The sequence below is a fragment of the Aquila chrysaetos genome, chromosome 23 (assembly GCF_900496995.4).
Source record: "Aquila chrysaetos chrysaetos chromosome 23, bAquChr1.4, whole genome shotgun sequence".
Taxonomy (NCBI): domain Eukaryota; kingdom Metazoa; phylum Chordata; class Aves; order Accipitriformes; family Accipitridae; genus Aquila; species Aquila chrysaetos.
The window spans coordinates 5,500,849-5,572,937 of NC_044026.1; the positions used below are offsets into that span (position 1 = coordinate 5,500,849).

The 72,089-nt window shown below is 39.5% G+C and overlaps 1 long non-coding RNA gene across 1 annotated transcript; it reads right to left on the bottom strand.

The window, feature by feature from the left end:
* Positions 1 to 18,514: 18,514 nt before the first annotated feature.
* Positions 18,515 to 56,561, bottom strand: LOC115334588. The gene is made up of 3 exons (XR_003921183.1): positions 56,280 to 56,561; positions 26,269 to 26,514; positions 18,515 to 18,650 (listed from the first exon to the last, which is right to left on the bottom strand). It is a non-coding gene; the product is annotated as an uncharacterized LOC115334588 (long non-coding RNA).
* Positions 56,562 to 72,089: the final 15,528 nt, after the last annotated feature.

Below are 72,089 nucleotides of genomic sequence, written 5' to 3' on the forward strand. Positions count from 1 at the left end.
TGATTTGACAGAGCGTTTAAACTCCTGGGTGCAGTCATAAAATTATGTCTATCCACTTTTGTCCTCAAGAAACTATTAATAAAGACACAAATACCCAGGCTGCAGAGGTGTCTTAAATTCTTTCTCTTTTGACAGCCTATCTAGTAGGGGCTGCAAAGACAAAAGCTAAAATTTGGGTTCTTTCATCAAAACAGCCAAAGCCATGACCAGATAAGGTCCATTTGAGTATACCTACACTGCTATAGTGTAAAAGGACAGCAACCAGTTCAGATGATGGTATCTTGATCCTCTATTGGGCTGATTTTCCCACTACTTCTTGTTTCCAACCATGTTTTCAGCAGGCTTTGCACCCTCAGACAACCCCATCGTGCCAAACCCTCTGGCGTGCCACGTGTGTGGTCACTTTCATGGTATAACACCCACCAGCCTCGTTGGCTCCGGCACAATCCTCTCTGATGCCAGACTCTTTGAACTGAAATAAAGAGAAGCTTTAGGGTCATGAAGACATTGTATGGAGCCTAAAGGAGAGCCAGGGTCAAGAGCTATTACTTCACAGGCCCCCACCTGCTCTAGACAGGATTAGTCTGAAGCAACGTGAAAGCCAGTCAGCTGGTGCCACACAGACTTCTGCTTAGAGTTTCCAGCGGAAGATATCTTTTTCCTGTTTTCGGATTCGAAACTAAAATGAAGAATACTTTGATGGACTGGAAAGTTAATGCAAATCATGTGAAAGGAATATATTCTGACTCTTTTAGTGTTATTATAATACAGTTCCACTTCCTGTAAAATGCAAGTTGACTAAACTGCCATGCTGTTAGGATCTCAACTAGAACAGAGACAAATGGCACTTAGATGGTAAAAAAGATGCCCAGGGTTGTCATTACTGTAAGTCAGTTGTTAAACAGTTAGCACCGAGAGGAACAGAAGCATTCAGAAGCTGGTCAGGGTCCCAGCTGAGTGTGTTACTCTTTTGGAACCATGTCCCTTACTGAACTTGCCCTTCTAACTTTTTACAGAGGCTCTGACACCCATGACATATCAACGTAGTTATATGCACAATCGAGTTAATTCATGCTAGTTAATAAGCACGATGCAATTTGTGCATTTTTAATGCAGAATGCTTCCCATAACCATCACTAATAACCTCCTCTCAGTACAGGAGAGTAAAGCTCCTTCTGTGTTATTTATGCTTAAGATTAGATTTCATCTCACATAACTTTAGCTGTCAAGTTTAAGCCACTCACCACAGACTCCCTTTGTAGTCACTGGAGAGAGATAGGCATCTCCAAAGGGCGATTCCTTCCATCTCTCTTCGATACCTGTCTTCGGATGGGATGAATCACCCTCTGGAGGTGCCTATCTCTCTTCATTGTCTAGAGACAGAGTCAAGCTGACTTTAACTTATAGACATCTAACAGAGACTTCTATCTTATAGATAGCAAAAGTGAAATGAATCCCACCTTCAGCATACTGTACTTTAAGTAGTTCTCTGCTTGGTGTAAAGAGGATTGAAGGAAGATTTCTCTAAGTGCAAGCATGATTTTGTTGCTGCTGGTAGGAATGCTTTGCTTTCTTCTCTTGCCTCCCTGAGATGCTGACAGCTCTGATGTTAATAATGGAGCACCAGTCGGGCTTCAGCGATTTGCAGAAAAAAGGCAAGTTACGTAATTTTTCGAGGTAATAGCTGCAGTCTGGGAAGAATTGGCCTGAAACTGTCTGAAGCTGAGAGAATCTTCCATGTTAAATAGTTTAATTTCAGGATAATATATCCATGACTTGAATTAAAAAAAAAAAAATCTAACCTATTTCATTTGCTGTATTAAGTATCTGCATTTGCTCCTAATATTCTTAATTAGGTCAATTTGAAAATTTCAGCATATCATTTTCAAGTGTGAATTTAGGGAGAGAAAGTTTTGCAACCTATTACATTCATACTTCAGTTGTAAAAAGCACCCCACATATCCTTGTGTGGCGATAACATAACATTTCATGAATCAGACAAAGACTTTTTGGCATTGCTAAATAGAATGGCTGCATGATCTATCACTTGACACTTTCCCAACACTTATCCATGGTCTGGATTCATCCTTGCTTTTCTTCCTAACCTGCACAAGTCTGTGTATATGTAAAAAAAAAAAAAAAAAAAAAAGCAGTTTCATTTGAGAAATTACTTCAAACACATATATATGAAAACTAGTCTTGAAAGGACAGAAAGACACTTTATGATGTTGCCAAGACTTGTGATTTAATCATGTATTTTGCAACAATCAGTATTTTTTAGTGCCTTAGCTTCAAAAATCCTGTTATTACCTGATAATCGCTGTTTTTATTAAGGGAGGAAAAAAAAAAAAAGGACATTCCTAATGGTCTGGACTGCCGAGGAAAGTTCAAAAATATGAACTGTAAAAGCTCAAATCAAGAAGGTGACAAGTGAAAAGAAGCAATTAATGTAACACTTTATAATTTTTGGAGGCCTGACTTGATTTTTTTTTTTTCCCCTCAACTAAAGTAAAAATTTCCCACAGGATTTTCTTTTCAGGATCACAGTTCTTGATGAGGTTGAAGTGAGACACAGGACTGTGTGATCAAATTCATGCCTGCCCAATGGGTCAAACTAAACACTATGCATCCCTCTAGGTCCAGATTTTTTCCAAGACAGTGATCTTGCTGGATGGCTAAGTATGAACAGGACTTCATGGGGCTTTATATGGGGTTTGCTCTGTTTTGGAACAAAGTCTTTGAATCAGAGTTTGCAAAGAACTAGAAGGGTAATCTGTCCTGATCTGGGGTGCTGCAGAGGGGCGAATTTCATCCTGAAAGAAGACAACCAAACTGAAAATCTTCCTGAAAGAAAGAAAATTATAGGGGTCTTCACAGTGTCTAAATTTAGATACTTAAATGAAGTGCCTGAGTTAGGAGGTTAGTCTTTTAAGGCTTCCTGCCTAATCAATAGAAAGGGAAAGACAGTCCTGTAAAGCACCTTAGTGAAATTTCTGCTTTGAACTGGCTGCTGAGAGAGCCTGCTCTCCTGAAGGCATCTCTCAGTGTCAACCAGGTCCTGCTTGCTGGAGCATAACGCACACCCGATGTCGAGTCCTCTTCTCGGTTACATCAGTTTTGTGAGGGTCACTGATGTGGGACTTGCGGTGGCAAAGGAGCAGGAAAATGAACAATATCCCAAGACCTGTGTGGATCTGGCTGTGCTCTGCAATACTACTGTTTCTTGCTCCAGAAGCCACTGGGCATGGGCTTGCTCCAGGCAAGTATGTGGAATTACAGAGTGTTAGGGGAAAGGGAAAGTTTTTGGAAAGCGCCTGTTGTCCTCACTTCATACATCATGGAGCATATATGGAGGAAAAGGATAGTGCTTAGAATAACTTCATAACTGGCCGATACCTTCATCTAGGGTTTTTGGGTAGCCAATCTGGGCTACGCTGAGTCTGAGCAATCCTCCAGGACTGCAAGGTGGAAACCTGGATTGCTCCAGCGAGACAGATGCCACTCACTTACAGCCACAAACATCTGGATGCTCAGGAAGTTCAGGAAGCTCACGTGTTCATTGCAATTTTGAGCATGAACAGAAATTGCGATAGCCCTCCTTCTGATCAAGCTGCATTTATACTGCACTGCAATGTAAATCTATGTTCCTCTTGATTCCTTAACTTTGGCACTGGTGCTACTGTGTAAACTTAGAGAAGTCCTTTCTGTATTAGATTGCCTTTACTGCATTGAAAATCAGGTCCTGCATTCTGCAGAATGTCAATTTGTTTTACCCAACAGATATTAGTTTAGAAACACCTGGATATCTTCAGCAACTGCTGTTTTTAGGTTAAGCAGTCCAGAATCTCTGTTTGATTTGGAAAAGAAAGTTCAGGATTAACATGCTGTTTCTGCAAATCGATAATCAGAGCAGCTTTGTACCAAATAGCAGATTAGGAAGCAAGCCATTGCGTGTATGGCATGACCCAAAACAGGTACACCTGCAAGGTAAAGGACTGGAAGGATCCTGCTTAGTGAAATAATAAGATCCCATTGTGTGATGTGTCTAACTTGCCTTTTTTTCAATTCTGCCTAAAATGTCCTTAGATCTTTCCTTCCTCTCCTCTCCTCTCCTCTCCTCTCCTCTCCTCTCCTCTCCTCTCCTCTCCTCTCCTCTCCTCTCCTCTCCTCTCCTCTCCTCCTTTTTTTTTTTCTCTCTCCCCTTACCTCCCTCCTCCTAGGGTAAAAATTTGCCTGACTGTTTACTTTGGAAGCAGATTACTTAAAAAAAATCATTCTTACTTCAGAATGAGAGGAAGGGATTCAGGTGAGTAAACACAGATGTTTTGTGCTTTTTGAGATGCTCTAGGGTGCCCAAGATGTCTGGGCTGGCTGATCTGACACGGGGGATCCATTCCCTCCTGGAGCAGGCAAGGATGCCCTGTTCTGTCCAAACTGGCACAAACCCATCCAAATCTCCTTCAGAGTGCCTCTACCTGGAACTGTTCCAGTACAGCTACTCTGCATTAAAACAGCCCACAACCCTATACCTTATTCTGGAATAATTTTTGTGTAAGCTATCATCCTAAATTGCCTGCCACAGACAGCTTGGTTAACAACCTAATCAAGGCTTGCCTCAAGACGTTATTTAGAATCATTAACAATAGAAAGGAGAGGCTAATGGGCATCTGTGCAGGGCCATGCTTGGAAATGTTGGCAACACTTTTGGGGAACAAAACTTTGGACTGTCGATGTGCAAATTGCATTGGTTTAACTAAGAACGGGATTTAAAATCAATGTAGTTAAAACAGTGAAATAGGTTGTGTCAGCTCTTTTAAATCAATATAAGCCTGACAGAGCTTGGTTTAACTTATATTGAGTTAAAAGTAAACCAAAATAAGCTGCTTGTAACCCAACATTAATGTGTCTACATAGAGTTTGTACTGAATTAATGAAACTGATTTTAAATCAATTTAAGTCAAAACAGTGCTAGATCTGTGTACAGACAAAAGTTTAATTGGAAAATGATTGATTAGATATGGATAATGCAGCCAATGGTGGGGGATATGAGAGAGAAAGAAATCAGGATCTGGACTTAATGAAAAAACCTGAATGGATATGTCCAAGCAGCATTGTGCAATGTTGAGATACATAAATAAAGGGAAGACTATTTAGATTGTAGCCACTTCCCTACATAATATAAGGCCTCCACACATCAATATGCATTACTAGATACGCAGGCAGATGGTATAAGTATGGCAAAAGGATGGAAGTTGAAAGTGGATGCATGGGGAAAGGGTCTAAACCAGAATAAAGGTCCTTAACAGCAAAGAAACAAGAATGCCACCTGGAATACTACTGTGGAAACAGCAAATAAAGCAGAACAGACCTTACCACCCTATATTTTTTTCCTCTTCACTTCTCAAAGGTCTTCACGTGCTAGCATTCTGAAAGGGAAAAATAACGCAGAGAGCTTTTTCTGGTATTGTTTGAGATTGCCTTTTTTTAAAGACAAGAACTGTTTTACTATCCAGAGCCCCTCAAAAAAATTGAAGATGTTCTCAGCACAATATAAAAATTGGTCATGAAAAATATAAATGCTCTTTTGACTTGAGAAGGGAATCAGTTCATAATTTACACTATCTCTACTTGAGAAGAGAAAAACTTCACTACTCATGAGTTATTGGTTTTCCCCTCTTCATTAAGCATTCCTTGTCTGTGTTTCTATCTATTTAGTGCATGTTCTTCCCACTCCCTTGTCAATGCCCTTAGATACAAGGGATATATTTGAGAGTCAGTGCACAGAGAACTTTCATTTTAATACATAGCAAATTAGAGACACTGCACATGCATGTATATGTGGCGTACCAGACTATTAACCTCTAATGTGGATTCGTCCTCCTTGGATAATCTTTTGCCCACATCCCACCACTATTTTCTAACATTTGCAAACCAATTAATTTATCTCTTGGAGGGAGTGCTCTGCAGAATTTACCGGTGACGATATATGTAAAAGAGGATACGTTAAAATGAAATCTCAAGTATTGTCATTGTTGACAGGAAGCTGAGTGATATGAATTGCCTACAGTATATACAGAAATGTGGTTGCCCTATAAATTTTCCTGTGTCTCTAAACAAAGACAAAAATAGGTATAACTAGCCTGATACTGTTTAGTTATGTAACAGATTGAGGGTTTGGGTTTTAGTCACTGAAAATGTGATAAACAACATTGTGCATTAATGCAGAAAACAGATTGAGCTTTTTAATGGTACATCAAATAAGACTTTATTAGCATCTATTAGGTTCAACCCAAAGCCCGGGAAATAGCATTAATGAGCATCATATATCAGTCTGTCTGTTATTAGATAACATTATCCCTTAAAACTAGCAAGTCATATAGTACTTTATACTTTTTACCTTTATCTTTAGAATTAGCTGCTGACATCCTCTCCTGTTACACTGGCCTTACTATTAGTAATAGTGAACCAATTTATAAACCCATTAGTGACACTTTTTCCCGAAGATAAAAACAGTCAAAATTATCTGGCAGCAATTAATCTTAATGGCTGTATGCAGTAAACAGCAATGGGCTAATTCCAGCTCTGTCAGCCCCATCAAACAATCCCACATTAGGCAGCTTTTCACTGATCCATTAAGCATATTCAGAACAACAACAAATTCAATGCTGAAGGCATATGCACTAAACATTACAACAGTGATCTTCTGAAGCCATCATTATCTCTTAAATAGTACTTCCCCCATGTATTATCATTATGCTGTACATTAGAAATACTTTGATTAAACTCCCTTAATTCATAACAGCCAGCTGCAGACCATTTATGCAGTTAATCTCAACACAACAGCTATTGAGGAAATATAACAAATGAAGGCTGTAAACTGGAAGTCATTACTACGAAAGATACTGGTTTCCTAGCCCTCGTAGTGCAAAGTGCATGGCAAGATTGTACTTTAGGATGACAGTAATGCAGGCTGAAACCACTAATGACCTTCCACACGTCCTGCAACACGTGCAGCAGGAGTTGCAGCTGTAAAGGTGTGTGCAGGAGCAACCTGACAAACTGTCAGCAGGAGTGGCAAAAACACCCAGGAGCCCCTTGTCCACAGGACTAAAATACCAGGCAAGACCTGGCTTGCAAACCACAGCCTCTCCTTGGCTTTGCCAGCTTCTTCTGGAGCTCACGGTAATTTGTCCCTATGAAAGAACAGTTCTGATTTCTTCCTCTGTGAAGCTCAAGTTAGTAGCAATGACACTTTGAAAGACTGCAGACCTTTGAGTTTCCTTTCCTACAAGTAATAGCTGTTTTGAGAATTTTTATTAGACTGTTTTCTCTTTAAGGTATAATGGATATGGTGTGGCAAGAAAATTTGCATGAAGCTTTCCATGGTGATGTAAACAAAACAATATTATCAGGACGGCAAGGAAAACAGTAGCTAATTTATATTTCCACTCTGACCTGAAATTCACATGAGGTATCCTCATTTAATAACATGAAAATGTTAAATAGATAAAAGTTGATGGAATTTTCTTAAGTTTCCATCAAATATATTCCATCAAAAATATGTATTAAAAATTCACTCAGAAGGATTCATGCTGCATGTTAGGGAAAAACGGGAGCTAAGTTTGTATTACTAATCTAGATCGTACCTTTTCTTAATTTAAAAAATACCCCAAGAAATCTGTGGGATTTGGGTACAAAAAACACTTTCACAAATTCTTTACTTGTCAAGTGTAAAGAAACCATAAAAATATTAGTGAATAAGGTCTATGTGTTTTACAGTTCTTCACTATATATAAATAGTTTATTTGATTTTAGAGATATAAACCACAGACACAGTGTCTACCTTGCAATGAAATGATCAAATAAATAAAACTTCAATTTGGCATGAGCCTAGCCGCCAGTTCGGATCCTAGTTCCAGTTCATAAGTCCAGCTCACTGGAAGGTGGAATGCAAAACCTCCGCAGCACCTTTAGGACCCGCACTGAGGAGCAGGCATTGGCGTGCAACAGGCGACAACACCCTTTAGAGGGCCAGAAGCATCAACTTCCTGACACTTTGCTTAAAACCGAGGTGAAAAGTCTCGCTACAAGTCCAGTTTCGTACTTCTGTTACTTTCTAAAGCTTGTGCGCTGCTGGAACACGTGAGGCTGCAGCTCCGCACCGTTTTCCCTGGGAGCAACCTGCACAACCCGGTGCCGCGCACCCCCAAGCACAGCTACACCAAATCCCCCGGTTTGCTCCTACGCGGAGGGATTCAACACAGCCGCCGTTCGGACGGGTGCTCACGTGCGGTGTTCCCTCCGTGTGGGCAGCCACACCTGCACAGCACCATGTTAGACGCTGAGCACTGCCTAAAGCAGCAAGCGTAGCTACAGAGTGAATTTTGCAAAGATATTTTCCGTCCTAACCATACGCCTTTTACAGACTGTCACAGTATTCTCCCTTTCGGAGGGAGAAGAATGGACTTGCGCTTCAGATACAGATTTCAAACCCAGGCACTCTTCCTACCTCCACAGAGGCTTGCCATATGATCTTAGGTAAGTCACTTTATGTCCCCGTGCCTTGGTTTCCCTTCTTTATAACGTTGATAAGGTGATTTTTCCATGTGGCAGAGATGTTGCCGAGACTACCTGGTAATGGGTACAGTGATTCCAAGGTCTTTGATCAGAAAGCCAAACAGAAAAAAAATCGCTACATCACTTACACTAAGGTATTCTGCTTCTTGGCTGTCAGGGTTGGCTCCTGTGATCAGTTATGTAGGACCTTTAGGCATCAAGAAATCTGTCCATACCACAGAGCTACCCTGGGTCCCTGCAAGACCAGCACTGCCTCCCAGCAGGTCTGACCAACTTCTGAGATGATGAGAATGAGCAGAAATCACTGTGGCCCTCAAGAAGGCAGGTGCTGAGCACGCAGGAATTACATCCCTACCTCCAGCCTTCACTGCCACCATGGTAAGCAATCTGCTTTTTAACAAGCAACAGTAGATAGATTAGTTTCAGGAAATTATTTCTCCATGCCAGTCTCCTTCATGCTGTTGTAGAGCAAATTGGATGCCAATCTTTGGAAGTACAGGAGTGAACTTTATCTTTAGCCCATTTTGGGTGATCTGGAGTTAGCCGGTAACAAGAAAAGCACCTGGAAACCAAAGCTGGTTCCTTAACCCAGTAGAAAACGAAAGCAGAGTAATGAATTTTTTTCTTACACAGAAGCATTTCTAGGTACAAGAGCTTCAGGCAACAAGGAATATTAGACAGCCTGTCAAAAATCAAGACCCCAGCAGAGTCTGGACACTCAAGAACAAGGCATCCTCTGATCAAGGATTTCTAAGACTGGAAATTTTCACTTAGGTGCCTAAACACAGTTGAAGTCTCCTACTGAACAGAACTCTCAATGTCCCAGAAGTAACTTATGTTTCACATATATGAGCTATTAATTTGGGAAAAAGTAGTTTTTCCCAAACTTAAATAGAGACTGACTCACCATCCTCTCCAGCAGGCAGAAAGATCTGTGATACGATGTGATAATTTTAAGTTACAAAGTGTGCCTGAATCATTGTATGTAACCATCTTTGTCCAGCTTCACATTTTTCTTCCTTTCCCTGTAGTACGTTTCCTTAAAAACAGTGGAAAATGCCATAAGCAATGCATTTTCAACAATTTATTTTAATTTTCAAGATATGATTTGCTTGGATTTAAGAAAATCCAAGTAGGTAAGCGCTAACCTTCAGAACAAAGCAGAAGATCTGTACATCTTTCTTTCCCAGAAAATGGAGCAATGGAATTTGTCACCTCACAGTGGGCCTGATTCTGGGGAGTACTGAGTAATGGGTACTCTGCAGATGACAAGGAGTACAGGTAAGAATGAAAAATTATTCCCAGTTGCTACTCGCTCACCCCAGCGCAAAAATTTCACTTAGCTGCAGTTTTACCAGGCGATGTGTTTTTTTTTTGGCTCAGGCTTCTTATGACTGACTGCAGAAGAATATATGGCTATGTATATACCCTTCAAATGCAGTAACAGGGGGGCTACTCTGCTTACTTTCCAAGGACCATTTACTAATCCTGAATTTAGCTAACCAAGCAGTGTAGCTGGGATTTTATAAAGATTCCCATAATTCTGCCTAGCATGCGATCCAAGCACAGAGCTCTTACTGTATCAGTAAGAATTTGGGACTAAAGAGAAAATATATACCTAACGAGTTGCTTGTAGGAAATTGATTACGTTAATTACAGATGAATTTTATAGATGGATTTTATTTTAAATTATGGACATTGTTGCTTCTTAGTTTGACAATGTGTGAACAGTGAGATGTGAAACTAGCTCTATAATGTGTCCTAGTTTTTCACAAAGGGAATATAATATTGATGAAAACCCCAAAGTAGTTTGGTCATACTACGACATATTTTTTCCTATTATTGTCATATTTCAAAAGGGCCAAACTTGATTTCAAAACAAGAATTTTGCTCTTTGGTCTAAGCTAACTTCAGATCACCCAACAGTGGTAAGGAACTTTGACAATTCTATCGATTTTAGTGACAAAATTCCCAAGGCGTGGCTTTGAGTACCTAATTTGGGACTGCAGTGCAATGTGCATAAAAGTGGAGTGGACTGTTCTTAGAATTATTGCTATTAATGGCATTACTAGGTAGCAGAAGAACACAAGTTATGAGTTAAAGGAGCACATCTCTACTAAGAGACAAGAGAGGAGAAGAATACTTCGCAGGTTTTATTTTGTTCACTTATTTATTCAAGTTTCTTTTTCCATAAAAATTTCTATTGTAAGAGTTAAGTGAAGCTCTGACAGACAATCTGGAATTGTCCAATTTTATGATGGTTTTTTCCCAGTTCTTCAATTCCTTTATACATTTGGAAGAATTTCCACATAAAAAAATGGAAAAAAGAAGAAGTTTCCTTTTTCTTCCACGGGACTATTAATGTGTGCAAACTTTAACTGGGTCCAAGTATAAGCTCTGTGTGCTGACAAAATGTTAGGAAATCGAGTCTAATGAGTGGTCAGATAGTGCACAAAAGTAACTCTAGAAATCATAGAAAGCATACTGATTTATAGAGAGCAGTGCTAAGGACTGTAGGGTTTCCATCTCTAAGGGACAGAATATAAGCAATGAAATGGAGAAGTGGTTTTCAACCTTTTTGAATTTACAGACAATGTAAAAATATTTTTAGTGGAGAGGAACACCCGTGTAATATATTTAAGCTTGCAGATAATATAACAGCTTTTTCAGGGACCACTGACAGGAAGCCCAAGGATCCCCAAGGGTTCACAGGCTATAAGCAGGAAATCACTGAAATGACTAATACCAAATTATCTACCCCATTCTAGCTTTGTTTCTTAAGTTTACCATGCTGTCTTGAATCTGCCTTATTAATTATCTGGACTTATATTACTATACTGCTTACATATCTAGAAATAACAAAAAAAACCTGGAGAAGTAATTTTCTTGAATTTCATTATATCTCTTCTAAGAAAACTTGTATTTCATGAAGGAAAGAAAAGGAATAAAACAATGATTCCATTCATATACAATGTGTCAGTAATTTATAACCAATTTATCAATGACCACGCAGCTGCATTCACTGTAGTTTAAAAAAAAGCCCCTCATATAATGCTTACATAGTCTCTGAAAGCATAGCATCTTAATAAAGGAAGAGGAAGCCACCAGAGTAATTAGAAAGGTATATTGTAGTGCATATAATGGCAGAAGGATGTTTGTATTATAGTCCAACACATCATTAAGGATACAATTGTTATTTAATGTGGCACAATCATCTTTCTACTCTTCATGAAATCCACTTAAGTAATTACTTTTCTTAGCTCATTGGCTCTATGAACTGACAGTTTAGCAAAGTGCTATGTCTAAAGAAATACTGAATCTCCATTTTTATAATATCCTACCTCTTTTTAAGCTTGACTGTTACTGCTTACCTGGAATGGCCATTTTCTTATTTGAAAAACTGGTGAGGAGAGTGGGGAGGAGAGGAGAAAACTAGATGCGGGGGAGAGAGGGGAAAGAAGTACTAAAAGCTTACAGAACTGTCTTAAAAAATGAAAATGTTAAATGAAAAGCCCTGCTCCCTTTTTCTCTACAGTGTATCCCTCTTCCCCAGTCCTGTTTTTGGAACATATATACATATATATATACCCAATTAACTGATTTGTTTGTACGATGTTTAGTCATTTTTGTATCTGGTAGCAGCAGAACATGAGCTCAGTAGTGCAGCACCTTGAGTTGCTTCTAATCTGTTTTTAGGAGGAATAGTTTTACAAAACACAGTTTTCAAGATTTGGGAGAATACCGTCTTAGGAAAGTTAGTGGGCAACATTAAATAACCTATTATTTTATTTTCTAATCTTTTTGCACTTATGACTGCAATAATATATGGGAGCAGACCAACATCATCTAAATACTCAAAGCTCATTTGCTTTTTTTCCCTGTCATGCATATTTTAATATAAAGTTCAAGATCATTCTGCAGAGCAAGCCCAGCATTCAGCAGACACAGCACTGAAGTGCAACATTTAAATTGCCCAACAGCACGCTTTTTTCTTTTTTTTCCATTTTAAACTTCAAGCTCTCTTTCAAAAGATGTTGTAGTCTTCGTGTTTACTAGCATTACAACAAGGTAAGTCTGAAATACCTTTATCTTATTTAGTAGATCTATGTTTGATGCTCTTTGTTTGAATAGAAGTGTCAGCTGTATTTTACTTTATTATATAAAAAAGTTTCAGAATTTAATTAAGGGTCAAGTACCCACAGTAGATAAATGCAACAGCTAAAGCATATTTCTGATCTCTCTGAAGACTGCAATCATGAAAATTATTATCATTGAGTAAAACTGGTCTCAATGATGGTGACTGGGAGATGGAATCTGTGTTAGTCAGCCATAATTTACATAATAATGGGTTCTGAGTTTTCATCAGCACCTTTTGTTTGTACAGTGCTTACTGCTACAGTAAATTGTCAAAATGTCATTCCTATCCAATCAGCCAGAAAATATCAACAGTAAACAAGGCACAAGAAGAAATTCTCTGATTAAAAGTATGGCGGTGGAAACAGTAAAACGGGACACTGTAATAGTCGTAGCAGTCTTATTCTGATATTTTCAACAACACTGCTGAACAACTTATGAAACTTATTATTATTTTTTAATGAAGCAATGCCACAGAGGGGGTGATGTCATTAAAAGAATCTCAGCAAACAGTTAGATAACTGGTTTGTTTACACTTGTGTTTGTCATTACCTGATTGTTTCCTCTTCCGTGCGGCAATCTATCTCACTTCTCCAGGCAAAACAGACTCAACTAAAAAGTTACTTTCGCTACGGGCTGGGTAGCCCCAGACCTACAAAAACAGTGCCCCAAAGCAACTTAATCGAGGAAAACACTGAGTCCTAAACAAAAATGCCAGCCTAAATAAATCTCCCTTCTCTCTCTAACAAACACACAAAGCCTGATAGTATTTAAGTTGAAATGAATTCAGTGTAACTTTCTGCCACCTTCTAAAATTCACAGAAGTGCAAGGAGAGGAGGAGCATGAATTAGTCACAGTGTAGGCTTTATAGCCATCGTACTTATGTACTATATTAAAATAAAAAGTTTCACATTGTGTTTGAAATAAAAATGAATAAAGTGGCATCCTGCCAAAGAGAACCAGAAGCCACCCTTGTGTGGAACTGAAACATTTGGCTCATATAGTACTTAATTTATTTTCGTGAAATGACAAGTTATATAAATGTATCTTTAAAAGAGAGAGGCAAAAACTTGAAAAAAGTTTCTTTGTATTGTGGTTCATAAAGGTTGACACGGTCATAGCCTGTATATAAACAGATCAAAAAACAATAAGCATTCCTCAAGGAGGGCTTCCAGCACCGTGCTCTTAAAAATCTTCAAAAAGGATGTGATCACGTAGTTGAGTCACCACAGAAAAGACTCACAGTACCTTCTTTTGGAAATGAATAGGAGTTTTAAAATCTATTGAAATGAAGTGTTGACATAAGGAAATATTTTGTAGAGCTTTCAGGTTTCTTTACTATTCACTTTATTTTACTTGGCTACTTTTAATTTTTTTCCACTTCTTCTCTTTGAAAATCCTGCATTGTCCAAGCCCTTTCGATTAAGCTGCTTGCCTGAATGAAAGCACTGTGATGATGTGGCGGTGCATCAATAAACAGGGTGCCTCTCAAAGCGGGACAGAATGCTGAGAAATAGGGCTGATCAGCGGTAATTACTCTGACACTTCATGCAGTACAGGGAATTAACTCCTAGGACTTTGGGCCGAATGGAGAAGTAGTAGTTGATGTTCCACATTGTGAATGCCTCAGTGCCTGAACCCATTATGAGTTTAAACGGAGATGGGAATTCACTATATACACGGCTTTTTTCTTTCTTTTTTTTTTCCCCAGTTAGGAATGTGAAGCAGAGTGCAGAAAATAGAAATCGGGATGCTGAGCAGGCTGCATTTCTATTTTTTTGCTAAGGTCTTTACATTCATTTTCCATTAAAACACAAATAATTGAATAAAGGGATGCTCGTAGCAACCATATTTATGGGAATGCACCCATCATGTTGAGGAAGACACCCATATGCCAAGTTAAGGAAGTGGAATTGCTCTAAGGCAGACCTGCAGAAACTAAGGTACACAAAAACACATAGCAGGAGGGGAAATACAGCTAAAAAGGCAACTAGTTAGCAGCTGCCACTATGACCTTTAACTGCATCCATGGTAACTGGGCTAAAGATGGAGTTCCATTTTATTATTCTCACACCCACAATGTTAAGCCTATGAATCCCATTGCAATTTAATGGCTGAAATCAGAAGGCAGATCTGTGTTCATTGGACCAGTGCCGACATCCTCTTAGCTAATGAGTGCAATAAACATTTTCATGCCAGGAAACCAATGCAAGTGGAAATATTATGCCATGCAGAAATCTATCCCCCAAACACAAAGAAATGGTCAGTAAAGTCAGTCCTTCATGATCATTTGCATATACTGTAATTTTTCAGGTTTTAGGCCATGCATCTTTGAAGCAGGAAGATATTTAACTCACATATTCTTTAACAGGGTGGCATGCAACAGCGTTCACTTTATATTAAGAATTGTGGGAAGAATTATGTATTCCAGAGTTAATGACTATAGCTGCCTCCAATTATTTTCCTAAAGGAATCTTATGTTTTTAAATAGTATTTTTTCTTTCATGCACCTAAAATGCATTTCATCCATTTGCAGGCTATGTACAGTACCACCAGCTGAGCAAAAGACAGTAAACCAGCAAACCGTTTCAACAAGAAAGACGGCTTTGTTCTAACTTTTGTTGCTATTGTAATTTGACTCATACAGTTTTTCTTAAGAATCAGTGACAACAATGTCATATCTTTGTCATGTGAGCTGAAAGCAAGACATATATCATCCTTACTTGGGCTGAAGAACCAGAGCAACGACAACAGCGGTTAAAAGGATCTGTGCTGGATGTGTCTTTGAATTCTTAAGCACTTCCACCTCTAAAGTTCTGTGGTAACGTGTAAAACTGACAATGAGAGGTGTGGAGTGGAGCTAACAATTGATTTGTAAGCCTTTACCTGGCAAAACCAGTACAGCTGAGGAGTAGCCATAATCACTTTAAAAATTGTACATATAGTGATTTAACCACATTGAGCCGTTCAGTCATTTATCTGTCTTACCCCCCAGCCTCCCCTAAAGAAGGAACGTTGTTCTCATAACGCAACAGACCGGGGTGAAGAAGAAAACTCTGAATGCATAAACGTGCAGCTGGGAAATGAAGGTCACCAAAATCTCCTTGAACTCTTGGGTAAACCCACTGTATTTCCTTCAGTGTGGTGCACTCAGAGACATAAAACTACATTAGTACATTCATAAAGAGCATTATGTGAAATGTCCCTGCCTCTCACAGTCAACTTCCTCCTCCATCTTAAAATATCCAGAATTTTATTTTTGTTAAAATGTTAGCCTGGCATAAGGAGAGAGGGCTTAATGACTTCCCCTGACAAGAACTACATGTATTTTTTTTTTCTTATGGAATACTGCCAAATATCCTTTGTAATAAAAAGCTTGAACTATTTTGCTAACAGAAGCTGCTTGTTCTGGTAACTGTAAAGGTCAGACAGAAAATAATTTTGGTGTTTCTTATCTTTTAAAATAATGTCACTTTTTATCATTACGGTAACATTTTTGGACAACAAAGAAAAGAGAAAACAAAAGATGTGATACCCCAGACCACCAGGTACACTATTTCTTAAAAGACATTAGGTTAAAAAAGCTGTTAGCCAATTATACCAAAGACTGGAAATGTCACAAAAGCCAATGAAATCTCCCTGGTAACATTCAGAAATAATATGCTTTGGATCATACTGTATATTAAATGACAACTGTCAATTTAAAAAAGAAGTCCTCCAAAATCTTTGATGTATGACAATTTAGAAGTTGAAACACACTGTTCTTACCATTTAATATCTTCAAGATAAAAAGCTTTTGACATGTTAACTAATGTGAAGGAATAAGTGCTCCTCTCATTTCCCTAACACAATACTGGACTGCACTGAGTAGCTTTTTGTGATAAATGTCATAAGAAGCAAAGTGGTATATAACCGTTTTATTTAGTTAAGAAGTATATGCATTTATGGCTATTATGTTACATAACAATAGAGAAAGGTGAGATTTTGTATCTTAAATATTGCTCTTTGATACGTGCAGTATTTCTTTCAGTTTAAATGGGCATTTGAATAGGCACTGATTGTCAATATTATCTAAGCCACTATTCTGTCTGGGCTGTAGTACAGCGTGATTCAGAGGAAGCTGTCAGTCTCTGAACACGCAACCATTCCAGGATAAAAGGTCTGTTGGACTGCATGTTAGTTGTCTTTTTTTTTTTTTTCCCCCCCACAGTCTCCAGCTTCAGGCAGCTGGCTCCCAGGTAGCTGGGGATATCTCCACTGGGCAGTGCTGGGTGGTGATGCCAGGCTCCTCACTTCAGCTGGGCTCCCAAATTCATCGGCTATGGAGGATGCTTGCTCCTACCCTACAAGAGCATCTAAGCAGTTAAAGCAGTGCCTCAAATCTCTGTGCCTTTCACTAGGACCCAGCTGGAAGTCTCCGATTTTAAGGATAACCCAACGTTGCATCCTATCAGGTTTCTCTGCGTAAAGACTTCTCCTGCCACTGAAGCAATGGAGCTCAGCAATGAGATTTAGACCAGTGCCTGACCCTGGGTAAAGGGGGTGTTCCAGACCCTAAGTCATAGGGTGATCAAATAATACGAGGCTGGTTCAGCAGAAGCATTTAAGGTCCGAATTTTGAGTTGGCTAAATTAACAACCTGTAAAAAAGTAGATTAGCTATCTAAATAAATAATAAAGTTCTAGGTATTTTTGCTGGCCTTAATGAATTGTGAGTGTGTATGCTAATTGTTAGGCACAGTGTGGATGGGGTTTTGTGGCCCTGAAAACCTCATGTTGAAGGTTTCCACTGCTTAGTTGTTGGCAGAATATGTTTGAAGGTGATTCAAAAACAAATCGGCCCCAAAAAAGGAAGAGTCCTAAGCAGTGTAGACCTCACCAACTGGTGCCATTGGACTCTGGGGAAAAGATTAGTTCCTGAACCTCTTCTAATTAATGGTATAGACACAGGCTAGGAACACTGCTGTATATTGCCTCAGATCAGCTGCAGACTGTTTTCAGTTATTTTGCTGAAGAGCAGACAACAAGTTAACCATACCAAGACTGGGAAGTTTTATGAACTCATTCAGTAAATCTTTATAATAATGCTGTATTCACTGGAATAAAATGAAATAGCAGATGAGAGGGTGGTGCCACAGTTGTGAAGAAGGCAGTAAACATGATCTGCTGGGAAATCTTTCTGATCCCAAAAGCAAGAGCAGAAGACAGAAAACACTGTTGTTGAAACCTGGCTTGCACAATACATTTGAAGATGCAGATTTTGCTGTCGTGGAATACTGGGACATTGGGACCTCATTCTGTTAGACCAAGGAGCTGCACAAACAAGTGGACTCCATCTCATGGGTAGATTGGGTACTATCTTTGGTTGAAGAGTAGACGGAGCATCCAAAATGACATTACTAATGAAAGACTTTGTGCCGACAAATACAATACAGACCTAAGCTATGTATATCCCAGTAGAACCTATAAAGTGCAGAAAATTAATATAGGCAACTAGAGGAACCAAAATGTATGCCAAACAAACAGAGCTATAAACACAATGGCATTTTTAACTTTTACACAAACAAAATAATCTACATATACTGCAGAAATGTCAGAAAGTTGAGGTGGTGAAACTTATCTCTATGATGTGGAAAAAGTAGACTTCTTAATAAATATTACTGGTTTGAATCTGAAAAAAATAATTATATATTTATGTGTGTGTTGTATGAATGATTTATTTTTTGTTGTTTGGCAATCAAAGCAATATATTTCATTTCAGGTAAAGCCAAACAGACTTTAAAAAAAAAATTTCAGCATATAGACAAAGAACATTTTAAAGTCCATCTGCATTTTCTCGCAGTATCCCAATGTGTATCTAGGTACTTAGAAAAGTTGGTGTAACTTCAGAAGACGATGTTCAGTCCAGAATTCCTTTATCTCAGTGCTTAAGCCATTTCCTGTGAGACAAGAGAACAGGGTCATATTCTCATTCCCAGTCAAAAAGAGAGAGATTTGAGCTTTCCTTTCCCACTTCATACATGGACGTAGAAGTGTAAGAAAGCAGAACTCCTTTCTGGTTTTGGCATGACATTTAAATCCTACCATACCTGTTTGCCTTACAACTGTTGATCCAGTTCATTCCAGATTCTTGAATACTTTTAGATCCATCAAAAGTAATGTCTTTAGGTGAATTAATCATTCCAAGGTGAAAAAATGTTTAGTCCTACTTGTATCGCGTAAAGATAATGAAGAGGATTCCCCATTAGTAATCAAAGAGGGTGTTGGACAACAAAAACTAATGATTAACATTCTGAAATCAGCAGCACTGGATAACCAGCATTTAAGAATTCCTAAGAGCAGCTGAGAAATGTTCAGTACATTGATGATAACTTTGAACAAGTCCTGACGTACAAGGAATGCTATAAAGGTAAGCAGACAACGTTACCTGTCCAAACCCTTCCCCTGCTGTTACTCTTACGCAAAACAATGCCAAGATGACATGGGATGTTTCTCCTCTGATTCCACAAGAACTGGTACCAGAGGAATGATTGCAAGTTCTTTTATTAACAGTCCAGAAGTTAGTGTGAAATTATTCCTGGAAGTATTTACGGATAAGTCAGTGGTAAGCAACAAAGAGAATGCTGTGAAGATGGAAAAGATTGCTTAGTAAACTAGGTTATTAGAAATACGGTGCTTTAATGCAGCCCAATCCTAAATTACCTTTCTAGAAATGAGGATGAAAACCACAGAACTGAATAACTGAAAGCAGCAACTTAAAAATATGGAAGATTCATGCTAGACAAGCAACCAAAAAGTAGCTCGGAATGGGATGATAAAGCAAAAAACCCAATACAATTGCTGAACGGTCAGTGAGGGAGCAGGAGAGCTGATCTTTCTGTTATAACTTGGGGAGGCCAATGCCAGAGTATTGATTGCATCAACTCTGCAGTCCACATTTTCCGAAGACACAGTGGAGGTACCGGAGAGGGTAGAGAGGGAATGCAGAAATGTTTTGAAAACAGGAGAAAATGCCTTCTGGTGAGAGATTTAAAGAGTTGGATCTTTCTGTTTATGAGGCAGAAGATTGAGAGGTGACTTGCTTATGGCATATATACCTTCTCAGGCAGAAAATAATGGATATGAAAGGACTCTGTAATCTAGTGGAGAAAGGCATAATAAGAACCAAAGGCTGGAGCCTGAAGCCAGATGAATTCAAATTGGAAATAAGGCACACACTTTTAATGCTGATAGCTATTAGCTATCAGAACACATTATAGAGGGAAGTGGTGGATTTTCCATCTCCTGAGATCTTCAAATCAAGATTAGATGCCTCTCAGGAAGATATACTTTAGCTGCAGAGAAACTATTTGGCTCAAGGTAGGGATAACTGTGTGAAAGATAAGTGCCTGTGATCGAGAAGAAAGCAGATTAGATGATCTAAGAGTTCCTTTTTGCTTTTTACACTATGAAAATTTGAAAACCTGCAGTATGTAGCTGGGAGTTAATCTGAGTCCTCCGCCCCAGATTTAGCCCAACCAGATTACTGGTTCACTGAAGTGAAATTCATACCCCATCCCTCACTCTTTTATATCTCTTTGCAGGGTTTACCCAGAGGGAAGTCAGATTTATTGCTGTTTGCTTTTCTGCAGGATTCTGCTAAGGCAATGCTCCGTGTTGGAGAAATTAATGGAACAGATGCAAAGATCTGCAACCACTGTTTAGACTTTCATTCACACTTAATTTCTAGAAGAGCTCAAAAGAGACATCACTTTCTCTGGCATGTACTTCTGGGATTGAGGCATGGCAAAATGCAGAAAGGTTGTGTTCACTGTACCACCTACTACCATTATTATTTATATGACTTCGTATTTGCATCTTCACTCCCAAGCCACTGGCAATTAGTGGAATATCCTTGCTTCATAGGTGAGCAAAGGTGACAAAGAGAACAGTTTTCTAACTTGTGGCATCCACAGGTAGGTACAGGGAATGTTGGAAATTTGTTATGAAGTTAAATGACATCCTTTGTGAAAAGGTGCTGTGTCGTCCGTCTGCGGAAACAACACGGGAATATCTTTTGCCTGATCCTGGCCTCCTGTATCAGACAACTGGTATAATTCTGTTATGGGACTTGTATTTCAAAAGGCCACAGACTAGTGGTGACACTAACAAGACAAGTAGGCAGTACTGCAGAATCTCACAGTTTTGGTGATATGGCATGCATTCTTCTCAGATATTGGCTTAAAATTACTGGTTTAAAGCCTGATTTTATGGTGATGAGGGGAATAGCGAAAGGATGCACAACACAATGTAGGTAGGGAAAAAAAAGGTAAAAAGATTGGTTTAACAGGGAGAAAGGGGAAAAGAAAAAGTCATTGCATATTTCGAAACAAATAAGATGAACAGGTGAAATTATGGTGCAAAAAGCACAAGATTATGCACAACAGTTCTATGGACTCTTATGGCAAAAGTAATTTTATTTAACTTGAGCTGTCAACGTCTGAAGTTGTCACCATAGATTCCCTCTACTGCCAATGGAGAGAAATAGGTGCTTTTAAAACATGATTCAGCTGACCTGTTTTAGCCATCTACTTCAGGATGAGATGAATCACACCCTAAAAGTGCCTATTTCTCTCCATTGATTATGAAAAGAGTCCAGGGTGACAACCTCAGATGTAGATGTCTCAGTTATAGATTTTTGTATTTGGTCAGATGAATCCCACTATTAGAGCCTATAGATTCTGACACATCTTCACTTTTTTCCATAATTTCTTATTGAAAAAACAGCTAGTATGGAGAAATAGAGGAGATACACATACATTTGTATCGGGTGCAATTTACTGTAGAGTGGCTGGAAAATTGACATTATATGTGTCAAATGTTGACATTTTGATGAAAAAAAATCAACTCCCCAAAATACTTCAGCTGAGACAGAAAATATTTCTGTGTGGAAATACTGACATGTGGCCTCATGGGAGTGACAGGTCAGTGCTTCAGGCTTCCAACCTTCTCTACAGGGCAGAGTCTTTGCCTGGACTACCTATTCCAGGATTCATCCTGGTTACTTCTGTTGGTGGTCCCGGTGGTGCCTCTTGGGATCCCCATGGTGATGACAAATCATAAGAGATGAGCCCAGCCAAGCAGCCAGAACCAGTCAGAGTAGATTGGGAGCATGAAGTAGCCAAATTAGACCTTCTGCAAGGTGTCAAAGTGGCATACTTTTAACAGAAGTATTTAGAGTTTTGATAGAATGATAGCAAGTTAATATTTTAAACAAGCAAATGACATTTTCAAAAAAGAAAGAAGACAGTTTGGAATCAATAACCCTACTTCTCAATATCCAGACTGATTATGCAGTCTTCAAGGAAAGCTGAATTATGGTTGTAAACTTATTCCTTGTTTTGCTGCTGTATTTCAATGCTCTTTGCAATCTTGTAAGTCCACACACACTTTGATATGCTTATGATCATATTTTGCATTTCTGCCTTCCCCCTTTCCCTTTCCCTTTCCCTTTCCCTTTCCCTTTCCCTTCCCTTCCCTTCCCTTCCCTTCCCTTCCCTTCCCTTCCCTTCCCTTCTTTTCTCTGGCTTTCTCTCTCAGTCTTTTGTTTTCTCTCTTTCCTTCTTGTTGAGGAACTGTGGATGGCGTTAAACTTAATACTCATTTTACCAATGCGTGGTTAGCAAAAGATACTTCCCAGTATGGAGAAGAGCACAAGAAAACACAAACAAATTAGATCTGCTTGACAGGTTATCATATCAAACTTGAGTGCAAAGATATGCATAAGTTAAGTTCAGAAATATCTTTGAAGATAAACCTTATGCATAACATTTCTAGAGATAACATCATGTTCAACTTACAGAGGCTGCATTACTCATGTGCATAAAATAGTAACCTTTGTGAATGGTCTAAACAGATTTTGCTATTCAAGAAGCCAGAGATTCTGACTCCTAATTCCAGCTGGAGGGAACTGAAAGTGAGAAAAACTAATTTCAGTGTTTCCTTGACATGAAAATCTCAGCTTTAAGAAGGAGAAGACCAAGGCTGAACAGCCTCTGAGGTTTTGAGTTTCCTTCAGAGGGCTCTGCTGATGTTACATTATTTGTCAATAAAACTAAGGTAGAGAAATAAGATACTCTTCGTTTTGTTTGGAATTTAAACTCATCTGCTTACAACAGTATACGATACAATGCAAGCCAAAAAATAGACTTTAATCATACACATATTATACACAACCAAAAGCTATCATGACATAGCCAAGAAATCAAAAAAACCAGAACATTTGAAAAACTTCTGCCTTTTAAATATGCATAATGCTTTGCATTTGATGATATATTCACATATTACTTATTTTTAGAGATGTCACCTGCCATTTTCCCAAACCTTGATGCCCTCTCTCTATAACTTCCAAGCTGCCACAGCCTTCTCAGTTCAATGTCTTCCCCGTAGGTGGTTCTTTAACCCAGCTCTATTTTCACTCATTGTAGTGAAATCCTTTGTCAATCCAGCATGAGATTCGCTCTTCACAGTACCAGTCTCATCTCAGAATTTTTAGTTGGGCTTAGACCCTCAGACTGTCCTGATCTCTGTTCTGCCCATGAAGATCCCTATCTGATCTATTTTTACTCCTTTTCTGCAGTGGTTTCACTGGCAATGCCCATTGCCTGACTCCCTACCTCTGAGGCTAAGGGCTTCCTACCTACTTCCTACATACCCAGTCCAGTTTCCTTTCCTAGGCTATTCCTCTTCCTCTTCTTATGATGTATCTGCTCCTTGCCCTCTTTAATAAGGTCTAATCTACTTCATTTGGTCCCAAGTCTTCCTCTTTCTGACCAGAATTTAGTTTGCTGTCACCCAAATCAACAAGCTTGTTGTAACTCTCAGTATAATGTTCTTCATCAGAACATAATTCCAGCCTTCTAATGCCTCCTGTGACAAAGAGGTCTCAGTGACCTCTTCTCTGGCTTCCAATTATCCTAGATATCTCTGTGCTCCTAGAGAGTAACCAGACTACTAGGCAGAATTTTTCATTTCTCCTCCCAGTCCCAGTCTTTCTTTTGTTCTCTCCGCATTAGAATATGGTGGCTCCTGTCTCCGTGCCAGCAAGAGATCCTCAGTACAAGCTTTCCATACCGCTCGGTGGGGGGGATGGACTAACTCCCTGTGGGTTAGGGAGGGACTGCCTGGGGAGCAGCTTTGCTGAAAATAATCTGGGGGGAAGCAGGCTAAACAGGAGCCAGCAGTGTGCCCTGGTAGTCATGAAAGCTAACGGCATCTTGGGCTGTATTTGCAAGATGAAAAGCTGGACCAGCCGATCTTCTGAGGTCCTGTCCATCCAGGGCTGTTCTATGATTCTATATTAACGATGTTAATGGTATGTTGAGAAGTGATTATTCTCCTTTACTCGGCCACATCGAGCTACTGTGCTCAATTTTGGGAACCCAACGCAAGAAAGATGTAAACAAGTATAATGGAGGGGCTAGAGCACATTGCCTATAAGGAATGTCTGTGGCAGCTGGGTTTGTTCAGCCTGAAGAGATGGCTGCAGGGTCGCCTTTCAACACTTATGAGTAGGCTATTAAGACGGCAGAGCTAAGTTCATTACTGAGATGCACGGCAAGAGAACAAGAGATAATGGACTTAACTGGAATGGGGGAGGTTCTGACTGGATGTAAGGAAAAGCCTTTTTAACTGTGAAGAGAATGAAGCACTAGAGTAGGTTGCCCAGAGAGGCTGTGGAATCCACCCTTGGAGGTTTTCAAGACCTGATGGGACAAAGTCCTGAGCAACCTGAATTCCGAATTCAGTTTTGACCTTGTTCTGAGCAGAAGGTTGGACTAGAGACCTCCTGAAGACCCTTTCAACCTACATGATTCTGTAATTTTGTGAAACCTCTGTTGAAAATGTTTTCCCAAAAGTTCCTCACTTGTCCAAGTTAGAATGGGTTTGGATTTATATCAGTGCTATGCATCCTTTGAAAATTTCAAGCCTTTGCTCTCAGGCACAGAAGACTTGGAGCACTTCAAAGGAAAGACTGCCAGAATTTTTTCAATGTGTACAAAACAAGATTATCTCCCTGGACTCATTGTTGGATACTGCTGAGTAGTTTTGTCTGAAATATTCAAAGAGAGGAAAATGAGGTCTGAGGCAAAGTGAATGTAAAAAACAAAGTCTGATTCTCAGACTCTTGCTGGTCTACCACTGGTGCTACCAAAGTTGCTGTTAATCCATCACGACTACGATGAAAATTCAGCTCCCTGTAGCACCAGCTAGACATCACATGTTGAAAACCAGGCAAGTTGCCAAACACTAGTTCATTTTTAGTGGGAATGCCATGGTTTGGCAATCAAGAGGTAAACCAGAATATACTCTATTTTGTCATCTGTTCTTAATGTTGTTTTTTAAGTGGTTTTGTATGGAATGAATAATTCAAAGTATTGGCCAGTTGTAAAAATTATGCCTGGTATCAGCTGTAATCTTATAATTGAATTTCTCCACTCCCTCCCTGCCACGCCCCCCCCCCCCCCCCCCCCCAAATTTTTTTGCTGACCTGCAGTAAGGTTTTCATCTGAGATTCTCTTAATATTTCCAAATATGTATCATTTAGCTAAAAGATGAGTGGTGACACCTAGTAAAGTTAGTAGAAAATGAAGACAATGCTACATTTATAAGTAAAGACAGGGGACAGCCACCACCAACAAAAAAAGGAAGCAGAGTGCGTTTTGTCATATTTTATAAAATAGAAAGTGGAAGGTAGAGCAATGTTGATTAAACTTGGAAGGTAGAGGTTTCTTGGAGAAAAATGCATAATAAAAAAATTGATCTATAGAGAAAATTGGGCTGTAACATGATGGGAAGTATCTCAAAAATGGAATACACAAAGAAAAGAAGAGCTAAAATATCATAGCCTAAAGAGGTAGTTTCCTAAATGAACTCCACCAGTATTGAAGAGAAGGGGAAAACATAGCAAGATACTTGCCTAAGTGTATCTATCTGAATGGTTATCAAAGACAGAGTGTTCATTAAACTTGTAAGTGATATCATAAATGGACTTTATATAAGGAAGATCTTTTGGGAATTAAGAAACTGTGTGCACTCGAAGCCTGACAGCTAATGTCAACATTTTAATTCCATATTTTCTGAAGAAGCCAAGGAAAAAGCAACCAGTTTGTAAGGTGTCTGGAATGGGCAGAATTACAGCAGAAGAACCCAGACAGATCTACAGATTTATGTGCACCAATTTTCGGGTATGGAATAGGAAATGGACTTCCTTATATTAGAAGGAGAGTATGAGAAAGACTTGCAGAGTCCTGAAAAGAGGAGTGAAAATCGGTAAAACTACCTTCAGAAAATCTGCCGGATTTCTGCTAACTTGAGGTTGCCACATTGCCTCTGCCATAAGCATTCACCTGCAAAGCACAAAGACTCCATCAGAAAACCCTCCATGTTCCTTGTCATTTCAGCCCACTTGTATAAGTGAAGTACATGACGGCCTCTCATTGAATTTCTGTTTGAAATAGAACTCAGCAGGGTTCTGCTTATCCACACCGATATCTTACTTGCACATTTCTGACTTACCTCACTTCAGATTCAAAGGGTCGTTTCAGGGTAGTAGCTTCCACAGCCCTTCCTCACGGGATATTTCCAGGTGGCCATTGACATTGATTAGTTCTTGTAGTCCAGGAGTTTTGGGGGAGAGATAAGTGATGGCATGTTTTGCCCCAAGTAAATACCGTTCGTGTAACTATCCGCACCGCTGCAGTTGCAAGCCAGACCACCATTTCCTGAGGCCTGGATAAAAATATTTCCTCCACCACAATGACCCTAGGGGAATAAAAAAACATAACAAAACAAAACTGAACTTTCCATACAGACCTTTTATTTTAAACAGCCAGTGTTATATTTCTGCCAAACTTAGAAGGTGTTTTTGATTATGTAGCTTTCAACTACCATGGAATTAATATAATAAACTTGTGTTCTTCAGGGAGCCCTGTCATACATCTGCAAAATAAGGTCCTTTTTATGTACCTACACATTAACATTGACATCCACTCCCTCATTTAATTAACAACATTTGAATGTTGTTTCCTTTCATGTAGTAATTGTATTTTTTATTCCTAAACTGATCTCTTGTTTTGGATGGAGATACAATTGGAAAATGTCAAGATTTGGCCAGAAAAAAACAGTAACAATAAGGGTTTCCTTTTTTCCTCATGGTTTTTGAAACCTGAATCTGGACTTTCCTAGTGAGTTTCGAAAAAAAAATCTGAGGTGGGAAATGAAGCTCCAGATTTTGACTGGAGGGGAGAACTTTCTAAATTTTTTTGGTTCTTTCTTTCAGTGAGTTCAAAGCTAACCTGCTGGATCTGGGAACTTTCATGTCTTTAGGACCCTGGTAGCAACTATAAATAGTTGTGGTTGTTCATGTAGGTACGCACGTTGGAGAATCTAGAGCATGTATTACATGTCAGCCAAGGAGTTGAATTCCAAAGAAGGAGAAGTTAAAATGGCATTAGTAATGCTTAACTTTAACAGCCAGATAAAAGATATATGGTGGAGGAATGCAATCCAGTGTTCACTAGCTACTTGAATTTCTTTAATAAAGCTGAAAAACTCATGAATATTAAAAAGAGTCCTGGGTTATGTGTCCTTATGTAAGGTATTCCTCTTGTATCTGGTAAATGGTGTCCATGCAGTTATTAAAAAGTAGAAAAGAGGAGAAAGCGAGGTTAGATCACAGGGGAAAGGTCAAACTATTGGGAGGGGTTGTAGTACTCTTCGTTCAGTACTTCATCGAAAGAACCAGGAGATAATGTGTAAATACTTGTGTTTTTTTAAAAATTGGAATTTAAGTGTATGAAAGGCAATCCATCCATTTATGAAACGTGTGTCATCAGTCAGAAAATATTGTTGTGGTTTTTTGGTTTTTTTTACTTTACTGAAAAATTTCATCAAGTTAAATACTTTAACACAGTTATAGGTGATAACTTTTACTCTTTATCCTTTCTAGTAATTTGTCTGGTGATTACTATATTAATATAATTATCATAGGGACACAGCAGATGAATTTTGCAGCTGGAAGAAAAACAGAGTTTTCAGTGGATCTGGGATAAGGTACCTAGACATGTCTCCAAAAATCCATAATAAAAATATATAATTTATTCTGATAAATTTTTTTAATTAGTAAAATTATTTAATTAATAAGCTTATTTTTGTGTGAGGTTTCCTATGAGTGGAAATTTCTAAAGAGCAATCATAAGATAACTTTGAAGAATACCCTTTCCATGAAATTTAGAAATGTAGCAGGAAGAAAAGGCTTGTAACAGATATTTTTAACTAGTTGTATGCATCCAAATGAAGAAATACAAGTTCTGAATGACTATATGAGCAATATCAAAAGGCATGTTATGCTGGAGGTTTATTTCCAGCTCAAATCCTGGCACTTTTGCTGGCATATATTACCTTTCTCCCTGTCTCACCAGCCCCCAAATTCATTTGCCTTGAAAAGAAGACATTTTGCACTCTTTCCCAAAGAAAAGCATTTTTGATCAATTAGGTCAGAAGCAGCTTCTGCGTTTTTGAAACAAAACCTGGAAAAAAAAATTAAAAGCATCTTACAGGTACTACATTATCCCTTTAATGCCTCCATTAATATTAAATAAATCCTGCAAATACAGTGTCTCGGTTTTGGAAAATATATTAATTGGGTGTATGTCAGGAATAAAATCCAGGAACTCACTTTTAATATTTCTTAAATCAAAAGCTTCTTGTTCTTAACAGCTAACCCATTTAGATATTCCTTCTCTCTCCCCCTTCCAAAAGCCAGCTCCTTCAGCTGACTGCTGCACTCCAGTGCTGTTTGTATAGGTTACAAGCAGTGAAATGCATCACAGCCATCTACATTTATACTTGTCCTAGTGTCAGTGTTACTTCCTCAAACGGCTGAAAAAATACACAATTTTTCTTATGCTCCGAGCCACGTTTACTACCAAGCACCTCCGGAAACTGCAATTAAGTGCCGAGTTTTCTTTGGGGATCTGACCCAAAGTACCTTTCAAAAGCAAAAGAAGATTCTGAACACACGGCATCTTTTTCTGTTTTCTTCTGTTTCCATGTAAATCACAAACATCTAACTGAAAATAAAGATTTTAAATGCAAGCAAGACCAGTTAATTTTACTACAGATTTTTATTATAGATAATTCATAGCTCCTTTAGTTAGTGGTGCATGTTTCGGGCATTACTGAGTGATAATGATCTATTTACTGATAAAGTAGGAAGCACATAACACTAGGAGACAAATCTCTTAAGAGCCCAAACCTGCAAATAAGTTTGCTTAAATGTAGTCCTATGAATAGACCCACTAAAATCAATGAAACTACTCATGTGCATAAATTTAAGCATATGCAAAAGTACTTGAAGACAGGAGATTTAGCTCTTAATTATTTTAGGTCACTGAAGGAAATGGAGGCCACAGTTTCTCCCAGAACAGGTGACAAATCTGCTTAGAAAGGTAACGTGGAAGTGGCATAAGGAAAGGGTGTAGAAGCAATCTCATCCAGGAATATGTGAGCACAATGATTCTGCCGTAGAGGATCCAGCTGGGGAATGACTGATCTAGGTAATTATATTGCAAAATCTTCAGAGGAGACATCCCATACAAATTTTAGAAAATACAGATCAGGGACTCGAGGTACCTGCCGGATGCATAATTCACTCCGAATAATTTGTTAGACAAACCTCACCTCCTTTTCCTATTTGTGAATTGTACAAGAGCAGTTTATGACTTTCTTAGATTTATTATTCAGAATTATTCCCTGAATGAAGGTGTATCATTTATGAGCACTTCACTGCAAGTGCTTGATATTCAAAATTTGGCATTCAATATTGTTATGTTGGTTAGTCGGAGCAGAACACATCGCAGGTTGTATTTCTCTGAGTGGAAGTAACTCAGAGTCAGGTTTTCTATTGTAAATCATCGTATTTCAGAATTCAAAAATCACTTTCTATTCCCATTTTGCAGTAATCACAAGACATCTCACAAACATTCTAGCTAAAGGCACATTTGTTCAAAATTAAAACATGATTATTTTCATGGAATTATTTTGTCCTATTATGTCTCTATTTATGTCCTATAATGTCTCTACTATTCAGCTATAACCAGAAGGTTTATCAAAAGATATATCATCATTTTAAAAAAAACCTAATAGGGATAATTTTGTCCAGCTGCATAATCCCCCAGCTGGGATATTGTGGAATGTCCCATGCCTTATTCATCAGTCCTAATATGTTAAGAACAAAACTTCCAAAAAGTGACACCACTGAAGACTTATAGCTTTAGCTATCTACAATCAGTCGAGGAAATGTTTGAGAATGAAGAGATTCATTTATGTCTTGAGAGCCTTTTACTTGTATGCTCATAAAATGAGGGAGATTCCTGTCTTGGTCCTGCTTCTGGAGAACTACTTCCCACATCATGGAACAAAACCTTTTGTGGTTCCCCTGCTGCTGAAAAATCCTATAATAAATAGAAGATTGTAAAAACATGGTTAAAAAAAAATAAGAAAAGAAAACATATTGAAATAGTTCCTAACTCCTATTTTTCACGAGGAGGAAGAAAATGGCTAAAGAATTGGAAGCGAGATATGTAGAGAAATTACACTGCTCTTAACACAAGCAATATTTAGTAATTTCTTAGCCCTGGCTTGCAGTCAGTCATCCTAACCATCTGCTCAGAACGGAACTTTTTCTTCTTCTTCAGTGTAGTTGAACTATATCAACAGAAACAATTTTTTCAGGGAGAGTAAATGTACCGCTACGAACGGTTTGATGAAAGACTGAATCTTTGTATTCCTGGAAAGTAAGTCTTCCTGTAACAAGCAGCTAACGTTTGAACACGTCAAAGCAAGCCTTTTAGAACAGGAGATAAGAGCACTTGAATGATTCTTACAAAGTGGTAACTGGCCCAAAAGAAAATGTTGTGTACGGTAATTTATTCTGGGAGTTACATTTTCCTCGGCCTTGAAAAGAACTTTACCATGACTCAGTATGCTGGGCTTCTCTCCCACTCTCGTTTGAGAGATTTGGGCCTGAAATACAGACCAACTGTACAAGCAAACATTTTATTCATAGAGGCAATGTTATTGGCATAGGCGGTGGTATGATAATGGCCAGATCCGTATTAGGAATGGCTCGTAAAATAATGTCAATCTGAGGTGGGGTGTTTATTCATGGTTTTAATTTTAACTATGCTGTTAAATGCTGTGCTGCAGAAGCTTTAATGTTTAAGCAACTATATTAATCTAAAAGTACTGTTATTGATAAAAATTCTTTTGCTTTTTGAATTGGTGAATAACACACCATCAGAAAGCCTTTATTGCTGGTATAAGCTACAGCTGTGCTGGAGGGGACAGCTACGCTAACCTAGTGTCACTATCTCAGCATGTGGCCTGTTCAAAGTCATTGTTTACGTGGACTTTCTCCATATGGAGTTATCAACATTTTATTGCAAAAACCTTAGTGCTGCTTTGTACTTCCAGAGTGAGAATACAGCAAGAGAGACTCTGTTTTCTCCTTTCAAAAAGAAAAAGAAAAAGGAAAAGGAAAAGATTTCTCTCTCCCCCTAGTAATCCTCTCCCGTTAGAAATATACGTCGAGTTATAAATGCCAACATGTGTAAGTATATACACTTATTAATATATTGTAAAATCTCGTATTTTGGGTAGCCTACCTCCTCACTCTCAAACGCCTGAGACTGACCATGCTGGCAATGTCATTTCACCTCTAAGAGAAGGAATAACTCTTCCTCCGAGGGGTGCCCCATGATTGCCCCCCGGGCTGGACCCGCCTCTGCGCCCGGCGAACGCTTGGGTACAAAACGAGCTGCTTTAGCACATGCAACATCCCGTGGGCCCAAACACATGGGGCATTCTTAGGTGGTATTCATATGTAAGGAGGTGGTTAGGACCCTGCCAGGCGTGTTTGGGCAGGCTGCCCAAGGCCCCGGTGTGGATTGCGTGCAGGCACAATGCGCTCTTGTCCGCTCCTGGGAAAGCATTTTGAGCAAGTGAGGTAGACATACCTCTGGAAACCTGAGTAAGGCAAACTGTTCCGGTTCATGTTAAGAGGGAAAAGGAAATGAATAAACATTATAAATCTTCGTTAGCCCAGCGAGAGCGAAGAGCATTCTTTCATGCACAATAAAAAGTAACAGAAATAAAAGGTAAGTAAGAGTAAAAGGATTTTTTGAGCTCTCCTCTGGAGCGAGAATCCCATGAAAACCCCTGGAAATGCTCAGATGTATGTAGCTAAACCAAGGTACTTCCTTGTTAGTGCATGCGCAGAGTTCCTAACAAAACAGTGTATTGTGAGAAAAATATCAGTTTGCTGAACCTGAATGTTTTCCCCAAAATTGACAAATATTGCTCTAGTAAAGATCTGGTTTGAAGAATATTTCCTCAGTCCATCCTGGGGCTCTGAACTCTTCCACATTTACTGCTGAAGAAAGAGAAGCCTTGAAAACTTGAGCTGCAGCTCCCCAAATCTGAGTTTCAGTAGGGTAATACTGTAGTAGCTCCAACAAAAAACGTTTCTCAAGGCTTTTACGCCAGCACGCCTAGAATTAGCTTGAGTTTGCATAGCCCCAGGCTAGTCCTGCAAAGGCAGCATCACTGACTGGGTTGGGATTCGGTAGTGGCTGCATTCCCTCCTGCCTGCCTCCCAGGTGGGTTGGGGACGGATACATATCCCAGTTCTGGAACATCACGTGTCCGAGTTTCTGAAATGAGGTTTTGAAATTCTAGCTTGTGGGAAATTGCTGAGTATTTGATTTCATAATTAAGGTGGAAGGAAATACTACATCAAAATACCATAAGTCCATGCAAATAAGAAAATCTGTGTTTTGGGTAATTCTAGTCTAGCCTCCTTGCTGTTTTCACAGATCATTGATTAACTACGTACAAGGAAACATTCCTTTTCCAAGGAAATAACACATATATAAGGATATATAATTTTTTTAATCCCCACATGCACAGTAGCAATGTAGTAGTTGAAATGGTATGGAGATAAACTTCTGATGGGGCTTCGGTATTGCTGATGAGAGTACTCAGTTGCTGGAAAAAGACTACCCTAGAGATGATATAGCGAAATTACTCCAATAGCTAAGGGTACATTAGTGGCACTAGGACAAAGATTCAGATAAGGCAAAGCCACATACAAATGAGTATGAAGATGGGAAGCATATGTGGCTGTATGGAAACTCAAAGCAGATGATGGAACAACTTAAGAATAGGATGATCAAAGTTACATATATAACCAGTTAGATCAGAAAACTCCAGCGAAGGGAATAGTGGTGATAATGGACAATATATTGAACAAGCAAAAAAGACAATGCTGTCACAGAAAAGACAAACGCTACACTAGGTTGTGTTAATTGGAGCGTCATATGTAATACAAGGAAGGCAGTTTTTCCGCTTGGTTTGACTCGGCTGAGCTTCATCCAGAGAGCTGCATTTAGTTTGGGCTACCACATTTTTCAAAGGATACAGACAAATTAGAAAGTCTTAAGAGAAGGACATCAAAAATGATAAAAGGTGTTGAAAATAAGGCCCAGGAGGAAAGCTTAAGAGACTGGGATATGTTCAGGCTAGAGAAGAGAAGCCAAAAGGGAGTCATAATAACTCTCGATAATTGCATAAAGGGGTGTTACCAAGAGGACAGGGACCAATTGTTCTCATTAGTCAACGGGGACAAAACAAGAAGTAATGGACTTTAGCTGCAACATAGATAATAGGGTTAAATATTAGGAAAAACTTTACAGCTCCAGGAACACTTAGGTCATGGAGCCGACCATCAAGGGTTTTTCCAGAATCACCTCCACTACAGGATTTTAAGGCCAGACTTCACGTCAATCTATCAGCAATGGTTTAAGTTTAATGAAATCAATCCTGACACAATACATGAGGGAAGGAGAAAAAAAGGCTGGACTGAATGACCTGCGTGGGATGTGTTTGCTGGTAAATAGCTCTGTGATTCTCTGAGCCCGTGCAGTACAATAAGAGGTTTATTTGCTATTGTTAATTTTTTTCCCTATCTGTAATCCCTGTCTTCATCTGAAAGAGAAAATGCGGAGATGTGTTTTCCAGGCTTAAATTAATACTGAGATGTATCCATCTTATGCATTTAGAGATGTGACCACGTTTGCCATCCTCAGACCAGCTGGTGACCAGTGTGCACGTAGAGTGTCAGCTGGGACCAGAACCTTTCATACCTTCCAGCCGCAGGGTGACTCTTGGGTCTAGGTAGCGGTCGGTTGTGTCTGACACCTTTCTGCAGCGTGCTGCAGGTAAGGGCAAGGTTTGTCTTTGAAACCCTTTCAAACCTTCACCCCATACTTTCCGTTAACTAGTAAAAGCACAATTTATACCCCAAACCTATACTTTCTCAGCTTGGAGCATGACAAATGCTGAAGTAAATCTCTTTCATGAACACAGTGCCCCTAGCCCTACACTACCTGCTTTGCTCGACATCCTTTATGTAGCTCGGGCTGTTAAAACTCAAGCTAAAAAGACTGTGCATCAGCATCTGCAAAATGAGCATTAGGACTAGTATCGAAATCCAGGACACCAACAGCTTATATTAACTACAAACTTTTTCAATTACTCTAAGTAATTCCCAGTGTATAAATGCAAATCAGATTAATATTTAAGCCAAAATTCTGAGGTACCAATATACAATTAAAGAGAAAGGGAGAGAGGGGATGTTTTTCTTTTTGTTGTCTACTGCATTGAAATACTAAGTGTCCTCAAACCACTGCTTAATGACATAGACTGGAAATGAAGTAGCTGAACGAACCCCCTATATAGACATGTTCTGCCAACAACCATTCCAGTGCCAGCAATAAATTCCCAGACTAAACAGTTTAAATTTGGCATTCTCATTTGTGATGCTGTTCTTATGCTACACTCACAAGATTGATTCTCTGAATTCAAAGTATTCTAGCAAATGAATTATTAGAAATATGAAATTTTGGATGACAACCATATGTCTACACCAAATTAATCTGATATTTGAACAAAACACTATTCTTATCAAGAGAAATTTGTGGTGGTTTGAACAATAATAGCTACAGTCAGGGTCAGTCAGTTTTCCACTCTAATTCCTACTTTCAGGAGACTAATTCCAATGCTGACTGGAGCCTGACAACCAGCTCTCAGATGAGACAAGATGCTTTTTTTAGTAACCAATGGAAAAACAATTTTTGTCCTAAATCTTCATGATTTTTTTTCTAAATTTCACCTGACTTAAAGAAGAAGAAGAAAAAAATCTTAGTCTTGTATAACTAAACTGGTTTTCAATTTAAATTGGACTTTGTCCAAAGGCTACTTCAGAGTGGTTTAGGTGTTCTGGCAATGAAAAAGGAAGAAGTATGAATGCTTAAAAATGGACTGCAAAACAAAACAAACAGAAAAAAGCTTCACAGGCATTTTCAAATGTGGACTTAATATGCATGTGTAGCAGCTGGATTGACACAATGGACCCTAACGGCTCCTTCAGGTTCCTTTCATACTGTATTATTCACTCTGCAGTCAGAGTACCAAAGACAACATTTTTTGGAAAAAGCCTATATTTTTGCAAACAGCTGCATTTAGACAATGACACGGGCGATGTTATCATATGACTGTCCCAATAGAAAAGTGCTCTTGTTTAATGGAAGTATTTAGTATCTAGATATAAGGTCGTCCATGGGTTAGCAAGGGATGCAAGTCAGAGCACTATTTGGTCCAGGGCTGTGAAACCTTTAGTTGACAGATTCCATAACCAAAAATAATGTATTCTTGCCCTTTATTTCCTCACCTGCCAGTTTCCAAAGACCATTCAAATTTAAAAAATGTTGCTTACATAACTAAGCTCATTTTCTGTTAGAAATAATGAAAGATGTTTTGGATTTATTGAGCAATTTTATCTGATTTATGAAAACCACTTTTGTCCACTCTTTTCTATTACAAGTAAAGTGTACTGTACTGGGAATACTGAGCTAATGCCCTCGAGGAAGACCATGTGACTGCAATTATTTATGAATTAACATGTCACAGACTTGAAGCTTTGAGACAAACACATTTCCCAGCTGCACATTTGTGACTTCTGAGTTTGTAAATGGAACAGATGAAATAATGACTTGCTCTTCCTATCTTTTCCTCTTATATATTGGTTAGTTTTCTTGCTGGATGTGTAAAGACAGGTAGGAATACTCATGTAGATATTTATCATTCTCAGAGAGTGTAAATTAAACATGCCATTACTTTATCAGCTATGATAATAAATACTTGATGCCAGACTGTATTTCTCTACAAGTGATGTTATCATTGTTTTTAATACATCGTTTGACTTTAGAGATGCAAAAATAATTTCTGAATGCTAATGCTGCTTAAAGCCAACACAGTGCAGGAGTAAAACCCTGCAACTAAAGAGTGAACTGCTTTATAAAGCACAGTAACATGTGCTTAGTTAATGCTTTAACTTGATTTGTGCTTTGGGAGCCAAACAATAATTTAACTGATATTATTAGATACATACTTGCTTGGTTTGTCCTGCAAACTTAAAAGTCAAGCTGAAATCAAACTCAGATGTCTTAATCGATAGCACAAACATAAAGGCAAGAAATATATGTAGAATACATATGGTTTTGCTGTCAGATATAAACAAGTGTAGCTGATACACATACATACATATATTTGTTAGCTGACTATGCAAATTGAGATGAAAGCCCATTTTCAAGCATGACCTGCGATAAACAAATGCATATAAATAAACAATAAACCAAGATAACACTAGAATAACATCAATTAAAACAATTACAACGACTTCTAGTCATCATGAAGTATTGTTTCAGTTCCATCTTAAAACAGGAAAAGCTCCCAATTGTTCTTAAATCAACTGGTAACTGATTCCACATTTGTGAAGCCTTGAAACAAAAAGCTTTTTATCCCTAGTTTGTATTCATTCTAGGGCATGGTAGTTCCACAGTATGAATAGAGTGTAATGTATAAGTTGCTCCAAGTGAAAGTAGCAGGTTAAAATAGTGGACACTGATTGACACAGTACTCTAATTGCTATTTTATATCCATATTTTAAAAGTAAGACTTTGCAGGGGAAAAAAAAGTCATATCTAAAGTTGACACTACTGGCAAGTTGAAAGCGCAATTCAGATCTATGGAATTTTACATAGCATTTGATATTATGCCAGATATACATGCGTAAGTATAGAAAAAAATCCCACAACAGAATATGATGTAGAAAAAAGCCTTGGAATTCTGATAATCAGTCTGTGCTATTATTAACCAGAGTACAACCTCTAAACAGCAGGCCATAGAAGAACTTAAAAGTGAAATTTATATATATATATATATATAAATGTACTTTCCTGTCTCTTCTTTAAATATATAAATAAACCATCAAAAATTCTTTTCTGTCCTTCAAGCCCATTTGCTTCTCAGGTACTGATTTCCATGTTTTCCCTAGATAAGTCCTCAGGAGTCTGGAGAACTGGTAGGATTATGACATCAAAAGGGACAAAAGATTGGAAGCTGTTTAATGACAGGAGGGTGGGACATTTAAATCATACTCTTTAAAAGTGTTTTTTTTTTTTCCCATAAGCACTTACAGGACTTAAATTCCTGACAAACACATGAGAAAAAGGCTCAGTCAGCCCTTTGAGAAAGAGTTCTGAATACTGCCACTTGCAAAGTTCCCTAGAAAGTCTTCATGAAAAAGGGGGGAAGGGTATCAAGATTTGATATTGCTAAAGTTAAAAATAAAACAAAGATAAAAGTAAGAAAGCTCAGTGGCTGTTGTTTCTTTATAAATCACAAAGGCACTGTAAAGGACAGAGTAAAAAGGAATAGTTTTTACCCTTTCCCAGTCTTTTATAAAGGTCAGATTCAGGGGATTGCCGCACTGCCACCGAACCCCCGAAAAAGAATATTCTGAGAATAGAAAAAAGAAGGATGGCATGCCTGGAAAGGCGAGATGTCTGCGTGAGAAAGGCATTTTGGAAAAGAGCCTGTCGCCCACAAAGTACTGCAGAATAAAGTAATCGGAGCTGAGCCTGAGGCAAGCCATGGCTCCTGCAAAGAGGCAGGAGGGGAGGCCGGCGGCGTGCCCCCGAATGCCGTGTCCGCTTTGTTGGTGCCCACACGTGGGGCGGGCAGGATACTCACCCTTTCACAAGCTCGCGGGTGAGCTCGTGGTCTCGGCCAGAGCACCCTCACCATTTGCTACCGCTCGGCATCAGCCACTTCCCTGGGGTCAACGGCGGAACAGTGCAACAATGGTACTTTTACGGAAAGGGAACTGCTGGGATGGAAGAAAAGTGTCTATGTGTGTGGATTTACGACCCCGGAGACTGCAAACCTGCTGGACCACAGCATTGCAAATGGAGGAAGAGGACAGTAGGTCATGCTTAATACTTTTGCAGAGATAGCTCACTTTCCAACCACCCTGAGCCCTACCTCCCATGCTGCTGTCTGCCACAATGCCCTTTTATTCTGGTTTCTTGCTAAGGATGAGAATTTTGAAATCTAATGCCATGTCTGTCCAAGAGGTGAACCATGCTATTTTTTAACTCCCCAGCACCTGCAAAGGCACAGAATGCAACTGTCCTGGAGGGCGAGCAATTTGGTCAGCCCAGCTGCCTGCAGGAGTTAACAGAGTCCTGTTTTATCCTCACTGTTATGCACTTACACAAAAATCTTATGTCTTCCTCTGTGAATGCAGAAAAATCTCTGTAGGGAAAACCAAAACACCAAGATCAAAAACTTGGCCCCAATGAAAGCAAAGGGACCAGGCTCTATCCCGATTCTGCCTTAAAAATATCGAGGGAGGTCTTTATAGGGGTCTGCATATCACTGATAGGCTGATATTTAAATCCTGCTCAAATGAAGGACTGACAAATCCAGCAAAAGGTATATTTTGGTTTGTTCTGGAGTAAACAAATATGAAATATGTATGCATTATGTCATGCAGTGAAGTAATAATTATAGTAATAAAAACCATGGTCAAGTTTAGGTTCAGATGCATCTTTATAAGACCACAGTGCCACAGTTAGATTCTGACTACTGAGAATCTCTGATCAAAAGTGGGTCATCCTCAGCATCAGGGTAGGAAAAATCTGAATTTTACAAAGGACAGGCAGAAAAGTAGGAGGTTAATATAGCAGCCTCATGGGAGTAAAAGGGTGCCTGTGAGTGATACAATGATATTCAGTGTGCAAGCTCTGTAGATCCTCAACATGAAAGCATTGCAAGGGAGAACACTGTTAGTTGGAACCTACACTTAATCTGGTTATATTAACCCTTAGTAGTTGGATAGCCCTAAACTCCAACAAACCAAAATAAAAATAAATTAAATGAAATGAAAACAATCAGCTAGAGAAAAGTTACATAGTAGTGAAAAACTGGCAAAAAATAGGTCAAATTTTAAGCCTAGCAACCACAGTTGTGTACCTTTAAACTTCACACCTGCATGAAAATCAACTTTTCTGAAATCAGGAATCAGAGGAATAGTCCGACCCAGTTGCAGCACATCACCTAATGAGTTGCCAATTACAGGAGAGTATTTTGCAGTAGCATGGCAACTATGTGTTAACTCCATTGGAAACTAGGATGGCTTTGCAGAAAGCTTGAGCTGCTGCTGTGGCATTATAACTTTATAACATGGTCAGTCAATAACTTACCTCCAAGGGACCTCAGGATGGCAGTTGTAACTGTCTCCAGTTTTGCTACTTTAGTTTCTTCATTATTCACAGGGTTCCTTCCCTAGCACTATCTTATGATTGCTGATAGAAACCAAATGGGTCTGATACTCTTTGTCTGAGTATATCTAGCAATTCTGTCCTTAATTAAACACAGTGGTTCTTCACAATGGAAGGCAGCGAAAAGTGAGAAGAATTCTCTGAAGTCTAAATTGTTTCTTTCCACTCATACAAAAGGAAACAAGAATTTTTTTTGTTGTTGCTGAAAAACCGTGCATCTGGTTTTTTTAAAGAATCTGCTTCTGGTACAACAATCACATGTTACATTAAATAGCCCAGAACTCACTACAAGACAAATCTTAATTTCAGTAACAGGAGACTAACCTTGAAATTTCAACCAAATTTTTTAGTTAAGGTATTCCAAAGACAAATAATATGTCTTTTTTTAAGTCTCACAGTAGGAAATGTTATGTTCAGAAGCAAATGAAATGTTAAGAAAGGGCACCTGGGCATTTCTAACCATGAAACTGAGGCAAGAAGAGTCCTCTGTGACTGCCTTGGTTAGTCAAAAAAGGTTTAATTCCTTTCCCAGATGAAATCATGATTATCTCTATGAAGTGCCTAGCTTCTGTGAAAGATATCTACTTTACCAGGGTAAGAAGAGACTGGTGACTGAGCAGCAGTCAGAGAAAGCCAGAACTAGAAACCCAAGCAGAGCAATAGCTAGAAGCAGTTGTGAGAGAACCTCTGCAACCCACAGCTAATTTGGGAGAGGATAAAGGATGCATATAATGGAAGATGTGGGAGGGAAGGAGGGACTGTAGCGGTCTTCATACCTTCTAGCAACATGGGGTTGAGGCAGAAAGAATCAGCTTGATGGAAGACAGCTGAGGTGGAAATAGCATCCAAGCTGTTCACTTGATGCAGCCAGGTGTTGGCTGGGTAATCGCAGCACTGTTAGGCTGCAGCATGGACGAGGGTCCTGAGGCACTCATTTTAAGGGTTCCCCAAAGTCATGGAGCCTCCTGTTCTGTACCTATTTTTAAGTACTTGAAAAATGAATGAAAGTTAACAGAGCAGTTCTTCAAAACTCCATCTAGAAGAGAAACACAATTCCTAAGAGTAAATCCTGTACTAGATAGCTTGACCTGCTTTCAAGGGAAATTAAGATCTCTGTTGTCGGTCACAGGGGAAGTTGAGGGAAACTCAGTGTCAGCACATCTCTGATATGCATGGACAACGGGTCTTAGCCTTTGTAAAGAAACTTTAGTGGGATTGCAAGTTTCTAAGAAGAAAATGTTCATGAAAGTAAATCTTAGAAGAAGGAGGTGTTTCTGCAAGTAGTTTATGGAATCAAAGTGGTGACACTTTGGTGAATCTAAGGGAAGATACTACATGGGAAGGGAATGAGTTAGCAAGGCAAGCGGAGCAAAACAGCTCTTGGTCCATGATTCCAGAACGGTAGAAACCAATGTCAGGAAGATAAGGAGGACTAGGATTCAGGCAGTCCAGGTAGCTTCTTATCTTACTATAACGCTGACAGTCAAATCATGAAGACAGAGGGACAGAAGAAGAAGTTGATGTAACAAAAGAAAACGTCTGGTAAAGGAACTAACTCCACTTGCTCATCCACTTTCAAGTTGAGGCTTTTAGTTTTTTGCTGGTTTGCTACCATTCAGATTATAACACATACAGAAAGACCAGGCTTAAATAGATTATTTGACTGATATTTTTCAATTTCTCTGCCAACTAACTTGCTATGGCAGATAATGGTCTGCCTGAAAAACTGCTTTTTCAGGCCTCTGACAGGAGCCACAGTGAAATTGAGAGAGGTCAAAAGAAGTCAGCTGCCATTTTCACTCCCATTTTTTATGGAAATGGGCAACAGATTGGTGAAGACATTGCGAAGGCTCTAAGGCAATCACTCTTTCAATTTGTCCAATATTAGTTTCAATAAGAACCGAGAACAGAAACAATTGCCAGCAGCCCCTAGTTGATTTGTTAAGACTCACTCTTGTCCACTTCAAATCACCTTTGACATTTACGAGCTCAACTTTGCAAACATCATTTGAGTATTATTATTTTATCTGATGCCTCTATTATGCCAGTGCCTAGGCTACCATAATGCTAAAAGTGATGCATAGGCATCCAGAACACCATTGTTTCTTACGTCTCCACTTCGTGGAAAACAAGGAAGCTTTTGTTATTGTATACAGACCCAATACCCCCAGCATTACACATGCAAGGTATAGGTTTTTTGCAAAGATTTATGTGTATATAACCAAAGTGAATTTGAAAAAAGGGACATCTAGTTTGGCAGACATTTACAATAAGACTAGCATATTGATAGCAAATTAGCTTTCCCCCACACCTGCATTCACCTATGTAGAAACCATCTTTGTAGAGCTCATAATGCATAATAAGCAAAGAAATGCTAATAGAGCACATTTAAATCACTTTAGGCTTGTACTCTTTGCAGCATGCAACAGGTTGCATGCAACTCTCCTCTGCAGAGTCACAGGAAGAAGAAGAAAAATAAAACCGTGCTGAACAAGATAACAAAGGTATTGACAAATATTCCTAGGACACAAATGCACAGTGTAATTTACTCAGTATGATTCCAGTGCATGCAATTTAGGGGTCGGAAGAAAATGTCTATCTGGGTCAAATAGTTTGAGAGAGAGTGACCAAGAAAGAGAGAGAGAAAATGATATCAGTGTGGGATGGGTGGTGTTCAGTAACTAGTGCAGATTCTTACAGAAAAGATGCCACTTTGCCTGAAGCCAAAATTGTACAGCACGTGCATTCTGCCTACTGTCTCCTGTAAGGCTGAAACTCAGAGACTGTCAAGGAAAATGGAAAATCGTTTGAACACAAATGAAAGAAGAGTGGAGTGGGTAATGCTGAGGACCACGTTTAAGGAGAACTGAACTGCCATGTGGGTTTGGTAACATACATTACGTCTGCAATGGATTCTGCGCTGGGATACAAAGACAGCCAGGGTGGCTTTAGCCACATAGGACCCCAGGCAGATTGTGGCACAGGCTGTCCTAAATATAATTTAAAGAGAAGAAATAAGTGCAAGGAAGGAAAGTTAGTATTTTCCTGAGGGTTTGCACACAACTGTGGGAGAATAATAATCTTTTGGGGAATGGTCCTTTCTGAGGGGAAACTTGACAATGATGGAGCTAGGCTGGACTGAGCAAAATTTCTATAGCATGTATAAGGAAATTCAGTCTGCAGCTCTTTTTTATTAAATCTTAGGTGCCTCACAAGTACCTAGTAACAATAAGCTTCAGGCATTCTGGAAATGCATACTTGGAATTATTTTAACACAGGTTCTTTTCTATGTGTTTAAAGAAATATTTAAAAGTTTCTTAAAATACTGCAGTGTGAAGAGTAAATAAATATGAAAGGTGCAGAGCTAATAGTAAAAAAAGAGGTGAAGACATTTTCCCTCTTCTTGATTTGGGTGCAGAATAACACACGCTTTAAAGAATAAACCACCAAATATTCTGTATATGTAAGCCTTCTCTCATTGGTTGCAAGTAACCTACAAAAATTCCTGTTGACTGCACTGTGGAAGGATCAATGCCACTAACACCTTGATATTTGCTCCCACTTTCCATTTACTTTTCACTTGTGACTTTAAAATACAAGTGACAATGAAGCATTGTCTCTATGGTATATAAATGGGAGCTTATTTCCTGCATTTACTCTGGTTTTCTTAGGGGAAAGGGGATTTACAGTTAATAACAAATCCCGTTCCACATTTGGATTATTCTTGTGTACAGTAAAAACTCCTTGAATTTCAAATAATGCCAATTTCCATCTGTTCAGCTGGAGAGGCGGTGGGGACTCTGGTGCGTGCTTTTTATCTCAGAACCGTAAGTGCTGTGGTAAAGGACTCGGCCATAAATAATCCCACGTGTCACCGAGGCCAGTGATAAGCAAATGCTTGCGGAAAGGCCCTTGCTCCCTAATCTTCTCGGACCTGTCACACTGCACGGAGACAGCCTCCGCAGCAGGTGAGTCGCAACGACCAGCTCAAGGCACAGCGGGTGCTGCCGTCCTGGTCTTTGCTCCCCTTGGCATTTCTGTGCAGAAGCAGCATGGAAACGTCCACCACCCTCGACTGCTACCAGTAACGGATGGGCATATGGAGAATGATTTAACTGATTACCAAGCCTGTCTTCAACAGTATTTTATCAGCCGGCAGCAACTTGTGAAAGAAGGAGCCGAACAGACAATATTAAACCTACACTGCACCATTACATAACTAATATCTTCATAGGAGGGGAAAGACAAATAAAGAGAAATACAGGCTTTTGGGTTTTTTAAGAACACGTTTCTTATAAAAGCTTCTTTTCATAAAGAAAAATGAACGAGAAGATCATATTGAAACTTCAGCAAGCAAATCTGTTTAAAACTATGACAAACTCAAATAGTAGCAGAGGTAATGTTTAGTTTGTCTGCTATTATATTCCCTCTATTTAATGGTTTTGCCAGGTTTCTTTCTGGGACATCCATTATTAGAGTATACTAATATTCATCTAATCCTGCTACAACTAATTATATAAACCCCTTAACCAGCACCTTACTCTCTGCCAACAGAATCAAACCTAATGAAATATATCAATACTGAAGACTCAAATGATGGCAGTTACTATCCCTACAAAATAATTATAACCAGTAAAGATCACACGCATAATGTTACAGTGGCAACATCTAGAGAGTGGGAACAGCACAGCAGTGATATTCAAACAGGAACCCAGCACCCCCTCAACCCTGGAACCACTAATAACTTCAGCTGGAACAATTGACAGAGGGGAAATGAATCATTCCCTTTGACAAGAACAAAACTATATTAAAATGTAATAGTTTATTAAACAACTGACTTCAGAAGTTAAACTACTAAATTGCATCTCCATGGGTTTAAGAAGTACTGTCTGATCACAATAATGGATTGCCTACAAACTTTTATCTTAGCCATCGCCTCCAGAGTTGCTGTATTTAATTATTTAAACATTGTATTAATGAAACATGTTATACTGGTAAGAAAACTACTTTTATCACAACACATGAAAGACAAAAAATATAATATGTAGTTTACACTGCACAACTGCATTTGCATCCCCCTTGCAAATAGCAAAAAAGTCCTCTCCCTGATCCCCTCTTTCCAGCTGCTCTGCCTGCAAAGATTTGCAGAACTGGTTTAATGGCTGCCATTGTTCTTGATTCTGACTTGATTAAAAAAAAAAAAAAGAATAGAAGCCATTTAAAACATTTTGGTGCACCTGTTGTGCTGCATTATGACCCACTGTGATTTCAATTTATGTCACATGTGAACATGCCACTGGAGCACCAGATTGCATCATGTGCAAAAACCCTAGCAGTGCTGGAAATTGATGTCACATCACATTTTCTAATACATATCTATGCATATAATGCATAGAAACAAGGGGGCTAAGTTAAGATCAAAAAAAACAAGGAAAAAGAAAATACGCATGGCATGAATGAGGTTAGGCAGAACCATTCTGATTTGTACACGTGTCCTTTAGAGGCTGGAAACCTCTGCTGCACAATGAAGACCTCTGCCACTTGAGATATTAAGAACCTAGTAGCAATAGCAGATTGTCATCTTTTCTGGTGGATCAGCCACAAGGGGGAAGTAAGACACGTTTTTAGGTGGGTTTCAGGTGTTTGCTGACATTAGAGGAACACTGTAAATTAAGAAAACTTGAAAAAAATTCCATGCTCTGGTTAGGGGCAGGGTCTACAGATGAATGCTCCTGTCTCATCTCTGCTCAGCGAAACAGCCTTTTCTGTCACTTGAATACCCTCCTTCAGGTTCTTTTCTGGTCCTATCTTCTCCAGCTGCCATCCTGCCTTTCTCCTTGACCAACTGTCCCAAGAGGGATAAAAGAATTTGACAAAGTGCTCTGGAGCACACGAAAGACCAAAACTTAGGTACTTAAAAGGAAAATGCAGAAATGAACAAAATATTAATCATATGAGCTTACAGTTAAGCACCTTTGAGAGCCCTCAAGAAGAGAGACTTGGCTTGGAAACCTGCACTATGAACACACTCATTGAATAATCATGTTTTGTGGAAGGAGATTTCAAATACACTGCAGAGTCCTGTTCAGAAGAATCCAGCAATGCTTTTTCTCCTCACAAGGCACAAGACAAAATATGCCTTTGCAAAGCACATTTTGCAGTCCAGCAGCCTCTTCATTGGAAAAATGGCGACAATAATATTTCTCTGCCTTACAATTGTATTGCAAATGCTAATGATGACAAAATTCCTCAAGAAATGCTTGGAGAGCATTTTAAAATGCTAGAAATGCTAAAAAGCCATTCCTTAGCTGCCTAAACAGTGTACTAAAAATCTAACTGCTATTACGTAGCAACCCTTTACAGCCAGAAGAGCAGATGCACTGTGGATTAAACCCAATAAAACACCCTTTTCTTAGGGAAGAAAGAACAAACACATGATCTGAGTTCTGCTTGGTGCCAGTGATGCTTCCAGTGATGTACTGTGTCCACTTTTTGACCACTGAACTTAAAAACAGATGTGGACAATTTGGAGAGCAGAGGTCAGAAGGGAATGAGAATGATTAGAAAATAAGGTCTATGAATGAAGGGTGAAGGGATTGTGGTTATTCCATCTAAAAGTAAAGAAGACAGAGAGAAATGGTAGCAGCTGAGAGATATGTAAGAGAAAGAGAATAATCTGTATGACAAGCCCAATGTGGATAGGACAAGCAGTAATAGCCTTGAATCACAGCAAGAGGGATTTGGGTTAGACATTAAGAAAAAAATTCTAATTGTAAGAAAAGTTAAGCACTGGAGAAGAACGCTTACCTCACCTGGGGAGATTGTGGGATCTCCACCGCTGGGAGATTTCAAGAACAAGTCATGCAGATATCTTTCAGGCACATTCAAGGTCCTGCCATTTACATAGACTAACTGATGAAGAGACCCTTATTTCCTGTGATTCTAAGTTTTACTAATTTTTCCAAACACTGAGAAGAGGTTTGTTTGTGTGAGAGCTACAGGGACTAGCCACTTAATGTGTGGAAGCTATTAATGAAAAGCAAGCTTAATGGATCTTCCAAAAATATTCACCTTTATTTCAGTGTGGGAAGCCGATAACCTGCTGCTGAAGGAATCCTGTTCTGACAGGAAGAGGACCAGGAAATGAATTCTCCCTGGAAATTTCCTTCTGTGTTGTAGCGAAGCCTGCGGGATGACCTTCCCAGGATTGTTCTCCTTCCACTCAGGAGCAGCTGCTGGGAAGTAGCTTTCTGCAGACTGAACAGATGGTAGAAGGGTCGGGATGCTGGTGAACTTGTGCTCCAGGAGGACAGGAAGGAGCACGAATCCTCAGAGGACGTGGTTCTGTTGTACTTTTCTGTACAGAAAAGTGTCCCATCTGAGGCTGGACAAGTAGGTGGTTTTCAGGGGTTGTAAGGACTCTGGATGTCAATAATGTCATGGTAACACTAAGACCATGAAAATGATGGAAAGGTGCTATGACAGACCAGTTATTGAGAGTCCACACTGAGGTCTACCCTCTGGCCTGAAAGGCAACCAGTGCTTTGAGTTCTTCTGCAGGGTGAAGCAGAGACTACAGGGCTGGAAAAGGGCCAAGAGAAAGGGACTTTGCAGGGAAAGTATGGCTTATGGAAGATTTATACTCAGCCAGGACTTCCACTTAGCTTCAGCGCCCAACACCTGCCACATGGCATGGCTCGTGTTTTAGTTTCTCTCTTGCAATGAATAAACCTCAGCTAGAGGAACAGTTTAAACTAAGATTTACCTGCTCCTCACAGGAAAATTGTGGTTTGCCTGGGAGATCAGAGAAGTCAGACTACCATGTTTTTGAGTGTATGAGGTCCATCTATGGTGTGACTGGTGGGTCTAGGATCACTGGATCTACAGTTCATGTAGCGTACAGGCAGCCTGTGCATAGACAGTGGCTGTTTATCCAGGATTTCTGGATGATAGTTCATGGCTCTAATTGAATCATGAATGCCTGGAAATACTGAGCAAATGATTAGTGTCCATGAGTCCTGCTTAGAACAGAAAAAACAGGGTATATCAGTGTTTTTAAGGGCCTACGGTAGCACTGGATTTGAATTTTTTATATGCATAATGGCTTTCCACAGAGCATGACTATGAAAGACAGCTTTGGGCACCGTGGAAAAAACCTGGGCAAAAAAGTAGGGTAGGATCAGTGAAAACCAACATGTATAAATATATCTAGATGTGAGAGACTGGTGAGGACCCACGGAGGATAAGGAAAGAATGAGTGATTTGATGAAAGAAGCAGTGTAAGGGATGTACTTGCTGTCACACTTGAAGGCTGAATACAACCAGAGAGTTGGGGGGGGGTGTGAAAATAATGGAGGAAAACCACATCCCTACTCAGGGAAGCAAGGTCACTGTTCTTACAGAAATAAGATTGCCCTGCAATGATGTTGCACACAAAACTGACAGACTTTCCAGGATCTTGACTCAGGAAGGTGCATTTATTGCAATACTAAATTCATGAACCACTCCATGTTAAGAGCATCTTGCTTTCTGATGTGCTTTTGGAAACTCAGAGAGCAAACTGATGTGAGAGCCAGTCCTTCCACATGAAGTACTGACTGTTAGTTTCATGGGCCCCGTGCTGTAACCGCGCCTGTGCTCTTAGCAGAACCACAACAAGGACTTGCCTCCTTCATCTTGCTTCTTTATTGCACCCTTCTTAGATGACCTCAGATGAAGATGAGAAGGAGAAGGATGAGGAGAAGATTTCTATTTTGAACAGAAAGGCAGGATTAATATAGAGAAGAAGTGAAATTCAGACAGGTGTTCGTATTTTTTACACCTCTGGTTCAAGTGGATCCTCAAATACTCCTGGTCCTGTAGAACTGCAGCCTTTGGGTGGTGGCTTGCACAAATGCAGTATAACCTTTGGTACAACCCTGTTGGAAAGACTGCACAAAGTTCTGGCCCCTTGATCATATGAGAAAGTGGAGCAAAAATTTTCCCTTCACCAACTTTCATTTTTTACCCACATAATCAATTCTGTGTCCCAAGGACTTTGGTCTCTGTTTTGTCTTGGGACCCTTCTCATGACTGTTTCTTTCATTTCCTTCTGTTCTCCTAGTTCGTTTCCTCCTTCACTGAAGCAAAACCCAGTCAGTTTTAAACAACCTACAGCCCCTACTTTTCCCACTAGAAAACCCCACACTGCATTCATCACGGGCTGTGGTTACCCATTTGGGGACAGGGTTGACTTGAATGCCTTTAAGCATAACAAATTGGGTAGGCAGGATTTTGCAAGACCGGGGTCCTGTTTGTCAGTGCACCACAACGCTGCTGCTTACTTGAGCCACGACTGCAAGAGAACTAGGAATCACCCAGCAATGAGGATTTGAGGCCAGATTATTGGCAGTTGCCTATGGAGCATTTTGTTCTTTGTGTTCCAGCTTTGGGTACCCACTGATGGCCAGTCCTTCATTTGGGAGAGGGGAGGCGTGATATTACACTTCTGCTTTATCCAACTTGTCCTCCAAGTGGTAAATATGTGTGTGTGGGTATGCACATATGCAAAGAAAACTTAAAATAATTTAAGAAGGAATTACAAAATCCAAGATGCCATAATCGTACTTACTAAAGAAAAAAAAGAAACTAAAAAACCCCTCCTACATATGAGCAGCTAAACATTACTGCACTTCAAAATACACCTGGGCAAAAAAAAAAATATTGCTGGACTTAAATACACTAACAAACTTACACTGTTGTAAAACAATGAATTTGAGGACTTCAGCCAGATCAGCTATTCATGATGTTCTCCTGTTTTGCCAACATATTATGATACCAGAAAACATCTGTAAATCCTGATGTAACGATGTAGTCTGGGTTATATTCCATTCCAAAAACCTTCAATAAACAATATATTAAACGTATGGCGTACAACACGTCTGAGTGTTAGGAAATGGGGTACAGTTTTGCATCTGCTATGGAAGCTGAGGAAGCATTCATCCTCCTCCTGCCCTACCTTTGTCCTGACCCCTCCAGATCCCCCACGTCTCAGAGGTCCCCAGAGCGCTCTCTACTTTTCAGTTATCTTAATCAACCAATTCTGACAGCATGTTTTAACATGAAGACAAAACACATCAGCCAAATTAGAATGGTGTTAAAATCAGTGGAATTAGATGGAGTCTACGGTTTAAAACACAGACTTCTCTTTGTGCTAGCAAGCAATATTTATGGCCAAGAAAGCTTTAAAATCCTTTTCCTAAGATAGTTCATCTACATTTGCTGCCTGGACATCTGGTTTTGGATTAGGGTGGGGTGAGAGTTGGTGTGGGTAAATTGTGAAGTGAAATATTGATCCTCATCAAAATTATCTGACAGAGGCAGCTTAAGAGTATTGTATTGATGCTGGAAAAAGAGGGGTTGACAATATATAGTATTTAGCAACATTAGGGTAAGGTAGGGATATTGCACTGGGAGAACACTATTTCTTAATGAAGACTTACTATTGCCTTTGAAACTGGAAGGTAAATTGATGCATTTATCTCACAGCATTCAAATATTGGATACAAATACATCTTAAAATATCACCATAATGTCATTCTTCCTATACTTTCTAAGGAGTCCTGTCCCTGGAATTGTCTATAAACTGCCCTCTTAACCTTTAACATAAATGTTCCCCCAAAATTCTCAAAGGTAATATGTAGAGAAAAGTACTTATTAAAATAACATGGCAGGCCTGGCTGGAACTGACAAAACCCAAGAAATTCATGGCTAAGATTGAAACTCCGTCTTTGCGACACCCCGTTGTGCTTTGTTGCATTTTAATAAGTGTTCATCTGACCCTCTGCCACTTAATTACGGGGATCTTCAGAATTTTGTTCTGGCCCCCTTGCTCTTCCGTACTGATGTGCTTCTTTCACTTCTATTTTTAGGGACCTTAAGGTGAGTTATCATTGTTAACCTGCTAACACCCAGATCTATTTTGCTCTTTTAGCTGATCCTGCTAAGGCAGCTTTTAGTCTTTTCATCTTACCTCCCTAAAGCGCAAATTGGGATCTTAAATGAATCTCTTTAAAAAAAAAAAAAGAGAGGGAGAAGAATCACAAAAATTAGATCCTCTTCTCCCTTCTCCCCACCAACCTCCTAAAAAGTAGCTCCAAGTTTTCAGTTCCATTTTTGGAAACATAAATCTGTTTATCATTTACAGTAAGACCAACAGAATTGAAGTGCTGGTAGATCTTATTTAGCCATTTCCTTTTTATTTTTTTATTTTTTAATTTTTTTTTCTTACCCTTTTAAAGTTACCTACTTTGATTTGCTTTGGATTTCGCATGTGAAAATAAGAAGAGATTGAGAGGTTACCATAAATCTTCCCACAGCACAACCTCTCTTGTTCCCATTTTAAGATGTAGGAATCTCCTTTTATTACCTCCACAGCAAAAAGCAATACATGTATCTAGGATAATTTTAATTCAGAGGGGAGAGAGAGAACAAAACAAAACAAACACAAAAAAACCTATGGAAGAAAATGTTTCCTAGTGCCTCCTGTGGCTGTTTTCTGCATCAAGATTTTGTAGGTTACTCCTGAAAGAAGCATGGATTGGAGAATGAATGGTTTTCCTCTGAAATGTAGCCTGTCACCCATGAGGAGACATTGCTCTGCTTGGTAAAGGAAAGGAACCTCAGGAGGGGGCAGAAGTAAAGCTAGACATCATTAAAGAACAGCAAAAAATTGTGATTATTTGGAGGTTCCCGGATACAATGACAATAGAGACAGTTTTTCAAAACACTGTAGACAAACATTGATATAGTTACACTTGTCTGAAACAGTCCTCTGAATCTTCTGATATTTGTCTATCACTAGAAAAATTTAATGAATACTATTTTACTAGTGGAATTTTCCCATTGAATGCAAATGATTCCAAAAGTTTATTTTCAGAATGTTTCATGCTTGCCTTTGTCAGACAGCTGGTTGAGGGAAAGGGTTTCAAAAATAAAGAAAATTATATGTAATGAATAACCAATTGCAGTAGATGCTAGGAGACTTAATGTGTTTTTATTGTGAGGACATAATGCTGCTATAACCTAACCTTCTCCACCCCCATAGGGTAAAGAACACTTAATGAAGGAGAGGATGCTTTTATTAATCTGCAGTCCTTTTCTGTGCTATATAATATTCATTAGATATTCATTAGCAATTTCTTCCATCCACCCCGTACTTTGTAGACAAAAATCTTTTTCAACCTTTGAGAAGACCGATAAATAGTTAACTAATACACATTGTCTATTTTTTCAATATAATCAATAAAATCTTAACACATTTATATGCACTGATATGTGGGAAGTCAACATGCATTTTGTTTTGAGAAAATCTTTCAACACTCGGATTACCAAGACTCCAAACTTCTGTTCTTTGAACATCTCTCTGACTGTACTTAGAAGCAGTCTCCCTGGGTGTAGCTTTGTTCTGATAAAGTCATCCCAATGGTGGATTTTCCACTGGTGTGTGTATGTTACAAATAACATGATTTTCTGGTCACTTTTTTTTTTTTTACAGGTTCCAAACTTCCTTCTCCTCTCCCCACTCAGAAAATATTAGATTTCCAAGTAGGTGCTGGGCTAAGTTCTTTAGTTCTCCTCTCTACTCCTAAACAAAGTTAATGCCTGCTTGTTAGCTCTGCTTCTTTAGCTTCGGTCCAAAGCTGGTTTTCTTTTTACACTTAGACATTTGATCAGCTACTTAGGTTGTTCTATTAGATTTTTCATTTAAAACAAGAATTGTAGGAAGAGTACCTCCTTATAGTGGAGAATACCTCCTTATAGTGGAGAATACCTCCTTAAAGCTGAGAAAGCCCCTGCTTTATTTTAGTGGGCAAGTAAGGCAACATTCTGAAAGCCTGAAACATTATCAATTGAAGGGTTAAGTGATGGCATGCATTTTTATAGCATACTGTTGCTCCAGTGAACTTGAACACTAAGCCTATGATTAACTTTACCTTTTCTATTTTAAATAAAAACCTAACTTTGATTTTTGCTTTTTTATTTCTAAGGAGATTGGGTAAAAATATCCCAAACTAAAGTAATTCTACTCCTCACCCCTTTCGGACTGTGAACACAATGGGCTCCTACGCTCATACTTGCTGACAGGATATTACTGCTTTCTTTGATATATAATTTTATAGTATCTGCTCCTAGTCAATTGCCCTTTGATATGTAATTTTATAGTATCTCCTACCAGTTTCTCGGACCTTTTTTATTGGTCTTGGTCAAATCAGGTGTATAAAGTAAGAACATCAGCATGAGGAGTTTGAGTTGAATGAGAATCAGTTGTCCATTAATTCTGCTGGTAGGTCCAGTATTATGAAAGATTTCTGCCACCTTTTTCCAAAGGTTTGTTGATTAGTCTGTCCTGGCTTGCCCAAGGAGCTACTGCCAAATCTTTCATCCCTGATCCTGCAGTCAAATCTTCATGTCTGGGATCCTATTGACCTCAGCAAGTTTTTAGGCAGATACTAATGTCAGACAACCATGAATTTGTTCAGGGAGAATTTCCTAAGACAATCAGTTGTGGAATTGCTGAGAATTTCTGATGGGCTGGAGATCAGCAAATGCACGGATCATGCAGGTTCTCGTCTTCTATATGGTCCCAGTAACAGTATCTGCCCATGTATCATCGGTGGGACCCAGGGACCCTGGTGACATGGTGTCCTACGTATCTCTCTCTATATATATACATATGTACCTGTACATACACACTTATACATGCATACATATATCTACTAGCATCATGTAGCTAATTTACATACAAGTATGCATATATATATATAATTACAAGTAGGTACTTGTCTCCTGAGTGCATTCATCTAGTTTCCGATTTGCCATATATTCTCTGTTTGAGATGATCTGTTTTCTCCATAGGATTCTGGACATAGATACGACTTATCTCAGTCATGTCACCTCATTCAGGTAAAGCACAAAAAGTGAGAGAAAAGTCAGAGAACTGGGAATTACGATATCCTTTGCCTTAAAAAATAAACGCATCGGTAAATATGTTACATGCCCAAGTATCTTGGTTTTTTTTTCCAATTATAGTGTGCTAGAGGTAGCTGATTTGGGATTTTGGATCTGATTCCTTTCTTAAGCACACAAATATAAATAAGGAGGAACACTGCTAAGTCCACTGAGGGCAGCCTTATAAGACTACCTAAGAAAGAGGTCTTTGTTTCTGGGCTTCAGGGTAATATTTTTAGTTTTCTTTCTGTGGGAGTGATAAATGCAAAACTAACTTCCAAACCCCACTCACTTCTCTTACTGATCCAGAATATGACCACAAGATATGGCTCTAATAAACCAACCTAAAAAGGGAACTCTGATCTCTTAAGAACATCAGAATAAAGTTTTCATTAATTCCTGGTTAAATACAACAGTTATGTAATTAATAAAAAAAGTATCCAGAACAGTAAGCGCATTCTGGAGCTAAGATTATTTTCCTTTACCGCAACGAACATCACTCTTTTAAAAAATACTTCATCCCTGGAAATAAAGAAACAATACTTCTATTAATTTCCTTGAGTATTTTAGATAAAAATGTTGTCTCTTTCCAAGTGATCCATGTGTACCTCCTTATTTAATTTTTTTTTAAATGCAGCTATTGACATAATATAAAATACTCTTTGTACAACAAAAAGCCTGCCAGGACTGTGAGTTCTGACATAAAGGACCTAGGATACACTGTTGCACAATACCTAGAGTTTAGTTTCTCTTAAAAACTTGTATTTAACTGTTAAAATGAAATGATGGTAAATGTAAAGTTGGAACCCATTTTTATAAACACTGATTAAAATGCAGAGTTGGTAACTTGGAAAACGTCCCAATGATACCTGAGGGGTGAAGCAGGAGGATTAGAGATACTGAGGAAAAAACACACAGAACTGATCATTTTCCCACTGTATCAATTTAAAAAGCTGTAGTTCTTGTTTCTTATAAATATAGTCTCTTTGTAGTTTCCTTACAGCCTCAAATTTGTTGAAGAAAATGTGACATCACTACAGATAGCTTCTTTAAAGTCTTCTCAAGCTGCATGCCACTTTGTAAACATCTCTGAATAACAAAACATGCAGGGCTAGATCCTGCCCTCTGCCATGTGCAGAAAATCCTGTCGGAGTTCACCAAGGTTAACGCATGCAGTGGAAACTCCAGTTTGGCCTACCCTTCTTTACTGGGAGGCTAGTGAGCCATCTTATTTTTACCTCTCTTTTTTCTCCAAACTTTTGTTGGATAAGCCTTCGCCCCCCAACCCACACTTTTTTTTTTTTTTAAATTAAGGAAGATGGGAAGAAAGTGAATTTTCAAGTCACAAAACTCTGCCACATGAAGATCCACATGGTTATGCCAAGGGCCTGCACCCCTGGCCGCCTCAGAAAGTCAGAAAGTGAAATATGAATCCGGTTATAAGATGAAAGTTGTGGAGTTGGAGTAACATACAAAAGCTAGGAATAAAACTTGCTAAACTGAGCAGAGAGTGTAATAATTGACCATATATGTTCCATAAGACTTTGCTGAACAACCTGCTGTTACCAATATCACCTGCCACAAAGGCATGTTGCATAAAATAATAGTTTTGTGTTTGTAAATCATCTCAAAGACATAAATTCCCATATCATGTCAGTGCTCGATAGAATATGCTACATATTTTTCATTTTTTTGTTAAGGATTGAATTTTTCTTTGGAGTTATAATCATATTCTACCTCACGAAGAAAACAGGACATCGTCCATCTTAAAATACATAGTAACCAAAATTAAAATTTGCCCTTTGTCTGAGGGAAATTTTACGCTAATTTTATTTCACGTGAAAAACTTTTTTCCCTCCCCCCAAATATTCACAGGCAAGGGATAGCGCAGCTTTGACAGAGAAATACGCTTTTGAGGAGTGAGTTTGCATCGTGAGGACTCTTTCGGGCGTCCTGCTGCCCTGCCCAAAAGCTGCTCCAGAGGTTAAACCAGTGGTCGTTCCCCCGAATGCCAACACCTCCTCCGAAAGATGGGGCGGGAGCAGCAGCAGCAGCAGCAAGTAGCCTGCTGCACAGTCTCTCCTGGAATGCAAACTGGTTTTAAGAAAAATACTAATATTTAGAGAGCGAAATATTTACTGATATTCCCCTAGCCAAACACTGCAGCTGTAACTATAAAGCATGTGAAGATGGTAAAGCAGCCAGACCCCTTCCTAACGGTGTTTTTTATTTTTTTTTTTTTCTCTCCTAACTATAATGGGTGACTGCTTTTCTGCCTAAACAGCTCTAAAGGGCTATGAAAACTGAAGTCCTTCAAAGCTGTTAAATGTTTCCTCAGATTTACAATAAAATTCTGCATTACAAATCTCCTAGTAAAATCTCTGAAGCATTGCAAGCAGTACTTACATAATTTTCCGTTAAGTCAGTATTTGTGTATTCAACACCTAGAAAATAAGGAAAGTGAACGTGGATAGGGAAGGGAAAAAACAAAGGCGGGGGGGGGGGGGGGGAGAAAAAAAGAAAAAAAAAGGGAAAAAAAAAAAAAAAAAAAAGGAAAACCCCTACCCTGAAACAGCCATGCAGCTATTAAACATATGCCAAAGTAAACAATAGTGTGAGGGTCTGCCATAGCTTTGCCCTGCAGGTAGACGGCAGGCGGCACAGAAGGAAAGCAAATGGCAAGGAAAAGAGAAAGACGGTTCGGGATGTGGATGAGATGCCGAGCCCTGAGAGCATGAACGGCCTGATTGTGATCCTCAAGTCACACCATCAGCCATGCAAAACAGGACATACCTTTCTGGCTTGCTGGTTCTGTCGGCTGAAACAAAGCAGTCCCATTCTCAGCGGGAGGCCAAATCAAAATGAAATTTTATTTAGTCTGCACTGTCCCCAGATTGGGTTTCAGAATGACTGCTTTAGGAGATAGCATGGATGTGGCTGATGCATGCTTTGCATATGAAACTGCAATAGGGGGAAAAAAAAAAAAAAAATCTACATAATCAAAAAAATCTGTGCCGTGTGTATGGCAAAAACCCCTGGACGTTAGTGAAGCAGCTACAATGGATGTTTTAAAAAATGACCTTTCTGAATAAAATGCGCATTTGTGCTCTGCAATTTTCAATAAATATATAATAGATCATTTTGCATGTAATTATTCAGAAGCTGCCCTGAGAGACTGAAATATCAAATCATTTTTCTTATTTTTTTTAAATCACGGAGCAGAATTACAGTTTGGAAACAAATGCAGAGAAAATGTATATCTAAAGAGGATTTCTGTGTCTTGCAGTGGCTGGCAGTGATTGCACCTCAGAATCCCCTTCAATTTAATTTTTTTGTTAAAGTCCCTGTTTCCCAGAGTACCCAAAGAAAGGCCTACTGCAGTAAAGAACATCTGCTTTTTGTACCACTGATCTAATGCATTCCACCTTGCACTTTTAAGAAAGGATCCATTCTTTGATTAGACACACTTAATTTTACAGACTGTTAATAAATAAAAAAGATCATCAACTGATCGCACAGTATTTTCATTAGAAGTTAGAAATAACTTACAAAGGCAAGGAATAGTCTGCCGAATATGCAGGGCATACACCATGTAATGCCTTTGTTGTCAGTTATGCTGCAAATGAGATTTTCAAATAGGATTTGCAGAGGCAGGGCAGTGATCAACACAGTGCAACATCCAGGAAAGGGAAGTTGAGCACAGTATTCTGTGAAACAAGGGGGCAGAAGGGAGCCTGTTTGTAAATACGTATTATTATCCAAAGAAAAAGACTTATCACTGCTTGATTTTGCTACCCCAGCTACTTGGAACTAGGCGATACCAATAATTTGGTAGGTGCACGTCTGCGTGGGCACGTGTGTCTGTATTTATCTGTGTGCAGGGCATGTAAGCCTGGAGTCTGTGCACATGTACACGCTTGATGCTTACACTGTAAAAGACAAGCAAAAGGCAGAACAAACAATACACATGTTTTCAATTGACAGATATTTCTCTGCTAAAACAAGCAGTGCTAATACTGTGCTCTATAGCATATGGACAGCCAAAGAATGGGAAGGAAAAAACAAAACCCAACACCATAAAATCTTTAAGAATGCAAAGGGGATAACGATCCCAAATAAACAACAGAGATAAAAACTTCCAGGAATAATGAGATACAGTGCAAATCATTCACACAATGTGCTTTCACACAGCAATGACGGAAGTCACTGACAACAATGCAACCATGTGCAGATACTCCTTGGAGAAATAGTCGAGCAAATTTTGTAATTCTATCTTCTGTGCTTTGCAGGCTGAGTTTGAGACTTGCCATAACAAAATGTGCTAGAATATTGGTGCTTTAAAATTAAGCGTTGGACATTATGGAAGGTAACTTCATAATGAGTTCTCCTATTGCTATTTAAAGCTAGAAATCCATAAGGAGCACAGTGAAAAATATAACATTTGTTCTCCTTATGTCTTGGAACAACTGTTTTTATATTTGTAGTCATTCTAACCGTTGTTCCAAACAAGACATTCAGATAGTCCCTAGCCTCGTGCTGTATCGTATTTATTCTGATGTATATCTTATAGCAAAGCTTTGTCTGTATTGAATTAATTTGATTTTTTTTTTTTTGGCATTATGATTTTTATAAATGCTGCTTTTTTCTCACAGAACTTCCCACTTTAGGGAAAAAGAAAGATGTGATTGCTTTAAAAATAGAAGACCAAAAACAAAGCTAGTATTCCCAAAATTCAATGCACCTGGCATTCACTTTATACCTAATAAGCATCCGTGAATATGCAAATGTTCAATGTCTCCAGTAACCTCATTAATTTATTCCTCAGGCAATCAAAGAATGTGAACCAGTCCTCTGCTACTAATACTGGAAGTGGTACGCCGCTCAGCATTGCTAGAATCATCTGAAAGCACATTCTGCATATTGAAAAACTGTTTCATCTTTCTTCCTTCCTTCGCCACCCTAATTCAAACAAAGACTTCCTACCTCAGTTTACATAGCTGACAGCAAAAGTTGAAAAATGCCAAAAAATAATTAAGACACATATATATATTTTATATATATATACATACATGTATCCACGTGCACGCATACAGGCTGGGAAGATAAATAGTTTAAAGAGATCTCAACAGAATTCCAGTTTGAAAACCATCTGAGTTTCCTTATTTATTTATTTGGAGAGGGGGGGAGCTTGGGCAGGACAGGGGGGGAGAAATGACCTGCCTCCTACTCTGCAGAGCAGCTGAATAATCTTTTCCTTTGCCCACATTAAAAGCCCTGAATAATGTTTATAAAATGTTAGGGAATCCCGGTAGGTTTCCTATTTAACAAGCCATGTATGACAAATCACAGTGTAATGTACTACGTTCTTAATCTTTAATTAGAATGTGAATATCTGCGCGAGAACGCAGTTAACTTTGACACATTAAATCTTCTGGTTAAAGTGCCTTACAGGAAGTGCAAAGATGAAACACTGCAACAATCTACTGCCTTTCTCCATTCACCCAGACAGTTGGGGAAGGATGATAACATCTTGTAATACCTGCTCTGTAGTAATTAATCGCTGTGGTATTTAGGACCATTCAAGTAGACAAATATGACAGAGACAGGGACAATTAGGAACCTTGTTCAAGCTACATTAACTTTTCCAGCTATTACAACACAGCAGCTCAAGTTTGCTTGTAAAAGCTGCAGAGGGATTGTTATGCATTAGCCGTGCGATTATTAATGAAAGAAAAGGAGAATTGTGTTTATTGTAGTTTGAAAATTGCAAATAAATTTCAATTATCTGCTATGTCATTTTGTTAAACATGCATTCTGGAAATGCCTTTGTACTCTAAATCATGAGCTACTTAGAGCAAACTAATACTAGAAAGCCTTTGGGAGATATAAAGTCAATATTTTTGTTGAACTGGCCTTCTTTCTTGTTGAAACTGGAGATAGACAGAGCTACCTGAAGGTATTTCAGGTAGTTAGCGAACCCCACAGACACTCTGGCCTTCGCCCTGCCTCCATGAACCAACAGGCAGTCGGATCAGACTGCGACACGTGGCCGATGGAACGCGCGCTCTGCTCCACGAGAACGAGAAATCTCAACTCCCTTACTGATCACGTGCGTAAAGAGCACCCAGATCAATAAATAAACAACTGGGGGCAAAGCCCTCAAAAAAAAGCCCTTTGCCTCTTTCCCATTATCGCCACAGTCATCGCCAGAACGGACCGAACGAAAAATGGGGGAAAGACTTGGGGCCCAGGGTGGATTATGTATTTTAAAGGTTACACGCCGCGCTTTGCTTTCCTGTCAATAAAGAGCAGCAAATGCACCGCAGATTACAAAGTTTATGTTTTAACTACACATTTGAGGCAGCATCATTTGCCGTTGCTGTTTGGTACCACACGAACACATACCGGTTCGCAACGCTAAAGGAGGACGGGCAGAAAACAACAGAACTGGACAAACACTGCAAGGACTTTGGCATGAATATTCACTCGGTGGCTGTTTTCTTTAAAAAAAAATGAAATCACCTAAACCTGTGGCCCTTTTATGTTCACTTTCTATGAATATTTGAACTAGAGTTTCTTAGCAGCATGAATGCTCGCAGAAAGCTAATTTGAAAGTCATACGGGCGAGTGTTTGTGGAAAACGAATTCTAAATTTGCATGTGCAAATATTTGCACTGGGTATGCTGCCGTCTTCCCCCAGTCAGGGAGCAGCCGCGCTGCCACGTGCCTGGCCCCACCAATCCCATCCGAGGAACCCAGCTTGAGTTTCAAATATTGTGTCAAATTTGCCCAGTGAACTTGTTTACGATCGAGCCCCAAAGTAGGAAAAAAAAAAGTGTTAAAAGTGTATGAGATGTACTCGAACAACAAATGTTTGCAGCGATGGGAGATGCGTAGCTGGGCATTTCAAAAGCAGAGACAGAGGCACGCTGGCACAAAGCGGAGTTTGTTAGAAAGTGTTCCTTCAGCTCTGGTAAGACTGTTTTTACCTCCTCTCTCCTTCCAGGGGGTAAAAAAGAAAACAGAAGGGTAAAAACACCAGTCAGGACAGGGAACATTCTCTGCCCATCTGCCCAGTTTGTGGTCAATCTATTAAAATACTGCCCTTTAATTTCAAGATATTTGTGAGCCTCAAAGCGCCTTCTGAATGTGTAGGTCAGAACTCCACCATTTATTTGCAGGTGAGGCCATCCATGCATTTTCTCTGTTTTGTTTTTGTTTTTTTTTTTCTTTTTTTTTTTTTTTTTCCAGTTTTGGTAGTTGCAAACTACATTGCCGCATGCGTGCCGTTTTCCGCGACCTGCATCATTGTACTGTAGAAATAAAAAGAAAAAAAAAACCAGCTTAGCCCGGCAGAAATCTGCATCCCCACCCCAGAATCTGTTGTCACAAAATGAAGGAGGGAGGGGGCCGGGGAGAAGGGGGAAAGCAGCTCAGTGCACAGCAACAATTCCCCCTCTCAGCTGAGCTGCAATGATGTCAGCTTTCTGATTACAAACTGCTTATTTATGCTTCAACAGCTGCCAAGAGCAGCAAATAAGTGGCTAAAAGAGTGTCTAGACCAGGCATTCAGGCCTCTATTGTTTGCTGGTTGTTACCTGGTTGACAGCGATGGGTACAGCTGCCTGGTGTGAAAGAGAGCAAGGGATGGGGAGGCAGTGATTGACAGAAGGGCCCTCGGGGTCAGGCACAGCCAGCCCCGATGGCCCCATGGCTTTATGTTCCCCGCTCTAAAGGGAAAGCGATGGCTCTGCCTAGAGGTTGGAGGTGAAAGGAAATGTTTGAGGGTAATGAAAAAAAAAAAAAAAAAAAAAAAAATCCTTTAGCCAAATTTGTGATCATGAACAGTGACGCTGGGGAATTTAAGCCCAAGTGGTAGGCGGTTTTTCTCTATATGCAGAAATGGTTATTGGTAGCCACTGCAGGAATAATAATGCGTTACGTGCACGTGGGCAAAAATGTCTCTTTGTGCAGTCCTTCACACAGGAGCTTAAAACTGCGGGCAGTTTTATTTTTATTTAGCTTAAAAACTGATAACACTGCTAAGGACTGGTACTATGCGCTATGAAATTCATTCTGCTCCAGGGCTAGCTTGAAAAGCATTCCCGAGCTTTTCTGAAAAATATTCAGGTATTTGAGAGGGAAAAATAGATATTCGGATTAGACAATGATCTATCAAAAGCTCCCATCTACTCACTCAGTGAACTTTGCTCTCTTCATTTAGATTCTGGAGGGACAGTGTCTCTTAAAACAACTCGGTGGGAACAGCTAGCCAGTGAGCAGCCTGACCAAAATCCATAAAATGCCTCTTTTTAGCCAATATAGAGATGTCCTCAGTCTGGTTCTGATCTCACACATGCTAGTGTGGTCCAGGCATAATCCTACTGAACTCAAAGCAGTGGCATTGATTCAAGCCAACTGCAATCACTGGCAGGCTGACTGAATTTCTCACCTCCCACCCTAACCTACCCCCACGGTGGGATATCGTTCAGCAAAGAGGCAAAAGCTCTCAGAAGTTTTAAAAGGATGAAGCCAATGAATTGTTTTTAATAGCACAACAAAACCAGATCCGAAAGTCTCGGAACAACGTGCAAAAACTATGAAGATAGGGTGTACCCCGGGAAAAATTAAAGCTTTATGTACACCGGTAGGTCCACCCCTACCTTCGCCCAAACACATGCAGATTAAGTTGCTGGGCAGCCATGAGTAGAATTAATCTTACATTCCTGTTTGGCATTTTCTGACACCAGGCGAAGTCCTATGCCAAGAAAAAAAGTTGATTTTCAGAGCTTGTTACATATGACAGAATTATTAAATGTTTTATGACCATATGGTATAATTTTTTTACTGTAGTATTTGAAATAGATTATAATTAACAAATGAGTAACCTTTCTCTAGTAAAAGATAAGAAAACCCTAAAAAATAGTCTGGGCTTCAGTAGCAGCTAGAGAGGTAAAAGTACAGCAGAGCACCTGAGTAGCACAAGCTTAATTTGGGTATACAGTTGGCTTTCTACATATCTGATGCAAAAGCTGTAACTAAAATGAAATCATGTTAAATTAGCTGTAAAAAATAAGTTGATTTAATTAAGCACAGAAAGACTTATTAGATATAATAAAATGTTAAAAAGTCAAATGATGTGCAGTTACATTTCAGCTAACACTGCTCAACAAATCCACTAAATTTATTCCTTTCAATAATGATCTGTTTTGAGCATTTAATTAGATAAATAATATTTAATCACTTCAGCAAATTTGAACTAGAAAAATTCCTTGTCATCAGTGGTGACTCATTCTTGCTAATATCTACCTTTAAAGAAAAGGTAAAACTAGATGATCTTCTGGAGCAGCAAAGAGTATGAGACTAGTACAAATCTGTCTCTAGGCCTCATTAAAAAAACAAGGTTTGCTAAACAAACTATTATTTACAGTGAGAAGTGTGCATATTTTACTGGGAAAGAGCATTCACATGTTTGCCTCTTTTCAGCATCAGGCACTATAAGTAGATAATAAGAAAAGATATTCAATAGATGTCCTATAATTCATCATAATACTGTTTCATTTAATAACTACTTTGCTGAAGTGATTGGCATGATTACAGGAAAATTACTTCAAATTATTCATCTCTTATCTAGCATCTAAGATGTCCTAAACTTGCATGAGAGTTAGCATAATGGGACCTATTAATTACTAATGCTGCAAGTCCTTCACTACTTAAATATCCTTTCTACCAGGTGTGCTGTGTAATGCAAATAAAGAAATACAAACCAAAATGATCACTTTCCAAGACAGTGTCACCCAAAGTTTAATAAATGAAATGCCAAGTGCAAAAGTCTATGGCCCACCCATCAGTTCAAAAGATCTAGATGTTCTTATCTTTTATTTTTTATCTTTCTCTGTATTTCTCTCCCTCTCATATGTATGTATGTTTGCAGGGGTGTGTACATGTGTAAAAATAAGTATGTGAACAGTATATGGTATAAATTGTATTTATTTTCTACTCGGAGGTATTGATGTGCAAGGCTCCTATAAAAGACAGGCTGAGTACATAGCCTCTGCCCTAAAGAGCACCTTTTCATCTCAAAACCCTATCCATTGAATACTATCCGCTGAACAAAATTTACTCCGACGGGTAAACACTTTGAAGCGAAGAAGCATTATTACCAGTTAGGGGCAGGGAAGTTAGAGCAAAGATGGCCAGAAGCTGTATTTGTCCCCTCTGCAGTCTGGATTTAGCTGCCAATGTAAATTAGAGCAGCCTTACATTTAACACACTTGGCTTTCTAAGAGCCCTGATGAAAACCATTGCAGCAGAAACCAGGGAAAGGTCCTTCCTGGTCTTATTTCTAGCCCACTCGTGACATGCCCATAATTCCAAGGGTGGCTATGCTGCTTTTTAAAGCCACCTAAGATGGGGAATGTTCCCTGAGGGCCTGACGCTTCCGTGCCTTACACCTCAGAAACACACTTAAACTGTGCAAAGGAGACCCATGCCATTACAAGCTCTTGTTAGTGCTGCCCTAAACTCCCGTTACAGAAGCAAGGCCGGGAAAAATCCTGCTTTATTTTCTTTCCGGAATCCAACCTCAAGTCCATGATCAACTGTCTTCTCTCCCTCTGTCTTCTTTGCTGCTCCTATTATCACGAGAAGTACCTTAAGTGCTATTAATTATAGCGCCATGTTGAAATAAAGATATAGGAAATATGGGATGGAAAACAAATCAAAACAATCAAAGAAAAAAAAAAACCCAAACCCAAAGGTAAAAAGCACATAGAGACCCCATCAAAATTATTGTTACTGGTGTATGGCAAATGACCAAGCCTAAAGGCTTGGGGATTTCTGACAACATCTAGCTTGAACTGCAACCTCCAATAGGAAGGTGAGTTGTCCAAGTAAATTTCAGGTAGGAAACAACATACTGGACTTCTAATACCCTATTTGCCAGCAAATGTGGACCAAACCCATCACATCTACCATATGCAGAAAATCTAAAAGGGAAAGACATTCTTGAACCCCACCTGATAAACTGTTGGAGGGTTTTTTAGTGTATTGTGTACGAGAAATGTATGTAATTGTTTCCAAACGTGCAAATAGTCTCAATGAACTAGGAAACCCACCATGAAGAAACATTTCTGGGAGAATATTATGTTAAAAAAGGCTGTTATTTCTTAAGGATAGGGACTGATAGTCAAGCCTATGCTTTTGCTCTGAATGACTGCACCACAACTAGCTTATGAAATGCAGCGACTACATCTGAATACAGGACAGCCAAGCTTAATCCTAAATCTCCTTGCTTTTTACAAGTGAAAACTTTCAAAACTCTCTATAGTTCACTTTTTTACTTCAAGGCGACAAACCCTTTTGAGGTTGACAGTAACTTTTATTTTATTGGGTAGTCACTAGTGAAATGGTATGTAGTCCTCTGGGATGGGTAAGCTTTCATGGAGCCACTCTGGTTTTCCTGTTATAACATAAACAAAATACTGCCAAACACGGGATGCTACAGTGTGCAAGGGACTTCATCAAATCTCCATTACTTCATGCATCCATAGATATTTACTGTAAGGACTAAAATAATAGGTATTTAGTGTTTATAATTCTGCAACTACTAGTAAGGACTCTGGTGTTAGAGAGCAGTATGTTCATGCACTCCAAAGGTTAGTAAACAAAGTATTTGTAAAAAAAATTCCCCTGCATGGCCAGGCACAATTATATGTGGCTTTTTATACATGACATTCCAGAAACCTATTAGCTGGCCAGTAGATCTGTTTTTCAGTGCTGGCTGTCAGCCACACTGTTGAAAGAAAGACACAAAGAGTTGTTGAACGTCACAAGCATCATGGTAATCACAAACTTTGCTGAGCTCGTGTGGCCAGAAACCCCTCCCTCACCCAGCATGTTCCACATAGGCAAAGGAGCCTTCAAAACTAGTCTGGATGTTGCACGAAGCAACCTTCTAGGTTACCTGTTGAAGATACATCTCGTCCTCCACCTCGGCTCGCTGGAACCAGAGGTCCATCATACCTGTGCTTTGTTAAACAAGATGGAGAAGTGATAGCGTCTACATAATCACCTCAGCTTTTGCCTAACATAATAAGATACAATAATTCCCAATCACATAGCTTGAACACCATCATATCTTCACTGGCTTGCTAGGCACTTAAAATTTTGCCATGACAATAGTGATTCAGGCTTGAGATACTCTTTTTTTTCTTTTTTTTCTCCTTCTTCAGTGTATATCTACCATTTAGTACACCCTGCATGTGACAAAACCACAGAAGTGAATTGCTTCACATCACCTCTTTATTACCTTACTTTGAAAAGCTGACAAATACCACCACATAAGGAATGCAGCAGGATAAAAATGGAATTTTTTTTAAAAATAATTTAAGCCAGCACATTGTTTACTGATAATAAGGGATGTGCCTGAGAATACAAACTGGTTCAGAAGAAATTACTCAGATCTCTAATTTTTGGATCTATCTGCTTCTTTCCTTCTGGCAGCCTGTAATTCCCATATTCTGAAGGCCTTCAATTTAATCTAATATTCAACGATATATACAATCTCTGCACTGAAAGTGCTTGACTATTTGACCTGTGTACCGCAACCCAGACTGAAGTGTTCACATGGAATACTGGAATGGAATGATACTGGGAAATACCTCCAGTTAAGTCTCCCTAAACGGAAAGCAGTTCTGACAAGTCTTTTTTGGTTTAGAGAGTCTTGTCTAATGGATCAGTCAGAGGACCGGGACAACACCAAGAAGAAACAATGCTGGGGAACCATCAAGCCCATTGACTGGGTGAAACAAATTGCTATGCTTAGTGCTAGTCCTTATAGAAACATAATTAAGGAACCAAATTCACTGAGCATCTGTACCAGCTTCTGCTGATGTTTGGAGTAAATCCTACCAGCAAAAGAATGTGTTGGTGGGAAGTATCGCTGATACACTTGTGGTTCTCACTGCTTACCATCTCAGCTGAACTACAGCCTTTCAGGGAGAAAAAGCGTGAGTTTGCTGCTTGAGCTAAACAGCCTGGATTTCTAGTTGAAATATCTGGGAGGTGAGTCCTTTGTAAGTTAGTTTGGGGGAGGATACTCAACACACACAAAGACTAATTGGCAGCAAGTAGTGTTGGCAACTCCTACACTGTTGAGGAACTCAGGCTTTCAGCCAGTTCTGCTGCTGCAGGAACTTAAGGACTTTGTGATGCCCTTGAAATCTCTTTCTTTCTTCCTGTGTCAGGTTGCAGTTGTGACTTTTGGTCTCTTTACTTACAGTCTAAAGCTCAGTGCAGGATGCTGGGAGGCATTTTACGACCTGTGATAAATGAGGGAGTTGCTTTGCTAGACACATTGATTGCATAGTGGCCTGTGCTTGAAGGGATTGGACTTGATCCTCTGAGCCCCTTGGCCTAGAAAAGGGCACCAGCAAGAAGCGTGGTGGAATCCCGACACCCGCAGATGCCTCTCTAAGAAAAAACAGCGGTGTCCTCTGCTACAGGTACTGCAGGTGCATCCATCTCTCCTAACAGTCTGAGCTGACATTCCATGCCCAGATGGAGACCCCCAAAAGCAACGTGTCTGCTGTGGGACCCAGGGACATATCCTTGTGCAAAGATCTGCATTTGTGCCTCAGCAACCTCCGAGCGTAAATCAGCATAAGGTTTCTTGGGTGAGCAAAACTCTTCTTCCCTGCCCTGTGGTTTCCAGGCAAGGCGTGTGAACTCCCCCTTGGGGTGCACCATGGGGTGCCCCTTCCGTGGGAAAGAGGTGGCCAAAAAGCACCTCCCCTAGCCAGAAAAGATGAATGACCCTGAGGTGATTTTAGAGTGTGTTTGGCAACCACAACTTTTTGCACCCCCTCGTAAGACCAAGCTAAGTGAAAGAACAACTGCTTCCCTGGTGACATACCAGGGACATTGAAATTTTTCTTTGTGCCTCTGATTCAAAGCATTAGAAGGCTTGCATGGCTATTTCGCTGAGAAATGCTGCTCGCAGGAGATTACAGGTGGCACGCTGAGTAGGATGCGCTGCTGTCAGAGCCCTGTGGACCTGAGAGTGGAGCCCTGTAAATAGTGCTTCATCATGCAAACGGGGATGTCACCTCTGTGCAGACAGATGGTGGTATGAGTGGGCTCTAAGCATCACTACCGAGATGAAGTGAGACAGCACTTGTGACAACTTAATGCTGACTGAGTAACATCAACACAAGTCTTCTTTTCTGTTGTAGCTGTCTTAGGATGTCAGAAGATATGGATCTGAGATTGAAAAGACACTTTTGACAGCATAATGGCTGAAACAGTTTTGAAACATTTAAAGCAACAATAAAACGCAAAAGGGGAAAAAAGGATGAGGATAATGGGGTGCGACTTCTCAAAGGACATGAGGTTTCATTTCTCTTTGAATAATTTTGTGTCTTCGAAACCACTTCTTTCTGAAACTGCAAGTCACAATTTTCCAGAAAAAGTCTGTCACGCACCTAGGCATCTTCTGAAGGCAGCACTCCAGCTTCGTACCTTTTTCACTGTAGATCTCACCCATGTTGGCTTCACTTGCGCAGGCATAAGCACGTTGAAAGATTTGTTTAGGATGCTCATAGTTTGATCGCACCGTTCAGCCTCCTAAAATCACGACTGATTTCAAAACACGTAGTAAAATGAAATAATAGACTTAGAACTGCACACGTTCATGCAAAGAAAACAGAAGAGGTATGCAGGTCTTTAAACACAGTGTCCAGCAATCTGTCTCCTTGAAAGCCTGAGAAACAAACCCAAACTCTGAAACAAAACCCTCTGGTTTTCACACCTGGGCTCCCTATAGAGGATCCCTCAATACTCTGTAGGAGTAATCTTCAGAAAAGAACCGATAAATATAAAAATGTGATTAATGTTCTAGCAAATGATGATTATATCAAAATTATAATCACAGTGATTTGCATTTTTGCAGACTCTGTCTTTAACCTGTGACTTTGTAACTGAACACTTGCAATTTGTTTAGGATTCTTCTGCTTTTAATTTTTTGTTTTTATTTTGTAAAATCCATACATTCATCTCCCCTCCTCCTCCCTTCAAGAAAGTATTTCTTTTTATGGCAAGTCTTTCAGAAAAAAAGAAAAAAATCAGAAAAAAATAAGGAAAAGACTTTAAAATTTACATTTAAAATTCATTCCAGATTTGTTGTATTCATTACTTTGATGTGGAGTTCAGAGGCTGTATTAGTACTGTACTTCCCCACTGCAGTGTGATTGGACTTTCAGAACACTGTTCCACACAAATTAAAGGGTGCTTTAAAAAAAAAAAAGAAAAGGTTTCAAATTTATGCTATTCTGTGGGGAGTAGCGTAATTAAAACAAATTTAAAAATCATTAAGAGAAATGGATAACGCTGGCTATTGTTTTCTTCCTCAAAACATTTAAGCTTTCTTTAATATTTAGCACATTAATACATTTTTCCCCTGTTAGAAATAAAAGCTATAGGCCCAGTTCTGTCATGGCGGTGAGCAGGCAGTTGGATACGGTAATGCATGCCTGAAGCCTTCACCAAGGATGATAAGCCTGCATGAATTTTACGAGTCTCAGTATCAAGGTTGCCCTCGCCCAAGGGATTTAAGAATAAGGGGGGAAAAAAGAGAAGGCAGATGTATGAATAACTGGCATTGTAAATCTTCACCGTGGCAACCTACAGCTAGAAAAAGTCTGTGATGGGTTCATGACTTGAGAAGAAAGCGACACAGCAGAATGTGAATGGATTTTCTTCAGCTACTTAATACACTGCTTAGAGCAGCTTAAGGGTGTGCGTGTGAGAGAGAGTATGTGTGTGTGAGAGAGAGAGTGTGTGTGCATGTGTGTAAGGAGGGGGGGATCTGTGGAAATTTGTTATAGAAGGAATTATTAGTGTTATATGGCTTGCTAGGGCTTGCTTTTTTTTTTTTTTTCTTTTCCCCTTTTTGGGGGAGGCTGTAGGGGAGGAGGAATACCATTTAGTCTCAGAATATAAATGACTGGATTTTGCTTGGGAAAAAAAAAAGATGGTGGGGGAGGTGCATAGAATTATGCAGGCAAGTAACAATGAGCAAATTGGACCCTTAACAATACAGCACAAGGTCATAGCGAAAGTCACCAGAGTGGGGTGGTGGGGGTGGCTGGTGGTAGAAAACAGATCATGATAAATAGCTTCCCATTTTGCAAAATCTGGTAGTTAATGAAAATAAGATGCATTTGAGTTGTCTGTGAACACCTGATTTTTTTCCCCTTTCTCTCTCTCTCTCTCTCTCTCTGGTCCTGCTGATGTATGAAAGCAAAGCACTGACTCTAATTGTGCAATTATAAAACGGAAATGATGCAGGTTTGGCAACACAGAGAAAGAAGGCAGCTCAATAACATTGTTTAATAACAAGCAAATAAAGCTCAAAGGGGAAAGAGGTGACTATTTCTGCTTTAGACTCATTAAGGAGCCTGAAACATATTGTAAAAGAGTGATATTTAATTATGGGCTGGACTGATAACATGGAGCAGGGCCTCACTGGGAGAAAGAGACCCTATGCTCCTAGGAGCGAGCAGCTCCAAACATCAATTACCATGATTATCTACCCGGTGCTTAGAAAACGCACCCGTCTCCGTGTTCCGGCAGCGACCCGTAAACAGGCATTGCATAGGCAAATTTATGGGCACAGTCAGCTGGGGCCAGGTGGGAAAGCGAGCTTCCCATTGGTGACTTCTGTGCAAAAGGAGGAAAGAAGCAAAAGAAAGAAAAATCTGTCTTCTGCACTACTGAAAGAGCAATTTATTACCGAGCATTTGCAGGAGACAGCATTTGTTGCCCTGCTGCCTTTTTTGCCTCTGTTGGCTGTCTGAATGAGAAATGGGAGTATATTAACCAACTCATGGGTTACAGAAGACGGCTTGGCATGGGCCCATCAAACTTCGCTGTGCTAAGGCGAGTCAAAGGTCAAGAGAGCGTTAGCAGCCGAGATTTAGAACCGAGTGCATCTCTTTAACCTTAACTGCTGGGAATGGATGGAGTCACTTTATTTCTTTAGTCAGGAACTTGGTTGCAGTGAAAGATGTCATGAGGAGGAGGGTACCATCCAGCCTGGAGCAGATGGGAAAGTGTATAGTGCAGCGAGACGTAATATTCTTCAGGGGTCATGCAGATAAACTTAAGAAATGTCTTTGCTCTGCTGCAGCTCCACATTTACCATCAGGCCTAGAGGCTGGATGTTTGCCCTAGATGTTTGTGCATCTTTGTTAATACACCATAGACCAAAGAAATAGAGACTAACGGCGAAAAGTAGGTGCTAAATCCATCTGAAGCCATTTAATCTTTCCTTCTATTTGCACCAACGTTATTTTCACTGAGGAAAATCCTTAGTAAATGGAGCATGCTAATGACGTGTGCACTGAACTTTATTTTTAATGGCAGAGAGATTTCTCTGCCTGGAAAGACAGTGTGCAAGGCACAGGTTGCCGTGACCTGGTTCACAGGGTTCCTGTCTGCCTAGATCTGCCACAGGGCTATTGCATGGCCTTGAACAAATCACGTCAACTCTGAGTACGTCTTCCTCCTTTACCAGTCCTTCTGCACCCGTGAGATCCTTGAAACAGCAAGGTCTGTTTCTGTGACATTTGCCACGTGCCCTGTTTCACCCGTAGTCTCTGTGGGCTGCAGGAATCACCAGGCTCAGACACACCAGGGAATGGTTTGGCTCCACACCCAGTTCAGACACTCATTCTGGGTGTAAATTCTATTAAGCCATCAGGGACGCTGTGCACTGGTGCATGAAGGCAGCTGTGCAGAGGACCATTTCTTAAATTATTGGAAAGAGGTATGTCACTTGCCATTTAAAAGTAGCCTGACATATATGTACACCCGGATGCCCAAGCATAAGAGAACACTTCTGCTCAGAAGTTATGATTAAGATTCTGAAATTCCATGAGACACTCTGAAATGCAGAGATTAAAGGGGAAATTTAGTTTTAGGTAAGGTCAAGATTTCACACAACATGTGTATTGAAGGAGACGTGTGTTTTGTTGAATGGGACAAGAGCCTTGAGAGAAGACCAGTTCTGTCTGTTCTCCTAAATCCAAGCTGAGTATTTTAGACAGCTTTAGGTGCCCAGCCTTCATGGCCCTCTATTTTGGCTACGGACATGTCAATAGCGAGGAAACGGGGATGAAGGTACTTTAAAGTAAGTACAAAATTCCTGGGATTGGGAGGGGATCGCAATATTTAGGCTAAGGATGCCTTTTGGTTTGTTTTTTTTCCTCCACCTTTTGAGTCTGTACAGCCCTTAGCACATTGGGGCTTGATCTGTAACAGAGAACGAGCAGAAAATGAAAGATTAGTGAAGGACTTGTATACTTAAGAAGACTAGGATCTCCACCAGCTGACTGTGAGACAACATCCCTAGGGAGTGTCAAAGTACTGGTGGTCCCTCTCTTACTTAGTAGCTGTACAGCTAAGAGTTCCTTGTCCTGGCCTGAAACTATATATACAGGACAGGTCAGGACAGAGTAGTTGTGAGATACACAATTGGAAGGACGCAGCATGGTATACAGTGACATTAAGACTGATGCATTCCCAAACCAGAAATGATCTGGC